Consider the following 72,089-nt stretch of genomic DNA (forward strand, 5'->3'; position numbering starts at 1 on the left):
TATTCTTCGACAGCCGTGGATTCCCATAATCTTTGTTTCTTGTCAATATTAAAGCATCATTTTGCTGTTTGGAAACCGACAATAATAGCACTTGAGACGGGGAAGCAATTCCACTATCAACCAGATTTGTCCCTGGATTTGGAAATGGATCAGTTAATACTGCCAAAGTTTTTGAATTCTTGAAGAATTTTTTAAGCTCAGCTCTGTGTGGACAATTTGCGGTCCAATGGTCCTCATCGCATATAAAGCATGGATTTTTTGGTTTCCTATTTCCAGGAGGGTTTGTAGAAGATTTTTCAGGTGATGATTCTTCCTGTTTCTTCTTCTTCCCTTTGCCTTTCTTCTTGCCCCCTGGTTGCTTGGTTTCTTTGCCCTTATCTGTCGATACGACATTTACTTCCGAGGCAAGAAGTTCCTCATTTGCATTTTGACCGGAAATCTTACGGGCCTTTTTAGATGTAGCCTTTGTCGATTTTGTGTCTGTTGCGCCAATCACGCCATCGTCGGCATGAGAGTCATTGTTTGATTTAGGAGGAGAAGGAACTAAGAATTCCGATCTAGGAGCGTCAGGTATTTTATCGTAGAGCATGCCAGATTGAGTGTAAATCAAATCCAAATATTGCGCACGAGCGATAACCTGCTCTTCGGTGACGACCCCCCCCTTTTGCCATTTTTTTTGGGGGGGGGGGGGGACTATCGCACGGCTATCGAATGCTAGCTCTATCCAATACATTCAGGCTTGAATCACTTACCACTCCTTTATGCTACTCCTTCCTCGAACAAGTCGCCTATATTTCGTGATGGAAGGCAGTAATGACTTGATAAACCATTCAACTAAGAGCTGATCGGGAACATATGTTTGCACCATTCTACGATGACGTCGCCACTCATGTATATGATCAGATATGTGAGTGGCCGTCGTTTGTTTGAAGTTGGTAAGAAGTTTCGTTCCCGTTTCGTACCTTATCAGTAACTGAAAATGGGTTAAAAAGGTTGTGGCTAGGGTGCTAAAGTTGTTGAATGAAGCTCTAGGAAATTCGATATACCATTTTGTTTCCGGACCGGTTAACGTCCTCTGAAAAAGGCGAAGCCTAATCAAATCATCATTTAGGGTGTTTTATGAACACCACAAATGAAAGGTCATCACATGATTCGACGGATCTTCACCCAGATTTCCATTAAATTTAAGAATATCTGATGGAAGTTTATGCGGAATCGCTGGCCACCAAGGGGCGTAAGCGATTGGATCATTTGTTAACTGATTTAAATCAGGTAACTCTAAAGTTGCCACGAAGGGTAACTGTTGATTCAGGTTAGGTGAAGCATACCCAGGATAAGATGGGATTGCCTGAGCAGTTGGTCTTTGCATACCAGCATAATGCATTTGATGCTGGTAACTTTAGTAAGGTTAGTGGGCATGACCATTGTAAAATGGTCGATTTTGACAGTTTTGAATATACGGTTGCCCACTATTCGCAAAATTTTTTTTCTCAGAACCTTCGTATACTTGTTGGAACTGCGATTATTGGTATTGCACTAGCCATGGTTGTGAAGCCATGTGCTGTTGCCCGATACTAACTGTTTGACCAAGATGAGGGGTGATTGTACCCGTTTGAACCCATGTCATTCCACCAGTCGGCGATTGTGGTTGAGTTGCAGGGTCAAGGGGCTGTTGCATTACAACCTGAGAAACCTGAGGTTGGCATACAACAGGCAGCGCTTGAACTTGAGACATCGTCACAATAGCTGGCGTGTTGGTATACTTGACATAGGTAAGCATTGTTGCATCAAATATACAACTCTTGGTTGTTGAGGTAGTATCGGTACCCAAATGCTTGAAGTCATTCCAGCATAACCCGAATTTTGTTGCAAACTCCCGTATGGCTATCCTCCCAGAGGGGATATTGAAAGAGCATACTACACCCCATACGGTGGTAATCCTGTACTTAAGGGAATGGTTTTCCCTTGAGGGCCGGACTGCCCAAATTGACCTCCAAATGGATCAATTTGTTGAGAGTCAACATAAGAGTTTCTGGATATTATTCCGGATGAACAAATAGGAACAGACCATACCGTCGAAATGGCCCCTGAGTGGGTTCCTTCTAGCGATTGAGAGCTAGTTGGGACAGATGGTATACCGACGAACATTGTTGAAGTGATAGTAGGGAGTTCTGCCATCGCTGTGTCAGACGACACAGTCCTAGATGTTGACAGTTGTTCAGACATTTCTAGTCTATCCAAAAGATTACCTAGCGATTCTGCATGAGCTTCTGCTGGCAGTAGACTAACTTCTGATGAAGAAGGATACAGAGTGATCCCGACTCCAAATTGCGATGGAGTACTAGAAGGAGGATCTTCCACAATCGCTTCTATAGAAATCAGACCAGGTGGAAGTGGTAGACCGTCAGGTCCGTAGAATATTTCTGGTGCTGAAGAAGGTATGGAATCTGCAGCGACAGACGTTTAGGGAGCAACACTCTCTGAACTGGTTGTAGATGGAACTGGTTCAGTGATACAAGTGTTTACCCTCAGACTAGGATCAGTACCACTATCCTTCTATGGCTGCTGAACTTCTTCTGTAAAGGCAGGGATACCAGAAATGTTTGGAGTAACTGGAATCTCTGATGTTGTTGGAACACTTGTTCTAACTTTAACAAGAGATTTGGTTAAACAATTTCGCTTTGTCCATACTAGCTTCTATTCTAGAGACAAAGACGGTTGACTCGTAAGCCTCCGCGAATGATGGGGTTTCAATTGACTTTCTTCCACGATTGCGGATTACTCGATCAACTAAAAATAAAGGGGAACTATGTTTCCAAACTAGATGAATTTTAGACGCTTTGACACAACGTGTTTTTTCAATTTTTAAGAGTCGAGAAAAAACAAAAGATGACTCTAGTAGCCTTCGATTTTAATGAGCCTGAAGTGATAAGTGCTCAGATGGACCTTTTCCGTTAAGGAGTCTGAAAAGGAATGTAAGGGACTGCTCTAGAAATCTAGGTAGAGGGATTACCAAACCAATCACAAAACTGCAAAATACTTTTTTCGGTACAGCAATCAATCTTCTCGAATGCTGTGTTCAGTGCATTACGATCGATAGGGCGGCAGACATGGCTTCCTATGGATAAAGGATTAAGCCTATTGTGGTCTCCCAAAATATACTCGACGGCACATGGGAGCACAAGTCCATACTAGCACTTGTCGTCTCAAAGTGGAGGAATCACCCAACCATCAGTGAGAACAACAGTTACTAGGTTTTACGTCGCCGGAATACGTCTCTAGCCTAGACTTCTAAATGTTGTGCATTAGGTTTCAAAGCGTTGTTAGATTCATTGAATTTATTTTATAGTTGATCTTGTTTATGAATTTTTCCTTTCAGGTTCACCGTGATATGTAGATGTGTAATTCCTAAAATGCAATCTAAGATGATAAACAATCTTTATCTTCTTTTTGCAATGAAAATCCTAGCTACTAAGGAAAGAGAGACAATATTCTTTCACAAAGAGCAAAGAGAACACTCTAAATGCACTTTCCTAAATCAAACCAATCAAACAGTCTAAATGCAAATGTACATGCATGTATTTTTTTTCGGCTTTCTTAGTATGTGAATGGAGAAAAGAAAGTTAATGCACAAATCTGAATTACTTTTCAAGCGACAATTATCAACAAGTTTCTTTTCGAAATCAAAAACGGAGGCAATCACAACAGTTTACGATTTAGAAATGAATACTTGCTTTCGAAACTAGAAAAATTACAAATTCAGACCAAATACAATAGTAACAGGATAATCGACTATCTACAACAAGCAAACTCTTTCCTATGACTGAAAATGACACTTGCGACACTTTCAAATCAAAGGACGACAGTACGATTACATGACTTTTGCAAAGGAGAACTGAAAATGACTCAACAAATACACAAAAACATTTACAGTTCTTTCGTACAAAGGAGGCAGAATAACAACAAGGAAAATCGATTTCAAACAGAGATATACTGATCACAGGCAGCAAAAGTTCATGAATAGAACTGGAAAGAATGAACCACAGGAACCAAAACTGAACAATGCCTAGTCTGATCAGCGCACCTGTAACTCAGGGAATTTGAAATACAGTGCACCTACTACACTCAGGAAGTGCGCTGAATTTCAGATTCACAGTAAAGTACCTACGCTGGGCCAGAGATGAGACTTGGCTTGGGTTCTGGGTCACAGTTTGCAGTTCAGCTCATGGGTTTTGGCTGAGCAAATGGTAATCAGTAATGCAAAAATCAAGGGTAGATCTAAAGAGGATCTAAGAGCTATCACAAGGGAAATCAGAGAGTTTGTAAATCAGTTGTTTAATTTATAAACAAATCCTGGAGATTGACTGAAGCGGCATTTATCTACTTTGCATTTGCATAGCAAATGCAGTTCGAAAGCTACCTGGCTCGACTTCAGGCTCCTTCTATAAGTTTATAAAATAGACAACAAGGAAGATAAAAAAACAAACTAATTCGTCCCCAGTGGAGTCGTCATTTTGTTACAGGGAAAAGTGTCTACACAGAACCGCTTATCCCACTAAGGTGTGATAGCTACCTTAGAAACAAACAAAGTAAAGCTACTTTCGTTTTTCCTTTATGAAGTATAGATGAGAGAAGAACAAAGAATACCAACCTCTGTCTTGCGCTAATCTCCTAGTTCGATTCCTCTCTCTCTTGATAGTCTTTCGCTACTTGTTCCCTTGCACGCCCAGCTTCACAAAGTACCTGTAAGATCACAGTAGCATAGCACTATACAAGAACATGGATCTATAATCATAAACAATCTAGGATCAGGTGTAAATGGACCACACAAATGCAGCAAACATGGTTGACACAAGAGTATGGAGGAAAACTTGAATAGCTTTTATTGATAAACAAGAAAGAGACAAGGGGAGTTACAACCAGTTGTTATGACCCAGCATCATCCTCTCAGCAAGGAAGCCCCTCTTCAACTCATACAAAGCTTAGATCACCCAAAAATCTGTTTTTGTCTCAAGAAACCAACAACAATTCCTTACAATATGAAAAATTCCAGCCTCTGGATCTCTGGGATGAGGGATCCATATATAGATATCTGTAAGGGAGATGAGTTAGCTTGTGATTTTATTAGTGTCTTCCATCTGAGATTCCTTGCTTCAACTTGGAGATTGATGATCTATTACTCATCCTTGGTCGAATTCAGAGAGGCAAGTGTCACAGGAGAAGTTTCTAGAAGTTTCCATGCCTCTCCACCTCGCAGAATGACACTGCCATTTGTCACTTCTCGCCCATCGCACCCCATAGAAGGGCTTTTTGAAATGCAATGCACCCACACAGTGTGTTTAGGTGAGATGCAACACACTTTGCCTATGGAGGAGCTGAAATGATCCTGTTTTGACGAGTTCTAAGCATTTTTTCATGGAGAACTTCTGGGAGAAGCTGTAATCAGTTGACCTTGTTCCTTTAGTGGTTGGAACAACACTTTTAGGGACTTAGGAGCCCTTGGTTTATGGACATTTCATGCTTGGGTTTGTAGTTCCCAAAAATGTCTATAATAGAGCTTAATGATGAAAACTTGGGGATGTTTATATTTTTTAAAGAGAAATAAAATATCCCTAATAGTGCTCTATAAAGAATTGCATGTAGCTTTTATTGCTTTTCATTCCTGAAAGTACTTTCATCAAAAGCAATAAAAAGTATAAAAAAACAACAATTCCTATTATCTAGGTTCATGCATGATCAAAAATCATGTAGAATGGACTACTTCCTCTTTGATGATTTTCAAAAAAGTCATGTCTCTCAAAGTTGTATAAGGAGATGCTTTGAGCTTTCACATGCATCATTTTCACTATTTTGAAGTTTGTGAGAGCTTGTTGGAGCTAAAGAGAAGCAGATTTTATGCAGACCATTGCAGGAGATCCGGGCAACCATTCGACATGCCGTCAATCCCAGGTGAGAGCGAAAACTTTGATATATGCTTTATTAAACCTTTTTTAATATTTTTATGGGTGGAAATTTGCATATCTGAGGTGCCCTAGAGCCATTTTTTTGCACTAACGCCCTCCAGATGGCCAGTAGAGAGCATTAAACGCTTTGTACAAGCCACTGGAGGGCGTTAATCCTCCTTGTGCAGCACTGGGAGGGGTGTTAGGGTTGTAGGGAACATTTGAAACCCTCATGCATGGATTCATTAAGTGATTTTGCCCCATTTTAACTATTTTTAGGGTTATTTTGCACAGGTTTCACACTAAAATGACTCACCTATGGAGATAACGGGCCCATGGTAATGAGGAATTGCTTATGTGCAACGATCCAACTTGCATACTTGCATTGCACTGCAGCAGTTTATTGAAGTATGCAGGGCTAGAGCTAATGAAAGGACAGGAGGATTTACTGAGATGGATCATATAGCGCTGGGATGAACACGAGCAAGTGTTCTGAATTGGAGATCAAGTGTTGGTGATTGATCGAGATGATATTTACTTTTTAACTGGTTTGTCATGCCATGGGGCACAAGAAAACCTCACCGGTGGCAAGTCAGATCCATGATCTACTTCAGAGCTAGTACGGATCTACTACATCCCTGGAAGTGGGTTAGTCAGCAACAGAGTACCGATAGAGAGGATTCGATCTCAGTCTATGAGGGCAATTTTATGGTTTAATGTGTGTTTGGCGTGGTCAAAAAGTCCCCACATAGAAAAAAAGGCCCAACTGTTGCTTGCCATTGACTGTTTCCAGCCCTAGATGTTCAACTGATGTGAAGCAGTGCTTCGCCAATTGAAGGCAGAATTGACAGCATGCAAGACCCGTACCCAACATAGTTTTGGGCATGGGACTATCATAGTCTCATTTTTCCTTGAGAGGGTACCTGTCATGCACCCATGTGTGAGCTTAGGTCCCTTTGATCTGAGGGAGCCAAGGCATTGTCATCAACAATCACAATCTGGCTGCAAAGCCACTGGAAGAAATCTTCGTCAAAAAAGTGCCAAAGTGGTACTCCTCCTGTGCATGTGTTCCCTACTCCAAAGTGTTGCTAATATTATGCATTTATTTGTTCATTCTAATAATTTCAAGTTGAGTAGTTAAGTTATACATTTATACATGTTTGTTACGAATTCTTACATTTGTTTTCAGAAGTGTATGTTGTGATTGGTTTGCCTTGTCCTTTGTGCAGGAATTGTCTTGGAGCCGGCTTAGAAGGATTTCTTCTTGCCGCACATAGATCCCAAAGCGAATCTAAAAGGAACCAAAGGTGATCCTCTTTCCATACCCTGTCAATTTATGTTTGATAGATGAACATGTGTGTAACTGGTAGATTTTGCAGATAATATTACAGTCCGTCGAAGGTCCCGGGAAGGCCTTTGATGGTAGTTTCCATCCCATGCATTTTACCCCACAGCAGTCGACCAGCAGAGTTGCCAGTTCTGTTGTGGGGTAAAATGCATGGGATGAAAACTACCCTCAAAGTCCTTCCCGGGACCTTCGAGAGACTGTAAGATTATCTGCAAAAGCTACTAGCTACACACATGTTCATTTATCAAACATAAATTGATAGGGTATGGAAAGAGAATCGCCTTTCGTTCCTTCTATATTTCCTTGGGGATCTCTGTGCGGCAAGAAGAACTCCTTCTAAGCCGGCTCCAAGACAATTCCTACACAAAGGACAAGGAAAACCAATCACAGCATACGCTTCTGAAAACAAATGTAAGAATCCGTAACAAACATGTATAAATGTATAACTTAACTACTCAACTCGACAAGTATCATAATGAACAAATAAATGCACAATATCAGCAACACTTTGGAGTAGGGAACACAACTGAAGTTCTATATTCAGAATGGAAGAGCAATTACAACAATCCATTGTATCAACCTTCCTTACCCCTTCTTCCTCTCTCTCCGTCCTTCTTTCAACTAGCAACTTCAAGAATATGACAGTTCACAACAGCTCTATGGGCTATCCTTCCAAATGCTCTGAGCCCTTTTGCAATGGCCCTATCGTTTCTTATATAGCAATCGAATTAGGGCTTCCAAGCTCCATCTATAGTTCATTAGGGTAAAAACCATGAACCTGACCTGTTTACAAGCTTTTTCCCATTTACCTTCATTCTTAGAATAGAATTTCTCCAAATATATTGATTTTTGGAGTTTCCTTGCTTTTCTTGCACAAATTTAGGGATTTAATATCTGTTGGAAATAATACTGAGAGGGGGGGGGGGTGAATCAGTATTATCACATCAATAAAACTTTTTCATTTCCATATTCAGATTCATATATGCTACTTCCACAACTTCTTATGATTCAGTTAGTTGATCCTTAATGAGTGCATTATAACATTATCAACCATATTAACAGTAAACAGGTGCAGTAAAATAGAACAGATCATCACACATAAGCCACACACATGAACACCATGATATTAGGTGGAAACCCAATGTGGGAGAAAACCACCTGCTGCAATATGTCTCTATCTTCTTTTAATAAGAAACTCCTTTTACAATGATTTTGTACTGGTGCAGTCCTTTACCAGTACGCAGGCTACAACCTGTAGAGAGCTACAACTCTCTCTCTCTCGTTTTCTAGTTTCTCCTGGAAGGGAGCTACAACCCCCTACTTCTTTTCTTTCAAGGACCACTTTTCATTAATTTTCAGACTGGATCCAAGAACATCAAAAACCCATCAACTACACTTGCATCATTAATCAGTGCTTTCACCAAAGCCAACCTATATACAGATCTGCAAATATTTCCTTATAACTTTTCAGTATACCCAAATCATAACATGTGTACAATAAAACATGCATCAATAATTCATTCTTTCAAATATTTAGTTAACCCAGATCATTAGATTTATAGATCAAGCGTGTGCCACATATCACAGATCAAAATCATATAGAGATACCACTATTCCAACCTTAAGATTTTGACCCATCAATAGAACTTGTCCTTCTCCTTACGCTCAGGTTCCTTCTTCATTCAGATCCAGATCTGCACCATAACCCAATCACAATATTCCAGATCTAGCACTTTATCAGATATTCAATCATTCAGAAGATGCTTTGCCAAATCATCTCCTTCCTCTTTTATAATCTTAGGCCTTTCACAATACCACAGGCCAAAACCATAGGATCAAAAAAACTGTTGGACTAATACCATGAAGCAACCATGAAAGTGCGTGAGATCAACACTTTTGGATGCAATACCACGGGCCAAAACCATAGGATCGAAAACTGTCGGACTAATACCATGAACTAACCATGAAAGTGCGTGAGATCAACACTTTTGACGAGGTACCATGGTCCAAAACCATAGGTTCAAATACCAAGGACTAACTACCATGGACCAAAGGTAAGTTCTCCAACATATACACGCTTTTCCTTGCATGAAAGTGTGTACCATGGTCCAAAACCATAGGTTCAAATACCAAGGACTAACTACCATGGACCAAAGGTAAGTTCTCCAACATATACGCGCTTTTCCTCATAGGTTCAAATACCAAGGACTAACTACCATGGACCAAAGGTAAGTTCTCCAACATATATGCGCTTTTCCTCATAGGTTCAAATACCAAGGACTAACTACCATGGACCAAAGGTAAGTTCTCCAACATATACGCGCTTTTCCTTGCATGAAAGTGCGTGAACTTTTTCTCTACATGAAATAAACTTTTCTCTGCATAAAAGTGCGTGAACTTTTCTCTACATGAAATAAACGTTTCTCTGCATAAAAGTGCGTGAACGTTTCTCTACATGAAATAAAATTTTCTCTGCAGATAAGTGCGTGAACTTTTCTCTACACTATAATTTATTATCTGAGATGAGTGGGTTGCCATCAAGTACAACATATGTATCATAATGCCAACAATCTCCCCCTGTGGACTTGATGGTAACAACAACCAATCACTCTCCCCCTTTGACATCAAGGGCAAAGGGTTATGCTCCCCCTAAGAACATGCTCCCCCTGACTATAAACCAGATCTTCAAAGAAGAACCATAATCCATGACCATGAAAGAGATAGAGACGTATTGCGGCAAAGTTCAGACCAGCATCCATGATCTCCTTCTGTACTTCCTCCATAATGCCAACAATGCATGATATGCTCCCCTTGAACCTGTGCCATTCGATATTTGACCAATCCGCAACCCAGCACATGTACGCATATACTTCAGATGAACCTTGCGTACAACCAACAATTAGAAGAGATTCAACAACAAGATGATGCATCAAAAACCCCCAGCTTTTTCCTGAGGTATTCAAAGGTCTCCCTGGGCAAAGGTTTGGTGAGTATATCAGCAACTTGTTCCTTAGAAGGAACATACTCCAACTTGACCTTTTCTTCAAGTACTTGTTCCCGGAGAAAATGATACTTGATTGGTATGTGCTTGGTCTTTGAATGCATGACTGGGTTCTTTGAAATACTGATTGCACTTGTGTTATCACATAAGATGGGGATAGGTGGTGTACAAGTGATTTGAAAGTCCTGTAAGGTCTGCATCATCCAAAGGAGTTGAGTGCAACAAGATGCAGCAACAACATATTGTGCCTCAGCTGTAGACAAGGCAATCGAACTCTATTTCTTGCTGAACCAAGATACCAATCTGGAGCCCATAAAGAACGCACCACCACTTGTGTTGTTCCTGACATCCACACTTCCTGCCCAATCTGCATCTGTATAAGCATGAAGTGTGAGGTCTGTATCTCTAGGATACCATAAGCCATAATTTTGAGTCCCTTGAAGATATTTAAAGATTCTCTTCACTGCCTGAAGATGAGTTTCCTTCGGATTTGCTTGAAATCTTCCAACTATTCCCACTGCATGCATGATGTCTGGTCGGGTACCTATCAAATAAAGTAGACTTCCAATCATAGATATGTAGGTTGGTTGATGCACTACTGCTGATTCATCATTTGCACTGAGGCTACATCCTGTGACCATGGGTGTACATACTGGTTTTGCATCTTCCATGCCATATTTCTTCAAAATCTGCTTGAGATACTTGGTTTGAGACAAAAAGATCCCTCCTTGTTTTTGTTGGATTTGCAAACAAAGAAAATATGTCAGTTCTCCTAGCAAGGACATTTCGAATTCTTTCTGCATCACCAAGGCAAAGATTTGACTCATAGCTTCTTCATTGCTGCCAAAGATAATGTCATCTACATACACAACAAGTATCAACAATTTGTCATTTTCAACTTTTATATAAAGATTGTTGTCTGCCGATCCTTTTGAAAAACCTTGTTGATGAAGATATTTGTCCAAACGATAGTACCAATCCCTTGGAGCTTGTTTGAGACCATAGAGAGCCTTTTTCAATCTGCATACAAGATTTGGATCATTTCCAAGAATGAAACCATCTGGCTGCTCAATGTATACTTCTTCTTCCAAGTCTCCATTCACAAAGGTTGATTTCACGTCCATTTGAAATACTTTGAAGTTTTGAAAGCTTGAGAGAGCAAGGAACATTCGTATGGCCTCAAGTCTTGCAATAGGAGCAAAGGTTTCTTCAAAATCTATTCCTTCTTGCTGCACATACCCTTTACAAACAAGTCTGGCCTTGTTTCTAATTTTTTTAAGACCAACTTTGTCCCTATAACCTTCTTATCCTTTGGTCTAGGAACCAGCTCCCAAGTGTTGTTCTTTTCGATCTGTTCAATTTCTTCATCCATTGCTTTGACCCAACATTCATCTTTGCATGCCTCTTTCACATTTTGTGGTTCAGTGGAAGAGAGTAATGCCAAATAGCTTGAAGCTTCTGCAATTGTTCTTCTTGTTTGTACACCTGCTTCTTTCTGTCCCAAAATCTGAGATTCTAGATTATTCTTCTGAACATATCTGGATGGAGTCTTCTCTTCTATCCTTATCTGCTCCTCTGGTTCTTCTTGAGGTTCTTCTTCTTCATCATTCTGTCTTTGAGGATGACCTTCATCTTCTTCGATATCTTCATGATTTACTTGCCTAGGAATGTATCCCTTCTCATCAACCACTACATCAATGCTGTCAACAATTCTTCCAAGTCTTTTATTGTAGCACTTGTATGCTTTGTTGTGTGGAGAATAACCAAGAAGAATGCCTTCATCTGCTCTAGGTTCAAGTTTGCCAAGTTTCTCATCAGTATTTTTAATATAGCATTTGCTCCCAAAGATTTTGAAGTGCTTTACCGAAGGAGTCTCACCATACCAGAGCTCATGAGGGGTTTGAGTGCTGTTCACTCAGACATTTGTTTTGTTGAGAATAATAATCGCAGCATGTGTTGCTTCACCCCAGAAAGTTGCGGGAGTTCCAGACTCATCAAGCATAGCACGAGCCATTTGTTGGACAGTTCTGTTCATTCTTTCCACCACTCCATTTTGTTGAGGAGTTCTAGCTGTAGAGAATTCTCTTCTTATCCCATGTTCTTCACAGAAATCAAAAAATTCATTTGAGGTAAACTCCCCACCTCTGTCGGATCTAAGGCACTTTTTGTATCCTGATTCATTTTCAACCAAGGCTTTAAAGGATTTGAATTTTTCGAATGCTTCATCTTTGTGCTTCATAAGTCCTAACCAGACAAACCTGGAGAAATCGTCAATGAATAATATCAAGTATTCTTCTCCTCGAGGTGTCCTTTTCCTGAATGGACCACATGTATCTATATGTACTAGCTCAAGAGGCATGCTAGCTGATCCTTCCTTCTCCGGAAAGGTAGTTCTGGTTTTCTTTCCAAACTGACATGATTTTCATATGGTGTTGTCTGGAACTTTGATATCTGGAAGACCACGAACTGCCTGATATTTGCATGCTTTCCTTATTTGTGGAAAGCTTAGATGCCCCAACCTCCGGTGCCATAACCAGTGCTCATCATCCTTGCTTAGATAGCATTGTTGTTTTCCTTCTTCAAATATGTATAGATTATTTGGAGTTCTTTTACCTTTGATCATTGTTTTACCTGTATCAAGATCACGAACAAGGCATCCATTTGATCTGAATATCACCTCGGTTCTTTGATCACACATCTGGCTGACACTTAGAAGATTATGTTTCAATCCATCAACATACAAAACATTTCCAGCTTTGACCTTTTCTTTTAACTGAGCAGTGCCTTTTCCTTTTATAGTTGCAGGAGTATCATTTCCAAAAGAAACTTTCTTTCCTTTTTCTAAAGCAAAATATGATTCAAGTTTTTCTTTATCACCTGTCATATGCTTCGAACATCCACTGTCAATGTACCATAGATTTTCCTGTCCCTCTGCATAAAATGCTATACCACATCTTTCTGTTTGTGGTTCCTTTATTCTCCATGTTTTGGTGCTTGAGGCTTGTTCCTTTGTCTGCTGAAACCTGCTCCTGCATTCAGAATCTTCATGACCAAAGTTATTGCAAATAGAACATTCAACTTCATTTTCAAGAACCGAAAAGTTGTTATAGGTCCTTTTTGTAATCTCGGTCATACTTCTTTGTTTTTGAGCTTCTCTAGTCATGATCATTTTATATGCAACACATTGAGCTTCTTTGTGACCAAAGTTATGGAAAGAAAAGCATTGTTCATTGAAAAAATTTCTGCGGTTATCAAATCTTCCGTCCAAACGATTGTAATTTCTATTGTCATTCATTCTTGAAGCAAATTGAGAGGATTTTACCTGTGGTTGGTTGTAGCTTTTGTTCATCCTTAAGACGGATTGCCCCTGATTTGCCTGATAGTCTTTGTTTGTAATTAGTCCCTGCTTTACTTGGTGATCTCCATTGTGCTTTTGCTCATTCCTTCTTGCTGCATCAAGATAACTCTTTGAGGTGGATGCTTGAGAAGTTTCTCCATTAAAGCCCAGACCTGTCTTGTTTAGAGAAGAACGTTGTACATTGATGATCTCATCCAGAGTTTCAGATCCTTTGAAAAACTTAATATTAATAGCCTTTGTTTTCTCAATCTCTTTTCTAAGACCAACAATTTCACCTTCTAACTTTTCAAGATATTTTTCTTTTTCATCAATTTGAAGGTGTAGAGTATCAATGATCCTATTCTTTTCTTCTATACATGTCTTAAGTCTAGAAATTTCTTCACAAAAGCTATCCACATCTATAGCATCCATGTAATCATCATCTTCAAATGCCATTAAGAGTTTATAGTCATTACCTCGTTCATCTTCGTCACTATTTGATAGACCATCACTATCTTCATGAGTGTAGTAGCTTTTCTTATTTGCAATCTGTTTCTTGTTCCATCTAGCAGGTTCCTTTCCTTTTTCCTTATGAGGACATTTTGCAGCATAATGACCTACTCTTCCACAAGCAAAGCATTTAAAAGGTAACTTACCTCTGAACCTTCCAGTTCCCCTTTGAAGATTTCTGACAAAATTTGATTCTTCTTCTTCTTCTTCTGGCATGTGACTTGCTTCATAATAGTCTCCTTTGCCTGAAGCCTTGAAAGCAGCTTCTCTTATGTCTGATGGACCTCCATTTCTCATTTCATAAGCAATTAGAATTCTGTGTAGCTGAGACATAGTAAGAATTCGTAGATTTTCCTTTTCTTCTATTGCAGACACTTTAAATTCAAACTTGGGGGACAATGATCTTAGAACTTTTTCAACCACAATAGCCTCTTTTATTTCTTCAACCAAGTTTTTCATGCAATTTACAATCTCATCTACCCGAAGGAAATAGTTAGCCACACTTTCATCATTATACATTCTGAGATTCTCATACGGAATCCTGAGGGTTTGAAGTTTATCACGCTTTACCTGTTCATCTCCTTCGTAGCTCAAGAAAATCTTGTCCCATATTTCTTTTGCGGATTTATATTGCATAACCTTCATGAATTCTGTTTGAGATAAGCATCCCAGCAGAGTATTGACTGCTTTAGAATTTGTTTCATATTTCTTCTTTTCGACCGTATCTGTAGGAGTAGCTGAAGGAAAAGTGTAGCATGTATCTATGATATCCCAAACTTCTGTACCAAGAGATTGAAGATAGACAGTAACTCTTACCTTCCAATAATTGAAGTTTGTCCCATCAAAAATTGGTGGCCTGATTGATGTTTCCCTCTCGTAGTTGCTCATGATGAATGATCTTCCTTCAAGCGATCAAGCTTCTTCAGAAGGACCTGCTCTGATACCAATTGTTGGAAATAATACTGAGAGGGGGGGGATGAATCAGTATTATCACATCAATAAAACTTTTTCATTTCCATATTCAGATTCATATATGCTACTTCCACAACTTCTTATGATTCAGTTAGTTGATCCTTAATGAGTGCATTAGAACATTATCAACCATATTAATAGTAAACATGTGCAGTAAAATAGAACAGATCATCACACATAAGCCACACACATGAACACCATGATATAAGGTGGAAACCCAATGTGGGAGAAAACCACCTGCTGCAATATGTCTCTATCTTCTTTTAATAAGAAACTCCTTTTACAATGATTGTGTACTGGTGCAGTCCTTTACCAGTACACAGGCTACAACCTACAGAGAGCTACAACTCTCTCTCTCGTTTTCTAGTTTCTCCTGGAAGGGAGCTACAACCCCCTACTTCTTTTCTTTCAAGGACCACTTTTCATTAATTTTCAGACTGGATCCAAGAACATCAAAAACCCATCAACTACACTTGCATCATTAATCAGTGCTTTCACCAAAGCCAACCTGTATACAGATCTGCAAATATTTCCTTATAACTTTGCAGTATACCCAGATCATAACATGTGTACAATAAAACATGCATCAATAATTCATTCTTTCAAATATTTAGTTAACCCAGATCATTAGATTTATAGATCAAGTGTGTGCCACATATCACAGGTCAAAATCATATAGAGATACCACTATTCCAGCCTTAAGATTTTGACCCATCAATAGAACTTGTCCTTCTCCTTACGCTCAGGTTCCTTCTTCATTCATATCCAGATCTGCACCATAACCCAATCACAATATTCCAGATCTAGCACTTTATCAGATATTCAATCATTCAGAAGATGCTTTGCCAAATCATCTCCTTCCTCTTTTATAGTCTTAGGCCTTTCACAATACCACAGGCCAAAACCATAGGATCAAAAAAACTGTTGGACTAATACCATGAACCAACCATGAAAGTGCATGAGATCAACACTTTTGGATGCAATACCATGGGCCAAAACCATAGGATCAAAAACTGTCGGACTAATACCAAGAACCAACCATGAAAGTGCGTGAGATCAACACTTTTGACGAGGTACCATGGTCCAGAACCATAGGTTCAAATACCAAGGACTAACTACCATGGACCAAAGGTAAGTTCTCCAACATCTACGCACTTTTCCTTGCATGAAAGTGCGTACCATGGTCCAAAACCATAGGTTCAAATACCAAGGACTAACTACCATGGACCAAAGGTAAGTTCTCCAACATATACGCACTTTTCCTCATAGGTTCAAATACCAAGGACTAACTACCATGGACCAAAGGTAAGTTCTCCAACATATACGCGCTTTCCCTCATAGGTTCAAATGCCAAGGACTAACTACCATGGACCAAAGGTAAGTTATCCAACATATACGCGCTTTTCCTTGCATGAAAGTGCGTGAACTTTTTCTCTACATGAAATAAAGTTTTCTCTGCATAAAAGTGCGTGAACTTTTCTCTACATGAAATAAACCTTTCTCTGCATAAAAGTGCGTGAAATTTTCTCTACATGAAATAAACTTTTCTCTGCATATAAGTGTGTGAACTTTTCTCTACACTATAATTTATTATCTGAGATGAGTGGGTTGCCATCAAGTACAACATATGTATCATAATGCCAACAATATCTAGATATTTATGAGCATATTTGTTGGCATAATCTTTTGAACACCACTTAAGTTCACTAACGCTCCCCCTGGTCTAACCACAATAGTTAGCAGGGCGACTAACGCTCCTTTATGCTTGGTAACAACCTTTATAAAGCAGGTTTTCATTGTATAGAGAGTGTTAGCGTGGATTCTGGGCCTGCAATTGTTGTCATTGCTTCAATCATCTTGTCCTTCACCTCTGAGTTGATTAGGAGGTCAATTTTTCATATAACAATGACCTTTAGAATCTACATACAAAAACCAAAACCACCAATATCCACTTCAATGAACAAAAACCACCTCTTTTAGGCCTACAGGTACATTCAAACCTTCTCAGCCTGAATTTGGAATGCACAAGCTGCAATCTAGGTTTGAATTGGTTCAGTCTTGTCATGGTTGGACACTTAGGATTAGGTTACATGGTGGTTATATTAATAATCACAAAAAAACTTAAAAAAAACTCATTTATAACTTTTGATAAAGCTCTGAACCGTTAACATGTACCGTGAGTGCGAATTGGGTGGACCAATAGCATGTGGCCAAGTAGTCTAACCCTTGGCGGCCACCTGCATGGATTATCCCCGCGGTTCCGGCGGTCAATCCATTGTGGTTACACCTACTCACATCAATACCAAATCCATTGCAGTTATCCAAACCTGGAGGTCAACATACCTTGGCGGCTTTCCTCAGCACATTCACATGGAAATGGTTTCCTATATGGTTAGTGTTGCGGTGACGGTTAAACTCTGCGATTCCTCTGTTCACATGACCAGTTCCATTGCGGTTTAATGTTGCAGTGAAATCTCCCCTCACTGACTTCGCTGACTAACACTGCCTCTATTCACATGTGCCTAACCCTTCGCAGTTCCGTTGTGGTTAGGGTGGCGGTTAGGAACTATTAAATGTATTTGCAATGTTTTTTAAATCTTTTAACATGTTTCGTAACCCAAGAGTTAAACACAAGGGTTTTAGACTTAGGAAAATAGGTTTTTTATGTATTTTTTTATTTGTTTTAATACATAGATTGGTATTGTAATGTTTTGATAGGTTTAGATATTATGTGTTAGGTTAAGGTGAATGGATATAGGTTTAGGATTAGCTTTGGATTAGGTAAAAAAAATAACCTTTTACATCAAAGTGTTGTAGAGTGACATTTGTGACATTCATCACATGATGACAACAACCCATATCAACACCAAATACTGGGAGGCGGATGACAAACACATATTGACAACCAAATCTTGGCAAAACTGACGAAAACCACATGTCAATAGCCAAGTACAACACCACATCAACTGAACACCATGAAACACTATAAAAATCACCTGGATAACTTGAACCATAATCAACTCTATCGAAACTAACGACACTGAACTGAATGCTAACAACGACATTGAACACTAACAATGACGTGTTCAACTGATCTGATGAGATCCTCCTGGATCAATTGTCCCTTGAGATAGTCATGTGGGCATTGTATTCCAAGTTTGGTACCATGCATAAGGTAGTTCATTTCAATGGTTGGCAAAAACGATGTGCTAGGAGGGCACATATCTTGTACAATTTGCATAATGTTGTTGACTACCTGCAAACATGGACAATGAGATACAAGGGAGCCTCGATGCACTCACCCAAGATGTTGAAGTCCAGAGTGGTCGAGATGAAGGCGTGAATCCATAATCAAATCTGGAACTATGAAGAACTCCCGCAACTCATCACTGGTTTGCAGGCTTCCCATGCACGGGTATTCATGAGTATGGACGTTGTTTTGTGTGCACATGTGATCCCATCTATCATGACACTCACCAAGGCAAAGACAAAGGCATAATTCTGACTAGAGCTTGACTCGTACTTTGACGAGTTGATGTGCATAGCCACCAGTGGAGACTTGGTGATCACTGGAGACACCATGCATCAATATTTCATTGGTCCAGTCACACTCAAGACAAGATGAACTGGACAAAGGATCCAGAGAAGTGTACCCAAATGCTACAGAGGTAAGAGTTCATTTCCAAAAATATGTCACCATAGAGTACATGGACACCATCATGGAATACCAAGTTTTCCATTAGTTCGCTACTGTCGAACAGCATGAGGTTGTCGAAGAGTTTGTCTTCCCACAGTTCTCTGAGTCATAGTGATTTCTTCCATGGATTGCTCAAGCCTATTTTGTCTCGCATGGGTACATGCGTAGATTGTATGTAATGTCTTGTCAAGTGGAAGTTCAAGTGTTGATAGTTGGATGTAACATTCATAGAGTAGATGAAGAGTCATGAGGGTAGACGAATAGTCACAAAGGGGAATGTCAAGGGCCACCCCACCCTTTTCTATATGTAGTCCCTCATAACTCATTGTATAGGATTTTAGTCAGCTAAGCTTCCAATAGGAGTATCTTAGAGGAATCTTGGAGAGTATCATAACGAGCCATGGCTTCTCCACTGTGAAAAACTAGTATATCTATTTGGAGGAGAAGGCGGTAGTGATTGTAACGTTCCGCTGTTGGAACTAGTGGTTGGTCATGGTTGTATTGAATGGTTGGAACTTTCACTTCTTAATATAACAGATCCAACATGTTTCATGCATATGTCATATTGTATTTCAGCTATCTTGTTTATTCTAAATGATATATGTATTTGTTTGCTTATGCATGCATGTATGAATTTCCTATGTATGTATGTATGAATCTTTTTGGTTTAACCATCACTTTGGACTTCTATCTTACTTTCTTTCTAGTTTTTGATGTAGCTTTGCTCGTGTGTTCCCTTCTTAACTCCATGCTTTCACAGGTTTCGAAGGGGCGCACTCACCTCACCCTCTGTGTGTTAGAAATTCTCATGCACGTTCCTTTACTTTCCATCTATGTTAGTCTCTTGCTACTAATAGGGACATCTTACTTGCCTCTTCATGCAACCACTGCTAAGGTGATATTGTACTACTCACTGCTGGGACACCTACACCAAACAGTCCAAGGTCTAGTTCAGACTTCTTACCGTGGAGATCCCTTGACATGTTGGCAGGTCTAGCACCATTAACACAAGTATAATTGCTCATGAAATAAAAGATGAAAAATATCTTATTATCATATGCAAAATCCAACCAAGTCCAGGACTTCCACATACCACTCAACCGTAGATTTGGTTGAACCAAATATTTCTTTCATCCAATCACCCCAATGCCATATTCCAAGCATGAATGTGGGACTCATGAAAAAATAAATCCATACGAGATTCACTCAATGAATCTCAGACATAACACGTGCATTCACAGCATAGTAAAAAATACCCTTAATTTGAATACATATTGGAAAATACCTCTAAAAATCACTTGATTTAATCCCATACCAATACAAATCCAATACACCTTCCCAATTAAAAAACGCCCTACTTTCACTAGATATTGTAGGTACCCATTTTTTCATTAACACTTTTTATACCCCTTTATATTTATATCCTTAGTATATTGACATGTTCCTCTCTTATGGCCCAAAATGCATTCTACAATAAACCTTTCTTGTTTTGATATAAATTGTAGATGCATATTATGTAACAACCCTAGTGAAAATTCCATGCAATAAAAGTTAAAAACAATAACCATGATCGGTGGGACGCTTATTCCAAGCTGAATTTTGGGCAAGACATCCTAGTGTGTGTTCATTTGGTTGTTTATGGCTAAGGAAATTAGAAAAGGCAATGGCTATGGCTTTGGAAAGGAAAAATGGCATTTTTGAAACAATTATTTATGAAAATAATGGAAATTGGGAGAAAAAGGAGGTGAAAGGTCGTAGGTTGCATGTGAGGGGGTAAATGAAGGAAAATAATGGAAAATGAAGAAAATAGAGGCCTCATTGGTAAAAAGGCTTCTAAGGAAGTTGGTGATATTTTTGTCAGCTCGGTGTTGGAACTCTTTTATTATTGTCCCTCGCTCTCTCTCACATGCTTGGATACTTAGAGTTTTCTTCGAGCACTTTTGCATTAGAGAAAGAAAGGAAAGTGGAAGAAAAGATCAAAACGGAAAGGCAAGACCAAGTAGCTATAGAAAGCTTCATTGTAGGTATTGACTTGCATGTGTATTTTCCTTACTAGATTTGGCATGCATGGGATTGCATGTGTTTCTTTTCTACTATGGCATGGGTTTTTCTTAGTGTGACAATGTTTCGACCTAGCCTTGCCATTTTGTGATAGCTGTGATGAGATGGGTTCTCTCATTCGGTTTATGTGGGATGGACAGATTTGATTCGAAGTTGAGTGGGGTGGATCTCCAAATTGACAAACACATGGTGTAGTGATCCCTAAACTAGACTGAGGATCATGAAGCCACTGGACTAGTAGCACCTAAACTAGACTCTGGGTTGCGGTAAAACCAGATTGTGCCTAAGTGGGCCTAGGAATCCTTGTCAATGAATGGTGTGATATACGGTAAACACAAGAGGTAGTTTTTCTCTCTGTTGGGCCAATGGTCCCAAGATGGGATGCATGGTAAGTCGTGGAGAGTATGTCTCAGTGTAGGGCCTAGTGATCCTTGGATTGGACTGTGGATGCATGGTAAAACCTGAGAGACTAGGAGACCCTCAAATTCATCATGGTGTAGGCAAAGAACTTGATGAGCCCCAAAAATGGATAATTATTTGGGCTCATTCAACCTCCTAATTCGACTTAATCCACCATTCTCATTAGTTTATTTCATCTTTTTGATTATATTTATGCTAATAGAGTGAATTGGGTTAGTCATTATGCCAACAAGTCTAATGTGTGCTTTGTGTAGTCTTTTTGGTTAATTTGGAGACAAAATTGAAGGGTTTAATGAGCACCTGGCAGCCAAATTCGTGGGAGAACAAGGGAGATGATTTGTAGGAAGGTGTCCCCTTCATTTATGGGCCCTTACCTCGAATTCTCCACCATCAGCTCGGAGTTTAAGGGCCACCAAATCAATTAACACAAGGGCAGCCAAGCAAGTCAAGTAGGATTGTTGTTAACTACAAGTTTTGGGCAGCCGAGTCCCTAAAGTTTAGGAGGACTGTTGGGGTCCTCAATTTGTATAAATAAGAAGGCTTAGGGCCTCATTTTGGTTAGCTGGTGGTTAGTCATTTTTTAGCTAGTAGTTGGCCAATGGTTAGTCATTTTGTAGGCAGAAGTTAGCTAGTTTGTATTTCGATTTTTAGGCAATAGATTAGCTTTGCTTTCAGCTCATTTTCAAGTTCTCCTTGTCGATAGTTTTTGGAATGTAACATTTTTTGCTCAATAAAGATGAATCCAGATTTGCACCAGCTCTAAATCTCTCTTAGGAGGCTATAGCTCTTGGGGTTGGGCCCATCTCAAGCGCCCAATACCTCCTTTGATTATCTTTATGTGTTTTTGCTGCATTCTTAGAATAAAATCTGCTATTTAGATCTAAATCTTGTTTTGTTATTTAGTTTGTTTTTTGATGAGTAAAATAGCTTTTCATGCTCAGATTTAGTTGATAGGTTGTTAATAGAAAAATATTCAAGAAAAGGGCCAACAAACATCTATGGTTTCACCTCTCCCTCAGTGGGATCAAGAGCTGTGACTAGGATGACATTGCTGCCCACAAAAACACTGACTTTGTCTTGCCATGCAATCATTAGTGTTTGGTTTTCATTTGCAGAAGTTGGTTACATGTTTAGATCTTTGAATGCTTCATTGCATAGTTAATATACATGGTTTCCTTGCAAATAAATCTATTGTCCATTCTTGTTACCGTTAGCTAGATCATATTAGGGTAGCATAACTAGATCTTCGTTTTCTTGCATGTCTTTGTTGGTTCAGTTGGAAACACAAATTGCAGAGCACCTGTACCACTTCTATGTCTACCCAGACTCCCTCAAACCCATCTTATCCATCTCCTAACTTGGTTTCTTGCCTCACGTTGCCACATTGCCCTCATAACCCTACCTTTTGTGCAGCATTATTCCAACCTTCTTGGAATAAGTCCAGCCATCTATGCCTTCTCCTCAACTCCATCCTCCAAGTCTTGAACTCCCCTACACCCCTACCTCACCTCCATACTCATTCCTCCACATTTTTCCCTCCATCCATGCTCCAAAATTCCATTACTAAACATCCTGTAGAAAAATTACAGAACATCTTGTAGAAATCCCAGAACATCCTGTAGAACCCCTGCAGACTTCTTGTAGAAGCTCACGAATGAGGTTTCTTGATAGCCAAACTCTGTGAAAATCTCTGGAAGGGTGTTAGGGACCCCTTAGGCCCTCTCTGTACCATCCCAACCTTTTCCAAGCATTTCTCCTCCTTGATCCACCCCTGCACAGTGAAAAGCCAGTTAAAAGCACATGCATGATAATTCTAATAACTTATTCAAAAATACAAAAAGATGTTTTCTTCAGATAGAGGTAGCCTAGACACATGTATTTTACCTTCATAGAAGTAATGGCATCTCTTCCAATAGTTTTCATTCTCTCCTTTGCATCAGTAGGACTAGCTGGTAGAATTAGGGTTCACTAGGGTTTGCGTTACTTTTTGGCTTTCAGTTTCTTTCCGCAAGTAGATTAGCTTCCTTTGAGTTAGCTTTCATCCATAAGTTAAAAAGCTTCTTCTAAGAGCTCATAGAAGTTGGCTTAAGCTCCTACCGGACTTGTGCCAGCTGACCAAGTGACAGCTGCAGCAAGAGCTAGTACTTGTGCATACATCACCGTCGCTTCCAAGTTTGTTACGAACTACCGGGTTGATAAAATTAAAGAAGGGAGTTCCAAGAGTTGTAGCATTATTGCTACAATACTGGGGCCCACCAGAACTATGGTAGCATCCACATTTATTAGTATTTTTTATGTGTTCTATGAGTCCCACATTCATTATTGGAATACAAAATGGGGGTGATTGGTTAAAGAGAGACTCGGCTCAGCCAATCTATGGTTGGGTGGAATGTGGTAGTCCCATCTTTGGTTGGTTATTGCATTCATTATTGAGAAATTCATTCCCTTGATTTTCATGTGAAAATGTATTGATGTACATATGATTTTGATGGATCATATATATATATATATATATATATATATATCTATATATCTATATGGTTTCCTATTGCTATTATGCTAGTTATATTTACATTTTATGACAACAACTATGTATGTCTCTCAACATGTTTTTACTTGTATATGAATGGATAATGTGTCTATGACCTAATAGATGAATATGTAGAAAATGACATGAGGAAACAATATTTGATAGTGATTCTTAGATAAGTAGGAGATCCCTACACTTAATTTTTTTTTTTACACCTATAGGTCACATGTTGATGATATGTTTGACGAAATGTTTGTTATGGCTAGTAGGGGTCTGGTTAAGGTCCTAATCCACTTATTTCTTTTGCATCATTGTTTCCATATATTTTTATTGATTTCAAGCTATCATTCCATCTTGGCTAGTGGCCTGGCCTTTAGGCCTAGAAAAGTGGCTTAAATCTCGGGGTCACTTCCATAGAATGAATAATTGTGGTCCACAGTCACTGTTAAGCAAGCCTATAAGAGAAAATTTAGGTTTTTAGTCGCTCCCTTGTCCATAACATGAGAGTGATTATGGCCTAAGAGGTACATAACAATAGTGGGACCCAGGTACAGGCTGTGTGAGTGCTTGAATTGTTTCATCAGGGTTTTTTCCATGATATTGGATGACTGCATGCGATGTTCCATCAATTCCACTTCCTTAAGGTTACATAGGTGGTCGAATCTAGTCATAGTATCTTGTCATATCATGTTTACCCCAGTTGGAATGGTGAATTTGGTGGGTGTGGGAGGAGGGTGTTACAAAGTGGTATCAGAGCATGGTTCAAATCCTAGACTAGATGAGTTGAATGTGTTAGTCATCCATGCATGTTAGTTTCATGTGTGTCTCTTACACTTATATACTTGTTGCATCTGTTTGATGAAGGATTATGGTTGTAGTATGGTTGCTATGGAGATTTTGATATTGATATCGTGAACTATATTGGTCATGAGTATGTGACTGGTTGCATATGAATTATATGTCGCTTACATGTCGCCTACTTACACCTTTGTATGTTATGTTACACTCTTGAATATTTTGAATACATGTATCATTCTTGTAAGTTGATTACAAGAATTGATTGGTTATGCTTTACTCCATGCATTTACGCATATGTGTGGATGATTTGGCATCGCTTATGAATATTTTTGGTTTCATGTAGCAATGTGTACAATGGAGTAATGGTTGTTTTCATGCATGAGGTAAAAGCATGCATTGTTGATATCGCCTTGCATTGATGACTGGGCCCTAGCTAGAGTGATGATTATGTGTTGATACACTTACTTTCATATGTCAGTATGATGTTTTGATTATGTTATACATGTATCACACTGATTTGTTGATCTTTCAGACAAGGTATCCTCCCCTAGCTATACTAAGGTACATTGGTTTATTGTGATTTGGTTTATTTGACATATTATGCATTGTAGGAAGAAAGATAAAATGGCTAGCAAGGTGGTTGACTATGTAGAATCTCCCTATGCATCAGATGAGAAATGTGGTGTGGGGAATAATTCTGATTTGGCAGATGCATTGATAATCTTAAAGGAAGATATAAGGATTTTTAAGGAAGATAATGACTGGATCATATCGGAACAAGAGAAGAAGGAAAAGGTTAATGTTATACTCCTTCATAGGTTTTCCAAAACTACAATGACAAGGGCCGCTTCGAATCAGCCATGGACATGAGGATGGAATTAATAGGTCATATGGCACTAGATCGCTTGGTAGACATAGGTCAAATATATCTGATACATTGAGAGATGGCAGGTTGTTGATACTTCAGATAGGAGGGGTGATGAGTGCATGTACTTTTCCAGTTTTGGTTCTGATAGACATCATGATAGTCATCGCTATCATCCTTATAGGAGGAATGATAGGGGATAATTTCTAGATGAATTCAAGAAAGCAATGCCACTTACTTTTGATGGAGATGTGAAGAATCTAGAAGAGGCAGAGGCTTGGATACTTGGAATCAACAAATTATTTGAGTTGCATGAGTACACATATAACATGAAGGCTAGAATAACTATCTTTAGCTTGAAAGGTAAAGTAGACATCTGGTGGGAAGATTTTAAGTGGGTTAGAGACATAAAGACAAATGACTTGAGTTGGCAAGAATTCAATAGGATTTTTCAAGAAGAAGTACTTGGCATGGAGGTACCATGACAGTAAGGCAAAATAATTCAATGAGTTAAAGATGGGATCAATAATAGATGAAAAAACACAACCATGTTTATGGAGTTATTGAGGTATGTACCGTATCTTATTGAGGAGAAGGCTAAAGTTTAGATATTTTTTAGTGGTTTTCCATTAGCATTTAGAGATTGGATTGATTATGATGAGCCTTAGTCACTTGAGGAATTTATTGGGAAATTGAATCATTGCTATGAATAGTCAAAGCATAAGAATGAATCTCAGCATGGATGGAAGGGAAAATAAAAAGGTAGAGGTAAATGGTAGCCTAAGAGAATAAGGCCTCAACATGCAAATGGGAAATAAAATGTGGCACCACAAAAGAGATTTAATGCAACTAGACAAGGACATGGGTCACAATAGTAGCAACAACAACATAGAGGTGAGGGCACTGGTCGGTTGCAGTGTTGGACCTGTGGTGAGGAGGACCTTAGGAGAGATTGTACACAACATCAGGGTGGTAGGCCTATGATATATAGTGCACAAGAGGCACATATTATTGGGGATGTTGGAAATAGTATTCCACATATCTATGCATCAGTGGACAATAGGCAAATAGAACACCAAGCATCTATCATTGAGATGGACAAGAAGATTTCTGATCAATTTATTTCTATTTTGATGACCTTGAATCTAATTATAGCTATGTTAGTCCTACCTTGGTGGATAAGTGTGGTTTGAATAAGTAATTTCATATAGAGTCTTGGTTAGTGTAGTTGGCTACAGGTATAAAGAAGCGAGTTCATCATTGGGTAAGTGTTTGTCATTATATCCCTTATTTTTATTTTTGTGCCCCTATTGTCCCCATATTATTATTATTGTGCCACATAGAAGTTGTTGTGCCTGTTTCCTGTAGGTAGTCCTTGGCTACAAAAAATATGCTAGGAAACCAACTCAATCAGTCTTTAGGTTCAAGCTGGCCCTTGAACTAGAGGAGGATCCCTCAGTTGTTATGCGGCTTTGTTTAACGTTGTTCACTTGTCTGTGAACAACAAACTTTGAAGCACAATGACCAAATTTATGGTTTTATTTGGGGGTGGTTGGCGATCAATGACAATCCCTATTCATATTAATGCCTCTCTCATAGGATCCCTTCTGAACATGTCAGTTTCCAGCCTGACATAACGGCTTGATTTGTATAAGAATTTGATAGAAGAATGTAAGGAGATTCCTAATAATTGAACAACCAGACTGGTTACATAACAACTAGGAAGGTTTGGATGTGTGTAGAAGATTTCTACAGCCCGACAAAACATATTCAGGAGAAAATAGAAGGACAAACAATAACCAATTTCAAGGAGGAGCTAGATCAGAGAGACAATCTGCTATACTAATCTCTTTAAGAAATTATAAATCTACAAGGTATTTCAGAGAGATTGAAACACAATATCTTCTTACCTAGGTCTTCTATAATATTGTGAACACGTGTAGAAAAAAGATATGGAAATACTAGAAATACATACAAGAAACACAAAAATTTGTCAAGCCAGAGCCATAAGGCTTTCATTAGAATTCTACAAAAGAAGCTATTGCATAGTTTAAGAGCATTGGCATCAAAAACCCACCCCTTTTTATTACAAATAAAACAAAATATAGACTAAATATCCCCTAAACTATTACAATAATCCTGGAATGAAATTTTGAACTGTATATTAAAAATAAATAATATTTCATTATTAGTTGTAGGGAATCTGGAACTATGGCAAGTATCTGCCTTGAAATCTAGAGTTGGTTGAATAACTGTTGAAAATCTACAGAATGATCCTCAATCTATTGATCTTTTAATGTTTTGAATGATGATATCTCCATGCCTTTAAAATCTAGAGCCATTGTTTCTTCCATTTTCCTTTCAATTGATATTTTTGTGCCTTGAAATCTGGGGTTTGTGAAGTTGTTGCTAAAGATTTGTTTGGAATGCTTTTATGTCAATTTTTGACAATGCTTCACTAATTTCAAAATCATAAATTTTTTCAAATATTCCATGAATAAATTTGGTATTTTCATGAATTTACTAAATGTTGGGCATGGAATCCCCCCAAGGCAAGTTTTGGGGCTTAAATCTTGAGCTTTGACCGAGTCTTTCTGTAAAAGCTCCGTGAATTACGGGCGCAGAGCGTGAAATTATAATAGAGTCATAGGGTTTTCCGCCCTCAAATTTGTATTGTAATGTCGGCTGTAGATATCTACCCATGGTCCGCAGACCATGGGATTGTATAAAGAGAGTAAGGCTCTAAGTAGTTAAAAAAGGGATGGAAAGAGGAATAGTAGAGTCATATCTGTAGAGTGAAGTCTAGTTTTGGGTCGTAGAGTAGGAGAAGGCTCTGCAGCTGAGTGCGGAGAGGCCTAGTAGTCCGCAACTAAGTGCGCGGACCCTTGCAGTTGAGTGCGCAGGGTAGGACGAGTCTGTAACCATTGGAAGAATTAATAAAGAGAAATATTACCATATTTTTGTGCATCTTTTCCTTTTTTAATGTATGATTGGGTATAAATTGAAAATGTACTGTTTATATGCTGCGCGAACATACTTGAATGGGTTGTATAACTAATTATAACATAAGACATCCAAGTATGTGAAGGTAATTAACGGGTATAAGAAGATAAGTAAGATCGCGGGTGCTAGCCTAGTGCGTGGCTCTAACAGCGCAGAAGCTCCACAGTCCCTGGTTAGGGATGCACGAAGGAAACATATCAGGGCATGAGGGATAGGGAAGTGCGCGGAGTGACCTACGCGCAGGGATAAACCGTGGGACCAGTCGGACCTCTCAGAGATCTCAAGGGTGCGGAAACCTGGTTCTAGCACCCTCCCATACTACTTCGGGTGGGACCTCAGTCCGCACTCTGTTGACTATCTCCGAAATGGCCAATAGTACCAGGATTTGCTTGGCTAATTAACTCCGAACTGGGTCAGGCCCCAACAATCCAACACTAAATAAATTCAAAAAGTATCTCCTCAAATAATAAATTTATCAATAAATTCATCCAATTATTTGAAATTATGTATTGTTTTTATTTCTCATGTGTTTACAAAACTATGTGTGGTTTTTTAAATCCATGTCCTATTTCTCCTTTTCTGTAAAAGCTCATTTACTTTTACACTGTAATTTTCCTTTTTTTGAAATTCATTCCTTCCTTGTAAAAACTCATTTACTTTCACACTGTAAATTTCCTTTCTTTGAAATTCATTCCTTCCCTGTACAAAATCATTTACTTTCACCTCGCAATTTCCTTTCTATGAAATTCATTTACATTCCTTCCTTGTAAAATCTCATTTACTTTCACACTGTAACTTTCCTTTATGTGAAATTCAGTAAATCCATGTCCCGTTTCTCCTTTTCCTGTAAAAAATCATTTACTTCCACACTATAAATTTCCTTTCTGTGAACTTCATTCCTTCCCTGTAAAAACTCATTTACTTTCACCTGCAAATTTCCTTTCTATGAAATTCATTTACAGATTAAAGAACCATATGTGGTTTTGTAAATCCATGTCTTGTTTTCTGTAGTTGGTAGAGTATTTTACTTTGATCTTTTACTTTCACCTTAGCCTGATTTCACACTTTGCTCTTTTACTTTCACCTTAGCCCAATTTCACACCTATAACTTGATTTCACCATGACTGTAACTTATTCTTAGTTGAATTTCATATGTATTGACGTAAATATGTAGTTGTAACACATTACTTGTAATTCCATTTTATCCACTTTGGCTTCCACCGTGAAATAAATTCATTTCATAATCTTATTCTATCCATATAAAATTCTAATTAATACTGGGTATAGTTTTCGGGCGTTTTACTTGTAGTTGTAACACATTAATGTTAGGCCCCTATACTACTAGTGTAACCCCTTATTCTTATTAGTACAACCCACTTATTATATTGGTGTACCCATGTAGTGCCCATATTGTTACTATTGTGCCACATAGAAGCCCACTATTGTTATTATTGTGCCCTTACATTATTATTGTTATGTCGGCTCTAATTATATTATGACCCCTTAGACTCCTATATATAGAAAGGAGGTATTTTCATTTGTATCATCCAAGAATTGTTCATTTATGTAATGTAAAGGAGGTTTCCCCCTCGAAGATGCTGAATTCTAAGGCATTGATCTTTCTTTTCTATCTTTTCTTGAGCTGGTTTCATAACATTTGGTATCAGAGCTTTGGATTCTAGGGTTTCGCTGCTCCAAACAGGTCATCGTGGCATTTTCGCTATAACTTTTTTTCTGTGACGTTTCAGAAGTCGCAACAAAAACCCATTTGAGAAGAAATCGCGCTGAACCTTGGGTCCGAATTTCAGTGCTTTTCGCGCAATATTTGCGGAGATATAATCTAAGGAAGTTGGTCTTTTTGTAGACTCCTGAATTACATTCAAAACAGGTGACCTGGGTAAAATCATCATAACTTTCGCTCTGGGCATCGGATTGAAGTTTCGTAAGAAGGTACAGAAAAAGGACGGACTGTAGTTTTGTTTGTGTGTTTTTCAGATCCAAAGGTTGAAACAGTGACTCATGGCACGTCGTACAAGTTCGCTCTACTGAACTAGTCTATAATCAAGTCACTGTGAGAGATTTCGCATAACTCTTCCTTGTAGAATCCAATTTGGGTCAGACTTGTGGCATTGGAAAGATGACACAAAGGGCTACTACATATCACAAGCTCAGATTTTAAAGATTTTAAAGTACAGAGTTACAATCATTTCAAGTTAGAGCTCCTAAAATCATGAAAAAGCAAGATGAAGAAGTTTGATGGCAAGGATCCGGTAAATTGGATACTTCAGATGGAGCAATATTTTGATCTACATGGTGTACCACTGTTACAAAAGGTATGTATTGCATCATCATATTTAGAACCAGATCAATTTTTATGGTATAAAGGGCTTTGTTCTCGTAAACAACTTGTTACGTGGTCAATTTTCACGGAGGAAATGATAGCACATTATGAGGATACAAAGAGCGACACCTTCTTTAGAGCAACACCACAACAATTGGAAAGAGTAAGAGGGCTTTGTGACATATTGGAAAGAAAAATTATGGAAACTATGAATCATACCCCTCACAACTATAAAGATGGAAGTGTTGTTTCTCCTAGCCTTCCACAACCTACAAGGGTTACACCACAACAATTGGAAGAAAAAAGAGAAAAAGGGCTTTGTTACAATTGTGATAGCAAATGCACTAAAGGTCATAAGTGTGCTGAGAAGAAATTTTTTACATAGAATATGAGGAGGAGGAAGAAAAGGATCAAAAAACATCAAAAGAAGAGGATATGCGTCAAGACCCCACCCCAGAGAAAGAAGAAATGAATCAGCCCATATCTTGTAAAGCATTGGCAAGAATTGCCACTCCTCAAACTCTCAAGATAGAAGGACATATCAAGAAGAAAAAGGTGCAAGAAGTGAAAGATCACATCGAGAAAGAAGAAATGAATCCAACCATATCTCGTAATTCATTGGTCGAAATTACCACTCCTCAAACTATAAAGATAGAAGGACATATCAAGAAGAAAAATGTTCAAGAAATGAAAGATCACATCGAGCATCAAGAAATGAATTCGACCATATCTTGTAAAGGATTGGAAGAAATTACCACTCCTCACACTCTAGAGATAGAAGGACATATCAAGAAGAAAAAGATTCAAGCAGAGAAAGATCACATCGAGCATCAACAACAAGTTCTCCAACTTTTAAAGAATAACGCCACTTCGGTGCAAAATCAAACGAAACAACAGGTAGATCAACATCGTAGTAAAAAAAAAATTGATGTAGGTGATTGGGTATTTTTACTGCTACATCTCAAGCAAGATATTTGTGAGAAGGAAATGTTGGCAATACTACATGCACTTAAAAAATGGCGACCTTACCGAGTGGGAAGACTCTTCAAGGATGAGGATGTGGAAGCATTGTTTTGTGCTATTTCTATTATCCAACCAGATTGGATAAATGAAGCAAGGTATGAATGGAAGAAGGACAAAGAAGTATGGCCACTTATTCAAAAGTTGCAAAAAATCCCAATTCAAACAATATTGCCAGAAATTGAAGAGGAAGGAAAAATCATATTGGAACCTGGAGCAGTCACAGAAACAAGAACTCGACAGCTACGAAATCGGTCAATTTCAGAGTATCTCATCAAGTGGAAGAACTTACCTGTTGAAGATTCCACATGGGAGGACAAGAATTTTATACAGAAGCATCAAGAACTACTGAAGCGTTGAGGACAACGCTTTTTGAAGGAGAGGGGCATGTTAGGCCCCTATACTACTAGTGTAACCCCTTATTGTTATTAGTACAACCCACTTATTATATTGGTGTACCCATGTAGTGCCCATATTGTTACTATTGTGCCACATAGAAGCCCACTATTGTTATTATTGTGCCCTTACATTATTATTGTTATGTCGGCTCTAATTATATTATGACCCCTTAGACTCCTATATATATAAAGGAGGTCTTTTCATTTGTATCATCCAAGAATTGTTCATTTATGTAATGTAAAGGAGGTTGCCCCCTCGAAGAGGCTGAATTCTAAGGCGTTGATCTTTCTTTTCTATCTTTTCTTGAGCTGGTTTCATAACAATTAACCAGTAATATTTTACCCACTTTCCCTTCCATCATGAAATAAATTTATTTCATAATAGTATTCCCGCCATATAAAATTCTAATTAATATTGGGTATAGTTTTCGGGCCCCCTCCTTAGTATTAAATGGTTTGGGATAATAACTAGGAGCAAGGGCTGGTTTCTAAAACTGTCAACTCCAGACCCCCTATGTTAATGGGAAATGGCCAAGGGGGGTCTGAAATCACTTTTTAAACGTTGGATTATATTACCCATATCTCGAGGCATGAAATATAAGGTGAGTTTAATTAGTTAAATGTGGGGTGGGCCATAGGATTTGACCTTTAGCTTTGAGTGCGCTTATGATTTTATATTATGATTAGGATTAAATTTTATTTTTTATAATATAATTTTAATTTTAAATAAATATTTTAATAAAAATATTTAATTATATTTTTATAAAAAAAATAATTTTTAAAATTAAATTTATTATATATAAAAATAAATAAATCATTCAAAAGCATAAAATTTATATATTCCCTCAGTATTTAACTCATAAGGAAATGGCAAAAATTTTCAGTGTGCTGAAATATGTTACAACATCAGCTCCAATGGGGACTGCTTCCCCCTATGGGATGCAGAGAACTAGTAGACCAGTTGCCTTATGTGTTGGGAATGGAGTCATACCATAAAATCATTAATCACTGATCTGCCATCATGTAATGTATAGCCAATCCCCATCATCCAACTACTGCATATTAAACCTGCAACTGTGAATGACAACTTATATTTCCTGCACTAATCCAGAGACTTATTCATTCTGAAATCTGAAAATTGAAAACTGTTGAAGTGAAACCACTATCACTGTAAGTGGAAATAAGCACAAGAGTGCCTAGTTCGTGGCCTATGGAGTCAATCATTTAATCCCTTGGAAGTCATTGCACTCAACCAAACCAAAATTAATACTACAATATTGAAATATATTTGAAACAATTATAGATCTACTACACCCTGAATCTGAAAGTAGCTAATTAATCACACACCTATATCTAACTGAACTGGAAAATTTTACACTATTAGGTGTAATCTGGTTTCCAATGTAACCAAGTGCAGAGTGGATTTATTGACAAACCGCATTGCCAACAACTAAAAATCTGAAGAATATATACAATATGAACATAAAATCCCGTGGAAATCTTATTCTCATAGGTGTACTTTAAATACTGCATCCGCTATAGACATTTTAGATTTCTGACCATGGCTGAGAGGAAAAGACATATATTGTTGATTGCAAGTATCAACAAACCTTGCATAGCAATAAAGGAAACTACAATTTCGAAATAGTGGGATTGGTTACCCAGTGGAATTACCATATGAAAAAGTGGACTCACCAAGTGAAAGAAATGAAACCAATAATAAATGCATACTCCTTGTTCACCAGCAAGGAATATATCTAATCTTTATCATTCCTTGGAGAAAGATATCTTTGATACTTCGTCCCCCAGCAACGATGCCAAATGTTGTACCAACTTCCCATAGGCAGTCGTTGGCTACAAAAACTATGCCAGAAAACCAACTCAACCAGTATTTAGGCTCAAGCTGGCCCTTGAACCAAAGGGGACTCCCTCAGTTGTTACAAGGCTTTGTTTAATGATGTTCACTTGTTACTGAACAACAATCTTTGAAGCACAATGGCTAGATTTATGGTTTTAATTGGGGGTGGTTGGCAATCAATAATAATCCTTATTCATATTAAATGCCTCTCTCACAACGTCCCTTCTAAACGTGTTAGCTTCCAACTTGACAGAACAACTTTATTTGTATAATAATTTGACAAAAGAATGTAAGGAGTTTCCTAATAATTGAGAAACCAGACCGATTACTTAACAACTAGGAAGATTGGGATGCATGTAGAATATTTCTACAACCTGACAAAACATATTGAGGAGAAAATACAAGGACAAACAATAAACAATTTCAAAGAGGAGCTAGATCAAACGGAAAGTCTGCTATACTAATCTCTTTAAAAATTATAAATCTGCAGGGGATTTTAGAGAGACTGAAACACAATCTATTCTTACCCAGTTCTTCTATAATATTGTGAACATGTGTAGAAAACAAATATGGAAATACTAGAAAAACATACAAGAAACACAAATTTTTGTCAAACTAGAGCCATAATGCTTTCATTATAATTCTACAAAAGAACCTATTACATAGTTTAAGAGCCTTGGCATAAAAAACCCACCCCTATTTATTACAAATAAACAATATGTACACTAAATATCCCCTAAACTGTTACAATAATCCTGGAATGAAATTCTGAAATGTATACTAAAAATAAATAATATATCCTTATTAGTTGCAAGGAATCTACAACTGTTGCCAGTATCTTCCTTGAAATCTGGAGTTGGTCGAATGATTGCTGAAAATCTACAAAATGATCCTCAATTTGTTGATCTTTTGATGTTTTTAATGTTGATATCTTGATGCCTTTAAAATCTAGAGTTGTTGTTTCTGCCATTTGCCTTTCAATTGATATTTCTATGCCTTGAAATATGGGTTTTGTGAAACCGTTGCTGAAGATCTATTTGGAATGCATTTATGTCACTTTTTGACAATGATTAGCTAATTTCAAAAGCATAAATGTTTTCAAATATTCTTTGAATAAATTTGGTATTTTCATGAATTTACTAAATAAATTCAGAAAGTTTATGGATAAATTCATCCACTTATTTGAAATTATGTCGTGTTTTTATTTCTCATATGTTTACAAAAATATGTGTGGTCATTTACTTTCACACTATAAATTTACTTTTCATGAAATTCATTCCTTCCCTGTAAAAACTCATTTACTTTCACATTGTTAATTTCCTTTCTATGAAATTCATTTAAACATTGAAAAATCAAATGTGGTTTTGAAATCCATGTCTTGTTTTTTGTAGTTGGTAGAGTATTTTACTTTTCTTACCCACTTTACCTTCCATCGTGAAATAAATTTATTTCATAATAGTATCCCCCCATATAAAATTGTAATTCCATTTTACCCACTTTGCCTTCCATTGTGAAATAAATTTATCTCATAATAGTATTCCCGCCATATAAAATTCTAATTAATATTGGGTATAGTTTTCGGGCCCTCTCCTTAGTGGTAAATGGTTTGGGATTTTAAGTCCAGAATAACTAGGAGCGAGGGTTGGCAAACGGGAAATGGCCAAGGGGGCTCCGAAATCACTTTCTAAACCTTGGACTAAATTACCCATATCTCGAGGCATGAAAGATAAGGTGAATTTAATTAGTTGAATGCGCGGTGGGCCATACGCTTTCGGGCCCTCTCCTTAGTGGTAAATGGTTTGGGATTTTAAGTCTCGAATAACTAGGAGCGAGGTTTGGCAACGGGAAATGGCAAGGGGGGTCCAAAATCAGTTTCTAAACGTTGGACTAAATTACCCATATCTCGAGGTATGAAATATAAGGTGAGTTTAATTAGTTGAATGCGCGATGGGCCATAGGCTTTGACCTTTAGCTTTGAGTGCACTTATGATTAGGATTAAATTTTATTTTTTATAATATAATTTCAATTTTAAATAAATATTTTCATAAAAATATATAATTATATTTTTATAAAAATAAAAATAATGTTTAAAATTAAAATTATTATATATATAAAATAAATAGACCATTCAAAAGAATAAAATTTATATATGCCCTCAGTATTTAACTCATAAGGAAATGGTAGTTCCACATTGAAAATTTTTAATTTTCAGTGTGCCGAAATATGTTACAACACAAGCCCAGTATTGTTATTGTTGTGCCCTTATGTTATTATTGTTATGTTGGCTTTGATTATATTGTGACCCCTTGAATCCTATATATAGAAATGAGGTTTTTTCATTTGTATCATCCAAGAATTGTTCATTTTTGTAATGTAAAGGAGGTTTCCCCTTTGAGGAGACTGATTTTGAAGTCATTAATCTATCTTTTCTTCTATTCTGTGAGCCGGTTACATAACCTTTGGTATGAGAGGCTTTGTGTTGTAGGGTTTAACTACTCCAAACCGGTCATCATGGAATTTTCACTATAACATTTTTCATACGGCATTTCAAAAGTTGAATTAAAATGCATTTGATATCAAATCTTGATGAACGTCGAGTCCTAATTTCAAATCTTTTATCACTATATTTTCAGAGATAGGATCCAAGGAAGTTAGGGTTTTTGCAGGCTCCCGAATTATATTTCAAATAGGTAATCTAGGGAAAATAGTCATAATGTTTTCTCTAATAATTAGATTAAAGTTTCCTAAATAGTTATAGAACAAGGATGGCTTGTAGTTTTCTATGTATTAGCTTCATGTCCTAAGGTCAAAAAATTGACACATGGCACTTCGTACAAATTTACTCTACTAAACTAGTCTACAATCATATTATCGTGGGAGATTTGACATAACAGTTCCTTGGAGAATCAAATATTGATCAGACTTACGAGGTTGGAAAGAGGACACTGAGGGATACCATAGGATGCAATTTCACACCTTAGAGATCTGAAATTACAAATATACAGTGAATGCAATATGGAGCTCCTACAAAGTGAAAAACAATGTGTTGTTCTTTTTAAATTTTCCATTAGCTTGGTTTGCAAAATTAGTTTGAATGAATTCAAAGGGAATAATGAAGCATAATTGTCATTAATTGATGCCCTAGAGAAATAAAATGGAAACACGTAGTAATCAATCTAAAAGTTCTAGCATGGCTCATTAAGAAAAGGAAGAAATGCAACGTGATATATCAAAATTACGAGATCAAGTGCAACAAAATTCACTCTCACAAATCCAACAAATGATTTTGTTACCGGGACCAGAATCTACATGAGAGATGTGTGATGTCGTACCACTGGAATCGAACTAAGAAAGAGGTAGAAGACTGGTTGGACAGGAAGATCCACGAATTCAAGGTGCAGGAGAACAAAAATCCATGATCGACAAAGGAACAATGGCTAGACAGGTACTTATATACAGAAATCCATGAGATCTTTTTCTATTCCTTTTCATTTGAGTTATACCAGTGGATCGTAAAGCTAGCGGATAGCCAAGGAAGGTGGAAAATTGACAGTCCTATTGTCTGGACCTTGGAGTTGGTACAATTATTGGAAGCCTTTGAGGATAAGATCACCCATGCTCTCGATCATTGGCTCGATCGCATCATAGGGGGATTTGTGACTGAATTCATAGTCAATGCCTCAGTTAGCTATAGCAAGGTGGAGCAACGCTTTTTCAAAGGTCCGTGAGGTAAGTACTTGAAGTCTTTGAATACCTGGATTAAGATAAAACTGTGCAAAAAACGGGTTATGCAACTACCTTGATGTTTAGAGCTATGCGAAGTGGAAATACTTACAGGAACAAAGGAAGAAAAGGTCGTGAATATAGTCCATTGATTTCACCTCCATTGGGTGTTGAAGAGGGAGTAGCGCAGGCTTCTCTACGAAGTGCAATTCAGTTAATAAGACAAGGATTTCTGTGACTATCACCTCCACTCACATGACCTCCAACTTCACCACCATCACCTGTGACTTCACCCATACCACCACCACCTCCACCACAGTTCAACATGGAAAATTAAATGAAGCTACCTTTGTTTAAAATCTTGGGAAATGAGGACCTGAACCAGTTTTGGTTCATCATGAAAGATGTATGGGAATCTCAGGGCATCACAAATGACCACATGAATAAGGAAACATTGGTTAGTGCTTTGTAGGATCACATGCTAACCTGGTACATCAAGTACTCTGATGATAACCCAAATGCTAGGCTGGCAAACATCTAGATTGCGCTTAATAAAGAGTTAAGTAGGCCTAAATCTGTTGGGTCCCTATAATACTAGTGATTACCCCATTAATATTGTATTTTCATCCCTTATTAATATTGTTGTGCCCCTATTATCCCCATATTGTTATTACTGTGCCCCATAGAATCCCTCTATTGTTATTTTTGTGGCTTTATAATATTATTGTTAGGCCGGCTGGGTTATATTGTGACTCCTTCGACTCCTATATATAGAAAGGAGGTTTTTTCATTTGAATCATCCAAGAATTGTTCATTTATGTAATGTAAAGGAGGCTTCCCCCTTGAAGAGGCTGAATTCTAAGGCGTTGATCTATCTTTTCTTGAGCTGGTTTCATAACATTTGGTATCAGAGGCTTTGGATTTTATGGTTTCACTGCTCCAAATAGGTCATCGTGGCATTTTCGCTATAACTTTTTTCTGTGATGTTTCATAAGGTAAAAAAAAACCCATTTGAGAAGAAATTGCGCTAAATCTCGGGTCCAAATTTCAGAGATGTTTGTGCTATATTGGCGGTGATATGATCTGAGGAAGTTGGTATTTTTGTAGACTCCTGAATTACATTCCAAACAGGTGACCTGGGGAAAATCGTAATAACTTTATCTCTGAGCATCAGATTGAAATTTCATAAGAAGGTAAAGAAAGAGAATGAATTGTAGTTTCTTGTATATATTTTGCAGAGCCAAAGGTCAAAACAGTGACTCATGGCACATCGTACAAGTTTGCTCTACTGAACTAGTCTATAATCAGGTCACTGTGGGAGATTTTGCATAACACTTCCTTGGAGAATCCAATTTGGATCAAACTGTGGCATTGGAAAGAGGACATAGAGGGATATTTCAGGTTGAAATTCCAAAACTAGATGATTCGAAAGTACAGAGATACATTAGAGGCAATATTGAGCTCCTACAAAGTGAAAAAGGTGTGTTGATTCTTTTAAATTTTTGCTTAAGATTGGTTTGAAAATTTATTTTGAAGGAATTCCAAGGGCATAGTAGAGCAGTATTATCAGTAACTGATGCCCCGAGGAAAGAAAATGCAAACACCTAGTAAGCAACCTGGAAGCTCTAGCATGACTCATGAAGAAGAGGAAGAAATGCTACATGATATATCAAAATTACAGGAACAAGCGCAACAAATGTCACGCTCACAAAAGCTAACAGAAGCTAAGATAAATGGCGTGGAATCTAAGATAAAGGGCATGGAAGCTAAGATGGATGATTTGAAGATGTATTTGAAGAAATATTCGAAGAGAGACATGGCAGATTTGAAGACAGACTTGAAGACAAAACATGGCAGATTTGAAGACAGATTTGACAAATTTTCTACAAGAAATACTTACTAATGGTGAAAAGGTTGTAAAGGAAACTCATGATGCGAACAAAAGAAATGTTAATCATAATTTCATAGACTCTAATGTGGGATCGAAGACCCACCATATTCCAAAAATCGATATGAGGAAGTTTGATGGCAAGGATCCCATAACATGGATATTACAGATGGAGCAATTTTTCGATCTCAATAATGTGCAAAACACACAAAAGGTATGTATCGCAACTTTATATTTTGAACCAAATCAATTTGTATGGTATCAATGACTTTGCTCTCGTAAACAAATTATCACTTGGGCAATTTTTACGGAAGAATTGATAGCACATTATGAGGATACAAAAAGCAACACTTTTTTTAGCCAATTGATAAGTCTCAAACAAAAGGGTTCAATAATGAAGCACATTGAGGAGTTCCAAAAATTGAACATAAGGGTAAAAAATATTCCAGAGGAGCATAGGATTGATGTGTTCATAGGGAATTTAAAGGATAATATCCAACATGATGTTCGCCTTTGGGAACCTGATTCAGGTTAGCAAGAAAAATGGAAAGAAAAATTATGGCAACCAGGAAGCATACCACTCACAACTATAAAGATGGAAGTGTTGTTTCCCTTAGTCTTCCACAACCTATAAGGTTAACACCACAACAATTGGAAGAAAAAAGAGAAAAAGGGCTTTGTTACAATTGTGATAGTAAATACACTAAAGGTCATAAGTGTGCTAAGAAGAAATTATTCTACATAGATTGTGAAGAGGAAGAAGAAAAGGAGAAAGAAAGGTCAAAAGAAGAGGATATACTCCAGGAGCAAAGCCTAGATAAAGAAGAAATGAATCCGACCATATCTTGTAATGCATTGGCTAGAATTACAACTCCTCAAACCATCAAGATAGAAGGACAAATCAAGAAGAAAAAGGTAATAGTGTTGATTGATTCAGGAAGTACCCACAATTTTATTGATTGTAAGGTAGCAAAAGAATTGAATTGCTTCTTATATCCAGCACCAGAGTGTCAAGTGATGGTTGCAAATGGAGGAACAATAAATTTCTTTGGAAAGTGCCATAATATCAAGCTATCCATGGGAGAATATGTATTGACTAGCCCAATGCTTTCCATTCCAATGGGAGGTGTTGATGTTGTACTAGGAGTCCAATGTCTACAATCCTTGGGTATAATAGTTTTTAATTTTCAAGAAAGTTTCATGAAATTTTCTATGGAAGGAAAGGAAGTTGAATTAAGGGGTATTGTAGGGAAATCGGGAAAGATAATCAGCTCTAACGGTATGACAAAGCTTCTAAAAAAGGAACAAAGGGGTGTAATTGCACAATTATGTTCACTAGATGTTTCCACATTGGAATCATCTATTTCTCCATATCTCCAAAAAGTCTTGAACAATCATTCCAAGGTATTTGAGACTCCCAAAGGTCTCCCACCTATTCTTGACCATGATCATGCTATTCCTCTGATTCCAGGAAGTGTTCCTCCAAACATCAGGCCGTACAGATATCCCTATACCTAAAAGAGTGAAATTGAACGTATGGTTGCAAAAATTCTAGAGGTTGGTATAATTCAACCGATTTAAAGTTCTTTCTCTGCTCTATTAGTATTAGTGCACAAGAAGGATGGATCATGGCACATGTGTCTGGATTATAGGGAGCTCAACAAGCTAACTATTAAAGATAAGTTTCCCATTCCTGTCTTTAATGAATTACTGGGTGAATTGCATGGATCAATTTACTTCACCAAGTTGGATCTTCGTTCAGGATATCATCAAGTAGGAATGAAGACTGAAGACATTCCAAAAATAGCATTTAGAATGCATGAGGGTCATTATGAATTTTTGGTCATGCCTTTTGGCCTTACCAATGCACCTTCAACATTTCAAGGTTTGATGAATTCCATTTTCAAACCATTCCTTGGAAAATTTGTGTTAGTATTTTTTTATGATATACTAATCTACAGCAAGTCTTGGAAGGATCATGTTGAACATGTTGACAGGGTGCTACAACTATTGGAGGAGAAACAATTATATGCAAAAAGATCCAAATGTTTCTTTGGAGTACAAGAGGTGGAATATCTGGGTCATATTGTATCTCATGAAGGAGTTAAGGTAGACCCTAGCAAAATTAAAGCCATTAAGGAATGGAAAATCCTCACATCCATAAAGCATCTACGAGGATTTCTCGGGTTGACAGGGTATTATCGCAAGTTTTTTAAGAATTATGGGAGAATAGCAGCACCTCTAACAACATTATTGAAGAAAGATGCATTTTCATGGACTCCAGAAGCAACAAAGGCCTTCAAACATCTTAAAGAGGAAATGTGCCAAGCACCGGTCTTAGCTACACCAAACTTCACAAAAACATTTATTGTTGAATGTGGTGCTTCAAGAAATGGAATTGGTGTTGTTTTAATGCAATATGAAAGACCCATTGCTTTTGAAAATCGTCCAATCAAGGGAAAGTTTTTACACAAAGATATTTATGAGAAGGAAATGTTGGAAATAATCCATGCACTTAAGAAATGGCGACCCTACCTAATGGGAAGACACTTCAAGGTAAAAACAGATCATGATAGCCTTAAATACTCTTTAGAACAAATATTATCCTCTAAAGAGCAACAAAAGTGGGTCACAAAGATGTTGTGTTATGACTTTGAAATCATCTACAAAAAAGGGAAGCAAAATGTGGTGGCAGATGCACTCTCAAGAAACGATGAGGATGTGGAAGCATTGTTGTGCGCCATTTCTATTATCCAACCAGATTGGATAAATGAAGCAAGGGAGGAATGGAAGAATAATGAAGAAGTGTGGGCACTTATTCGAAAGAGTTACAACAATATTCCAGTACATCTGATACATTTAGCTGGAAAAATGATTCTTTATGGTACAAATATTGCTTATACTTCTGTAAGAATTCCCAACTAAAACAAAAGATTCTTATGGAATTGCACACTTCTCCCTTAGGAGGGCACTCAGGATTTTTAAAAACTTACCACAGGGTTAAGAAGGAATTTTTTTGGGATGGCCTTAAATTGGATATTCAAAAATTTGTGGTGGAATGTTTGGTTTGCCAAAAAAATAAAGTTGAAACAATTAAGACACCGGGTCTATTACAACCTTTATCCATTCCAAGCCAACGTTGGGAGGAGGTTTCAATGGATTTTATCACAGGTTTACCCAAGTCTGAGGGAAAGAGTGTCATCATGGTGGTAGTTGACAAACTTACTAAGTATGCACACTTTTTTGCATTATCACATCCATTTAAAGCCAATACAGTATCTACTGCATTTATGGAAACAATTCAAAAGCTACATGGAAACCCAAATATTATTGTAAGTGACAGAGATCCCATTTTCACTGGAAATTTTTGGACAAAATTATTTTCTTGTCTTGGTACTCAGTTAGCTCATAGCTCATCTTATCATCCTCAATTTGATGGGAAAACTGAGATAGTAAACAAATGTTTGGAAGGATATCTTCGTTGCTTTGTATCTGATAAACAGACACAATGGGTCAAATGGTTGCCTCTGGCTGAATGGTGGTATAACACTTCCTTCCATACAGCAACAAAAATGACCCCATTTATGGCACTTTATGGATATCAGCCACCATCCATCACATCATATTTAAGAGAAAATTCTAAGGTTCAAGTAGTGGAACATCACATCGAACATCAACAACAAGTCCTGCAACTCTTAAAGGATAACCTCATGTTGGCACATAATAGAATTAAACAACAGGCAGATCAACATTGCAGCGAAAGAAGTTTTGATGTAGGTGATTGGGTATTCCTACGGCTACAACCATATAATCAAATGTCCCTCAAGCAAGCTAAGAAGGATAATAAATTATCACCAAAGTATTATGGTCCATACAAGGTGTTGCAAAATATTGGTACTATGGCATACAAATTAGAGCTTCCTGCAGCTTCTCGATTATACCCAGTTTTCCATGTTTCATGTTTAAAGAAGGTTATAGGTGACAAGCTCCCAGTTCAAACAATATTGCCAGAACTTGATGAGGAAGGAAAAATTATATTGGAACCGGAAGCAGTCATAGAAACAAGAACTTGACAGCTACGAAATCGATCAATTTCGTAGTATCTTATCAAGTGGAAGAACTTATCCGCTGAAGACTCCTCATGGGAGGATGATAATTTTATACAGAAGCATCCAAAACTACTCAATCGTTGAGGACAACACTTTTTTGAAGGAGAGGGGCATGTTGGGTCCCTATAATACTAGTGATTACCCCATTAATATTGTAGTTGCATCCCTTATTAATATTGTTGTGCCCCTATTATCCCCATATTGTTATTACTATGCCCCATAGAATCCCTCTATTGTTATTTTTGTGGCTTTATATTATTATTGTTAGGTCGGCTAGGTTATATTGTGACTCCTTAGACTCCTATATATAGAAAGGAGTTTTTGTCATTTGAATCATCCAAGAATTGTTCATTTATGTAATGTAAAGGGGGTTTCCCCCTTGAAGAGGCTTAATTCTAAGGCTTTGAAATATCTTTTTTATCTTTTCTTGAGCTGGTTTCATAACAAAACCCGAGGCACAGTCGATTGTGGGGTTCAAGGAAATCTTGATGAAACTAGGTGAGACACCTTAGGAATTGGATCAGAGGTTGAAGTGTAAAATCTGTCAAGCTAACATTAACTTAACAGATGGATAGCACCACGAATGGTTTGTGGCTTCGCTCCAACATCACCTAAGGGTTGCACTATCACAACAGAAGATTATGACACATGAAACACCGATGCAAGATTCAAATCTGTAGGTTTAGCATATCCATGCATAGTTGCAAAATCTTTGCCTTGAAATGCAAAATTTGAAGGAGGGCATAACAGTTTGACCAGAGGTGCGCAAAGAGGTATGGTTCCTCAAATGTAAAGGTCAGGGGAATGACAAAGACCAGTGCCTAGTCTTTGTGAACTATACTGCAAGAGGAGGACCAATGCCTTTGAGGCCAAAGGCCCAAGTAGGACTGAACATGGGCCCTGCGTTGTGGTGCACTATATGTCAAGTAGCTGAGAAACATATGATAGATAATTGTCATTTGCAATAGAATTTTGTACAAGAACCGCAACATATGTTCTGCAACTTCTGGAGGTTGGTAGGGCATGATGAGCGTAACTACAGAAGTTATGAGTTGAGGATGGATAGAACACCTACCTATATGGTTTGGGCAGAAACACAGCCCTCTGACCAGAGCGTTGGGATGGTGCGAATAGGATTTCACAAGTGCAAATGAGGCCGAGGCGAAGGAGGACCTGGCAGAGGTTGGGGACAACTAATCTGCTACAACTATGGAGGACCAAGAGACTATGCCCATAAATTTAATAACCCAATGTGACCATCATGTAAATATTACACTCATTTTTATCATGAGAAAAAATATTGTCCTACGCTAATAGCAAGGATACTTGACAAAGGGGTGCTAACACCTTATCCGACTCAAAACTTGTACATGATGAGGTATGATCCTCACGAAGAAGATTTTAATGTGAATATAGTGCTCTGAACTGGAATTGAAACGAGTCATGATAAGGGGAAATAACCTAAAGACAATGCATGGGTTTCCAAAGCTATGAAGAAGGAGGTTGAGTTTGATTTGGAGCACGCATGTGAAACATTCATGGAAGCAAAGAAGAGCTTTGTTGAGGCCTCTACCTTAGGGAGTAGGGATAAGCCTAATCAGGAAATGGACCCTTCTATGCTTATGACCTTTCTAGAGACCTACATGAAGCTGTTGCATGATAGCAAGGCTGTGAAAGGGTTACAGGAACTTATAAATAGATGCATCGGAAACACTCTGGGTGAACCGCACATGGTACAAAATATTGGTAAGCATAAAGCAAGGACAGGACGAGAAATGAGATTGACCACGTAGATAGGAGAATACGAAATGGATTAGGTTATTCTGGATCTAGGGTCAGATGTGAACGTTTTACCAAAGCAGACTTGGGAGCGGATGGGAAGACCCACGCTGCAGTGGTCTCCGATTCAGTTAAGGATGGAAAATCAACAGAAGATCATCCCCATGGGATGGCTCCAAGGGGTAACTATAGATATTGAGGGTGCGAGCGCATTGGCTGACTTCGAAGTGATAGAAATTGTGGATGACAGCAACCCTTACCCTGTGCTCCTTAGCATTGATTGGGCTATTGACATGGATGAGGTAATAAACCTAAAGAATTGAAAGATGATATTCGAGAAGAAACCATTTTGTGTAATAGTACCCCTAGATCCTGTCGAAGGATTGTGCTATACTGAACCAGTCCGCAATTGCAAAAGCGATGACGATTTGGACTACATATATAAGATAACAACGTTAGACCAAGATTGGTTCAATGCAACTACAGATGGATGAAATATATGGGATCGCGAAAGTTCCTACACCTTAGAATCTGATGAAGAATTAAAGAACTGGTAGAATTGGCTACATGAAGTAACCACACTGAGCTATAATATGGTGACCAAGTCGCTACACTGTGTATTATTAGAGGTGAGAGAGCTACCTACTTACGAGGGCCTAAATGATGTCGATGCATTTTTGGATGCATTTGAGAGGGAGGTACCAAAAAAGTAGTGCTTCCAGGCTTTGGACTGGGCACCATGTGCTATGCCCGCAAGATGGTAGGCTATGGACAAGGGTAGCTTTGATGATTGACACAAGTGTAGGAGGATGATGAGAACATGATTTAGGAAGATGAAGGTACAAATGAAAGACAAGTATGATGGAAGGATGATCCACGTGCACACTTGACCAAATGGGCTAAGGCTTATGGAGCGAAGACCCAACTTGAATGGGTGCACTTGTTCTCTCATACCTTGGATGTCATCCTGATGAATTGGTACTGGGAAATCGAGCTTCGCCATGGTAAAGGTGAATGGGATATTTTGAGCAAAGGATTGATAATGAAGTTCAGCTTCGAAGACGGGTTTGACTATATTGATGAAGTGCTACAAGAAGTTAAAGCAGTAATCTTTAGGATATCACAGGATCCTTTGGATTTGATTCAACCCGATTAGACTACCCAACTAAGCCACGTGTTGGAATGTTATAACATGACTACTAAAGAAGAAGATGCGGATCCATTAAATATTAATATCCCTAAAATAGAGGGTTAGTGTGAGGTTGAAGGACCGTAGATTGAGAATCCTGATATAACCGCACCACTGAAAACGAAATAGGTAAATATCGGTACGAAGGTAGAGCCCAATTTCACAAATATTGGAGATTACTGGGATGACACAACATTAGATAAGGTTATTGAATTGCTCCATGAAGCCCAATGGTGGTAGAGGAAAATAAGTATAAGGATGAAATAAGGATTTGCATAGATCTCAGGAAGTTGAATGACACTTGCATACATGATCCCTTCCTGATTCTATTTACCGATGAGGTATTGGATAATGTAGGTGGCCAGGAAGCATACTCCTTCACTGATGGGTTCTCTGGGTACCATTGGATAAAAATGATGCCTAAGGATAGAAGCAAGATGTCCTTCGCGACTGAATGGGGATGTTTTCAGTACATTTTCATGTCTTTCAGATTGAAAAATGTGCCTGTGATTTTTTCGCACGTAGTCATTGCTGCATTCAAAGAATTCATTCATAAGTTTCTAGAGGTGTACTTTGATGACTGGATTGTGTTTGGGTTGGTGAAATGCCATGTCGCAATTTTGCGCCTAATGTTAGATACTTGTCAGAGGTACCATATTGCACTCACGCAAATCGCTGAGCTTGAGGAAGACAAATTTCTAGCTTGATTTCACCAATAGATCCAAAAGCAACACAAAAAAGCATGGCATGATCGGCACATTAAGCTGCACACCTTTAACGTAAATGATATGGTTTTGTTATATGACAACAAGTTTGAGAAATTTCCAAGGAAATTCAGAATGCACTGGTTAGGGCCCTATGTCATTAAGGAGATTAACAACGATGGAGTAGTCCAGTTGGTTAAATTGAAAGAAGATCCATTCCTAGGAAAGGTGAATGGAAACCATTTGAATCCATACACCGGTGATCTGTCCATGTGACTATATGAGGGTAGCATAGTCTTAGCACTCGAGGCAGCTGAAAGAAGTCACAAGACTATAAACTACATTTCTCGGGTTGGGGAATTGCGCAATTGGAGGATTGTGTGGGATGAGGAAATGTCACAAGGTTCGCGATAGTGCGAAGGGAGTTGTGCTATCTAGGGAGAAATCATGCAGGTCAGCCAAAACGTTACTATTAAAGTCATTTTTCATGATTTGATGGTAGAAATGTGGCCAAATGGAGCAGGCGACCGACATTTAGGATGAACTTTATGGGTAAGATCCTTCGAAATCTACTAGCAATCCAGCATTAATGAATTGAATGTGCGGGAATCGGTTGGATTTGAATTCAAAATGCCCTATAAAATACAAGTAGAGGTCCAAAGAAAAATTCTTTTCATTTTGAGAATTGAGTTGTTGAGCTCTCATGCACAAATGAACCATGAATTCTTTGAAGCTATGATAGCAAGTTTGTCGTTTGAACAATTACCAAAGGAGAAACAAGAATTGTCAAATAGATTCATGTTGACACTAGCAGAATCTATGGACACCGAAGTAGTGACAACTGAGGGGGCTATGCCATAAGTTGTTAGGGAGGGAGAGGGAGCTACTCTAGAGGTTGTAGAGGTTTTAGTTGAAGTTCCCAAATCTCCAAGGACACCTATATTGAAGTCGACCACAACCAAGGAGAGTGCGAAGGATAAAAATGGCAAGCAGGTTGCGATACTAGTGTGTGCTTCACCAAGAAGAAACCCACCGAAGGACAAGCCCACTACATAGGAAAATGGCAAAGCCATTAACCTAGAGCTAGAGGAGGAAGAAATTGAGGACATCACGATGGATGATGAGCACTTCGGGGTATAAGTGGAAGAAGTTGAAGTCCAAGGTGCCAACCCTATCACTAAATTTCTCGAGTACATCCCTCCATGCAAGGGCAAGACCAAGGTGCTAAATGAAATTGATGAGAGGAAGGTCACCTTTCAAACCCCTCCACTGTTGGACGAAATTGTCTTCGAAGGACTATGCTTGGGGTGGGTTCCTCTATTAAAGCTAGAATATTGGGACTTAGTTGAACATTGAGAAGTTCCCGCACTTAGCGACTGAACAACTAATGTGTTGTACTATTGACACAACCTTCAGGATGACTACATTGGAACCATGGAGCTAGCTCAAAGGAGTAGACAGGGCATGTCTTCTCAACCTGCTATTGGTGTCACAACAACCGCACCCCCATTACAGTATTAGTCATCAAGCAGCTGATATGCTTGGTGCGTGATGGGTGTATGTGGCTAGAGGAACCAATACCCATCACCAACAGATTGATCCATATGATTACGCAACGTCCCTACACAGGGGAAAATCTGGGCATGATGGCAGTCGACCCAACTTTACCTTCAGAAGGTCCACCTTCAAATGATACCATTCCCAAAGAGAGTGAGAACGATACTGTTCAAATTATTTTTGCTACTTCAGAGTCTGATGAACTTGGGGGAAATCCACCCGTTCTTTCACAACAGGAAGAGAATCCCCCAGTTCCCGCTACTCAAGAGGTTAATTCAACCATTTATTCGGTTCCACCTCCAAGCAGTCTAGTCACTTCCTTTGATTTGAATCAACTAGCAAGATCTCGCCTTCCTTCTAATGTACCATTTTGAGTCATAGTGCAAGTCTACAAAATGATCGTGTCTGGCACTATCATAGATGAAGGGGCATCAATGAGTATCCTTTCCTCAACTACTTGGAAAGCACTTGGTTCGCCATTGCTTATGCCTGTCACACACAATTTTTTAGGCTTTAACAAAGGAACCAGTCAACCTTTAGGGATCCTTCTTAAATTACCCATAACTTTGAGAAGGAAAACCATTCACTTGAACGTGATGGTAGTCCAAGGACCATTAGATTACAATATACTGCTTGGACGTGACTATATTTATAACATGGAAGCTATTGCTTCAAGCATAGCTCCAAGTCAATCATCATCCCTAAATGGTCCTTTTTTGTCGAGAATGTCTCTTCAACCTTCATTCCATCCACCTAATTACCACAAGTAGTCTAGTGAATGTAATGAAGCTTAGGGGGCATGCACCCTTGTCTATTTTGAGATGAACCCAGCTGAAAAGATAGGTGTCCCTGTAGGTTATGTGTTGGGTCCCTATAATACTAGTAATTACCCCATTACTATTGTAGTTATACCCCTTATTTATATTGTTGTGCCCCTATTAACCCCATATTGTTATTTTGTGCCCCATAGAATCCCTCTATTGTTATTTTTGTGGCTTTATATTATTATTGTTAGGTCGGCTGGATTATATTGTGACTCCTTAGACTCCTATATATAGAAAGGAGGTTTTGTCATTTGTATCATCCAAGAATTGTTCATTTATGTAATGTAAAGGAGGTTGCCCCCTCGAAGAGGCTGAATTCTAAGGCGTGGATCTCTCTTTTCTATCTTTTTGTGAGCTGGTTTCATAACATTTGGTATCAGAGCTTTGGATTCTAGGGTTTCGCTGCTCCAAACAGGTCATCGTGGAATTTGCACTATAACTTTTGTCTGTGACGTTTCAGAAGTTGCAAAAAAAACCCATTTGAGAAGAAATCGTGCTGAACCTTGGGTCCGAATTTAGAGCTTTTTGCAAGATATTGTTGGAGATATGATCTGAGGAAGTTGGTCTTTTTGCAGACTCCTGAATTACACGCAAAACAGGTGACCTGGGGAAAATCGTCATAACTTTCTTTCTGAGCATCGGATTGAAATTTTGTAAGAAGGTACAGAAAGAGGACGGACTGTAGTTTGTTTTTATATATTTTTCAGAGTCAAAGGTTGAAACAGTGACACGTGGCACTTCATACAAGTTCGCTCTACTGAACTAGTCTATAATCAGGTCACTGCGGGAGATTGTTCATAACTCTTCTTGGAGAATCCAATTTGGATAAGACTAGTGGCATTGGAAAGAGGACATAGAAGGCTACTACAGGTCACAATTTCAGAATTGGATGATTCGAAATTACAGAGATACATCAGATTCAATATCAGGCTTCTACAAAGTAAAAAAAGGTGTGTAGTTTTTTTTTTTAATTTTTGCATAAGCTTGGTTTGAAGGAATTCAAAGGGCATAGTAAAGCATTATTATCGGTAACTGATGCCCGAGGAAAGAAAATGCAAACACCTAGTAAGGAACCTGAAAGCTCTAGCATGACTCATGAAGAAGAGGAAGAAATGCTACATGATATATCAAAATTACAAGAACAAGTGCAACAAATGTCACGCTCACAAAAGCTAACAGAAGCTAAGATAAGTGGCGTGGAATCTAAGATAAATGGCGTGGAATCTAAGATAAAGGGCATGGAAGCTAAGATGGAGGATTTGATGGAAGAATTGAAGAAGTTGCTACAAGAAAGGGTCACTAATGGTGAAAAGGTAGTAAAGGGAACTCATGATGAGAACAAAAGAAATGTTAATCATGATTCCATAGACTCTAATGTTGGATCGAAGACTCACCATGTTCCAAAAATTGATATGAGGAAGTTTGATGGCAAGGATCCCGCCACATGGATATTACAGATGGAGCAATTCTTCGATCTCAATAATGTGCAAAACACACAAAAGGTACGTATGGCAACTTTATATTTGGAACCAAATCAGTTTGTATGGTATCAATGGCTTTGTTCTCGTAAACAATTTATCACTTGGGCAATTTTTACGGAAGAATTGATAGCACATTATGAGGATACAAAAAGCAACACTTTTTTTAGCCAATTGATAAGTCTCAAACAAAAGGGTTCAATAATGGAGCACATTGAGGAGTTCCAAAAATTGAACATAAGGGTAAAAGATATTCCAGAGGAGCATAGGATTGATGTGTTCATAGGTTCTTTAAAGGATAATATCCAACATGATGTGTGCCTTTGGGAACCTGATTCATTAGAGAAGGCATTCAGGTTAGCAAGAAAAATGGAAAGCAAAATTATGGCAACTAGGAAGCATACCATTCACAACTATAAAGACGGAAGTGTTGTTGCCCATAGTCTTCCACAACCTACAAGGTTGACACCACAACAATTGGAAGAAAAAAGAGCAAAAGGGCTTTGTTACAATTGTGATAGCAAATACACAAAGGGTCATAAGTGTGCTGAGAAGAAATTATTCTACATAGATTGTGAAGAGGAAGAAGAAAAGGAGCAAGAAAGGTCAAAAGAAGAGGATATATTCCAGGAACAAAGCCTAGATGAAGAACAAATAAATCCGACCATATCTTGTAATGCATTGGCGGGAATTACCACTCCTCAAACCATCAAGATAGAAGGACAAATCAAGAAGAAAAAGGTAATAGTGTTGATTGATTCAGGAAGCACCCACAATTTTATTCATTGTAGGGTAGCAAAAGAATTGAATTGCTTCCTATATCCAGCACCAGAGTGTCAAGTGATGATTGCAAATGGAGGAACAATAAATTGTTCTGGAAAGTGCCATAATATCAAGCTATCCATGGGAGAATATGTATTGACTAGCCCAATGCTTTCCATTCCAATGGGAGGTGCTGATGTTGTACTAGGAGTCCAATGGCTACAATCCTTGGGTACAATAGCTTTTAATTTTCAAGAACTTTTCATGAAATTTTCTGTGGAAGGAAAGGAAGTTGAATTAAGGGGTATTGCAGGGAAACCAGGAAAGATAATCAGCTCTAATGGCATGACAAAGCTTCTAAAAAAGGAGCAAAGAGGTGTAATTGCACAATTATGTTCGCTAGATGTTTCCACATTGGAATCATCTATTTCTCCAGATCTCCAAAAAGTCCTGGACAATCATTCCAAGGTATTTGAGACTCCCAAAGGTCTCCCACCTATGCGTGATCATGATCATGCTATTCATCTGATTCCAGGAAGTGTTCCTCCAAACATCAGGCCGTACAGATATCCATATGTCCAAAAAAGTGAAATTGAACGTATGGTTGCAGAAATGCTAGAGGCTGGTATAATTCAACCGAGTCAAAGTTCTTTCTCAGCTCCAGTAGTATTGGTGCACAAGAAGGATGGATCATGGCGCATGTGTCCAGATTATAGGGAGCTCAACAAGCTCACTATTAAAGATAAGTTCCCCATTCCTGTCATTGATGAATTACTGGATGAATTGCATGGATCAATTTACTTCACCAAGTTGGATCTTCGTTCGGGATATCATCAAATCAGAATGAAGATTGAAGACATTCCGAAAACGGCATTTAGAACTCATGAGGGTCATTATGAATTTTTGGTCATGCCTTTTGGCCTTACCAATGCACCTTCAACATTTCAAGGTTTGATGAATTCAATTTTCAAACCATTCCTTAGAAAATTTGTGTTAGTATTTTTTGATGATATACTAATCTACAACAAGTCTTGGAAGGATCATGTTGAACATGTTGACAAGGTGCTACAACTATTGGAGGAGAAACAATTATATGCAAAAAGATCCAAATGTTTCTTTGGAGTCCAGGAGGTGGAATATTTGGGTCATATTGTATCTCATGAAGGAGTTAAGGTAGACCCTAGCAAAATTAAAGCCATTAAGGAATGGAAAATCCCCACATCCATAAAGCATCTGCGAGGATTTCTTGGGTTGACAGGGTATTATCGCAATTTGTTAAGAATTATGGGAGAATAGCAGCACCTCTAACAACATTATTGAAGAAAGATTCATTTTCATGGACTCCGGAAGCAACAAAGGCCTTTAAACATCTTAAAGAGGCAATGTGCCAAGCACCGGTCTTAGCTACACCGGACTTCACAAAAACCTTTATTGTGGAATGTGATGCTTCAGGAAATGGAATTGGTGCTGTTCTAATGCAAGATGAAAGACCCATTGCTTTTGAAAGTCGTCCAATCAAGGGAAAGTTTTTAAGCAAAGCTATTTATGAGAAGGAAATGTTGGCAATACTCCATGCACTTAAGAAATGGCGACCCTACCTAATGGGAAGACACTTCAAGGTAAAAACGGATCATGATAGCCTTAAATACTTTTTAGAACAAAGATTATCCTCTGAAGAGCAACAAAAGTGGGTCACAAAGATGTTGGGTTATGACTTTGAAATCATCTACAAAAAAGGGAAGCAAAATGTGGTGGCAGATGCACTCTCAAGAAAGGATGAGGATGTGGAAGCATTGTTGTGTGCCATTTCTATTATCCAACCAGATTGGATAAACGAAGCAAAGGAGGAATGGAAGAATGACGAAGAAGTGTGGGCACTTATTCGAAAGCTACAACAAGATTCCAGTACTTCTGATACATTTAGCTGGAAAAATGATTCGTTATGGTACAAAGATCGCTTATACCTCTGTAAGAATTCCCAGCTAAAACAAAAGATTCTTATGGAATTGCACACTTCTCCCTTAGGAGGGCACTCAGGATTTTTAAAAACTTACCACAGGGTTAAGAAGGAATTTTTTTGGGATGGCCTTAAATCAGATATTCAAAAGTTTGTGGCGGAATGTTTGGTTTGCCAACAAAATAAAGTTGAAACAATTAAGACACCGGGTCTATTACAACCTTTATCCATTCCAAGCCAACGTTGGGAGGAGGTTTCAATGGATTTTATCACAGGTTTACCCAAGTCTGAGGGAAAGAGTGTCATCATGGTGGTAGTTGACAGACTTACCAAGTATGCACACTTTTGTGCATTATCACATCCATTTAAAGCCAGTACAGTTTCTACTGCATTTATGGAAACAGTTCAAAAGCTACATGGAAACCCAAAGATTATTGTAAGTGACAGAGATCCCATTTTCACTGGAAATTTTTGGACAGAATTATTTTCTTGTCTTGGTACTCAGTTAGCTCATAGCTCATCTTATCATCCTCAATCTGATGGGCAAACTGAGATAGTAAACAAATGTTTGGAAGGATATCTTCTTTGCTTTGTATCTGATAAACAGACACAATGGGTCAAATGGTTGCCTCTGGCTGAATGGTGGTATAACACTTCCTTCCATACAACAACAAAAATGACCCCATTTATGGCACTTTATGGGTATCAACCACCATCAATCACATCATATTTAAGAGAAAATTCTAAGGTTCAGGCAGTGGAACATCACATCGAACATCAACAACAAGTCCTCCAACTCTTAAAGGATAACCTCGTGTTGGCACAAAATAGAATGAAACAACAGGCAGATCAACATCGCAGTGAAAGAAGTTTTGATGTAGGTGATTGGGTATTCCTACGGCTACAACCATATAAGCAAATGTCCCTAAAGCAAGCTAAGAAGGATAATAAATTATCACCAAAGTATTATGGTCCGTACAAGGTGTTGGAAAAGATTGGTACTATGGCATACAAATTGGAGCTTCCTGCAGCTTCTCGATTGCACCCAGTTTTCCATGTTTCATGTTTAAAGAAGGTTATAGGCGACAAGCTCCCAGTTCAAACAATATTGCCAGAACTTGACGAGGAAGGAAAAATTATATTGGAACCGGAAGCAGTCACAGAAACAAGAACTCGACAGCTACGAAATCGATCAATTTCAGAGTATCTTATCAAGTGGAAGAACTTATCCGCTGAAGATTCCACATGGGAGGATGAGAATTTTATGCATAAGTACCCAGAACTGCTCAAGCGTTGAGGACAACACTTTTTTGAAGGAGAGGGGCATGTTGGGTCCCTATAATACTAGTAATTACCCCATTACTATTGTAGTTATACCCCTTATTTATATTGTTGTGCCCCTATTACCCCCATATTGTTATTTCTGTGCCCCATAGAATCCCTCTATTGTTATTTTTGTGGCTTTATATTATTATTGTTAGGTCGGCTGGATTATATTGTGACTCATTAGACTCCTATATATAGAAAGGAGGTTTTTTCATTTGTATCATCCAAGAATTGTTCATTTATGTAATGTAAAGGAGGTTGCCCCCTCGAAGAGGCTGAATTCTAAGGCGTGGATCTCTCTTTTCTATCTTTTTGTGAGCTGGTTTCATAACATTATGTGATTGGAAGTGTCATCCCACACCACTCACTTTTGTCCACTATGTGGATGAAGCCAAGGAAATGTTTTGTTATTGTGTTTTCCAAGGAAGTGTTTTTTCTAATTGCTAACAAAAACCATCTTGCTTAACCATAGTGATTTCCATATCGTAACTAAGATACTCTCCTTTTCATCATTCTGGGGGCATGCAAAACCTTTTTTTAATCTCATTTTCAAGCTTTTTAGTTTTTTATCTTTTTAGTTTTTTAACTTCTTAGGTTAGGTGATTGGTCTAACACACCATTCACCTTTGTCTACATTGTGGATGAGGCAAAGGAAGTGTTTTGTTTAATCTCTAATGAAACCATCCTACCTAACCTTAGTAGTTCCTTAGCTTTTAGTTTTTATAGATTTTTACTTTTGTCATTTCTAGTTCGCATAAAAGGAAAAAACTAAAAAAACTAAGCATGTTTTCGCATGGTTTAAGCTCGTTAAAAAATAAGCCTACCAGTGAGCATATGTTATCACAAGTTTCAAGCTCATTAAAAAATAAACCCGCCTTCAATGAACAACCTTTGTGATTGCCATGCTATCAGCCTTTTGAGCCTTGGTTGTGTTCCGCCATCACCTCCATCCTTTTGGCCTATCAAATGCTTCCACTTGATTGATTACCCTTTTGAGGAATAGCTGCGATGAGTGGTACCGTTAGCCAATGTCTTCACATCACCAAGTTTTGAGAAGTTCCAAGCTTACCCGGAACTAGTTGCTACCCTGAATGCCACTCGTTCCTAAAAAACGAATCTCCTTTAAACTCTTTTCAGACTCATTAAATATGAAAAGATTGTCGATCTATTGGCTTTTCTAGCTCGTTAAAGTAATCAAAATGCCATCCCTCCTTTATATTTTAATCTTTTTCAAACCTAAGGGATTATCTCATGAAAAAAGTTCAAGAGCTTGTCCTTCTCGGCTCGCTAAAGTGATCGAAAAGTCATCTCTTTTGTATTATTTTATCCTTTTTCGGACATAATGGATTATGCTACAGAAAATAATTGTTGGAGTTTCATTTTCATCCCTTTTCAAGCTCTATAAACATGAAAAGGACCGAGTTGTCTTTGTCGTTAAACTCGTTAAAACAATAACAACGAATTTGTCCACCCAGGCAAGAACGAGTTTCACTGTTGTTAGACTCGCTAAAATGTAGTGACAGGTTTTCCCGAAGGAAAAACTATTGAACAAGCATATGTTATCCTCCTCAAGCTTGACAAAAATAAAGAGGTATTGGTTAGCAATGACTGGGGAAAAAAGGGAAGAAAACTCAAAGAATTTTATGGTAGCAGGTCGCTCTTGAACATGACACTTTCATTCCACCTCCACACTATCCATCATTTGGGGTTAAAACTACCAAACCATCTTAGTGTTGCTGATATGTTCAAGAGAAGTCATTCAGTTGAGAAACCACCATCTAGTTAATGCCTCATCCACTACAATACATTCACCCTCTATTTTTCATGACCGCCATTCCTGAACCTTGTTTCGTCAGATCGTTGTCACGTCCAGAAAATCATTTTCTTCGTTTCGTGTCGTAGATGTGGGATACATTAAGGCCCTCCTACTATGGGTCACTTCTTATCGACATCAACTCATTATCCAAGAAGTTGACTTAGAAACAACCCTTTCAGTACTTTGAAGCTTGCATGCCTCAGTGGAAAGTTTCTCACTTCTAGTGACAGGTTGACATCAATGGCCTTCAACCGAAAGATTTTGCGTGGTGTTCGACATCGGATCATATACTCACACCACGTGACTTGTACTGTAGTAACTTGAGGTTCATTATCATTATTGGTGATTCCTCTCGCGTCTATTAACAGCTTACATTATTGGCTGGTAATCAGGCGATGTATTTCCATGTTCGACTTTAGAACATCTCTTCACATGGATCGACTTGTACTTCGAGCGAATATTGAACGAGATTGAAGACCCCGGATCTAGTTTCATCCATCTAGGCTGTGATATATTCAGGAATATAAAGACATCAATGCACACAGAAGCTGCACAGATAGTCATCCAAACCAGGAGTGATAACTCTACATTTGAGGAATCACCAGTCTGCATATGCAGGTGACTATCTTTTCTATGTACATGAAATGAATTTATAAAGTTGAGCATGGGAATGCCTGCCTCAACTAGATCATGAAAATTATATTATGATGATGTATTGTATTGTATCTTATATAGGTCACCTTCCAATTTCGAAAACCTCGGATCCTCATGATAAAGCATTTCACCCGACATCAAATATTTACGACTTCATGCTTTAGGGGGCAACTGTTATAGACATATTTGGGCACTGCAACCCCAATCTTATATGTCAATAAACTAAGGGCTCTTTAACCCCTAAAAGTGTTGTTTCATACCCTAAAGGATCATGGTCAACTGATTACATCATTCTCCAAAAGTTCCACCTGAAAAACCATTCAAAACTGGCCAAAATTGGACCATACTGACTGCTCCACTGTCAGGGTGCAATGCATACTGACTACTACACTAGCTAGGTGTGATGCATACTGATGAGGCCTTCTATAGGGTGCAATGAGTGAGGATGGACAAATTTCGAAGACATTTTGCTAATTGGATGCTCATGGAATCTTCTAGAAACTTCTCTTATGACACTTGCCTCTCTGAATTCGCCCAGGGATGAGTAAGAGATCCAATAAATCTCCAAGTGGAACCAAGAAAAACAAGTGGAATGACACTAATTAAAAACCCAGATATGACTCACACCCTTGCACACATCTATAAATGGATCCCTCATCTGAGAGATTTGGGGGTCGGAATTTTGTAATTTGCAAGGAAGTGTTGATAGTTTGTCTTTGAGAAGGAGCATTTTATTGTTTGGTGATCTTGCTTTTCATGAGGTGAAGAGGGCTTTGATGCTGGTAGGATGATGTTGGATCAGACAGCTGAGTTGTAATTATCCCTTCATATTTAATAAAGTTCTTTGAGTTTTCCTCCATACAATTGTGTATTTGTGAATGTTGTTATTTGTGAATGCCATCACATGTTCATTGTACTTCTGATTTTGCAATGTTTATGGTATAATAGATCAAGATGCTTTGGTGGTGTTATTATTACTTTGTCTCTACAGGTATTCTCTAAAGCGAAATAATTAGGAGAGGAGTTGAAAGCTCTGTCAAGGGAGAGAGAGATCAAGCAAGGAGTCAAGCAAAAGATCCAAGTTGGCTCCTTTTCCTCTCTCCTATCTATCATACATAGAGGAAATCTCGAATTGCTTTGATTGTTTGTTTCTAGGATAGCTACCAATCCTAGAGGGCTAGCAGATTAAAAAGACACTAGCTTTCCCAAAAACAACAGAAAAGGTGGCGATTTGGCCGTTGCAGAGGCCATGAAGGAGAAATTCAAACTTGTAAAGAAGCTGCAAGGCTATGCCATCTCAAGTATCAATGACCCTACAATCAAGGTGGACACACAGATTTTGGTAGGAAAGGTTATTAGGAAGTGTTGCATAGATGAAGTGCTGGCACCAGTCATCGCTCTTACAACCCAATGCACTGAAGGAGTCCAGTTCAATTAGGTGCACTATCTCTGTGGTGAGTTCCTTGCGAACTACCGGGAGGCATGGGAGCTCAACAAGACTTTCCACTATGTGTGGCTATTGTTGTTTATTGTGATGGGAGCCTGCGAGCTACCTGAAGATAATCAGTTCCCCTCAGTCGCATAGGACCTGTCAGAATAACAAAGTATGCTTTTCTGTGTGGTGGCCAAGGATGCTCAACAAATGAAATATAATAAGATCTTCTAAATCTTGATGGAAATGAACATCCACATTGCTATCAATCACAAACCATGGTTGTCGCCTACTATGCTTTCGAACCTACAAGGATACGTGGAGTTTAAGGCAAACTTTCACCATGTGTCGATCAGGCCACGGAAGGACCCTACATAGACATGGTATGACTTTCCTTACCTGGCAATGGATGACGCAATTGATGCAGTCCTTGATCGCTCACCAGAAAAGTGGCACACTACCTCAAACTTGGAAGTGGGGTCGAGCAAGTCCACCACTCAATGTAAAAAGGAGGAGGCCAATCTCAAGATGGCGTAGCTAGTTGAGTAAAGGAAGAAGGAGGCCTCTAGCAAGGCCCAAGCAGAGCGCAATGCCACCCAAAAGACGGAAAAGCACATAGGTGAAATAGAGCATGGCTCTGACAAAGGCGTGAGGTCGCCTTAGCCCGAAATAGAGGAAGAAATAGACAAGCAAATAGAGAAGCATGGTGTAGACCCACAAGTGACATCGGCCTGCATCAACCGTCCAAGGGAATATGAGAAAGGAGGGTCAACGAAGAAGTCCAAGGCCACTAAGATGTCGCTAGACCCAATCACCCTCACAGAGGGAGATTTGCATGACATTGGAGACACGGGGTGGGATGTCACTACGGAAGCACTAGAACAGCTCCAGCAACAACAAAAACTACTCTTGGGGAACATTGAGACAAGTCTGTAGGAGTTGTAGACCCGTCCATCATAGGCTAGCATGGTGTTCACCAGCCTCGTTATCAACACTTCAGAAGCTGTCGAGATGATGTGTGTGAAGTTCTCCAGTGTGATAGTGCTATCACATGGAGCACTAACCATAGAGAATGAAGCTAAAAGGTGTTGGAAATAATACTGAGAGGGGGGGTGAATCAGTATTATCTAGCAATTTACCAAATCTTCCTTATTTGATCTTTTGAATTATTCTTGCATATCAGTACCATAAAACAATGAGCATGAATAAAGAAAATAGACAGTCACACCAAAGAACACAAGATGTAAGGTGGAAACCCAATGCGGGAGAAAAACCACCTGCTGCAATATGTCTCTATCTTCTTTCAAGAAATTCTTTTTACAATGATTTTGTACTGGTGCAGTCCTTTACCAGCACGCAGGCTGCAACCTGCAGAGAGCTACAACTCTCTCTCGTTTTCCAGTCTCTCCTGGAAGGGAGCTACAACCCCCTACTTCTTTTCATGAAGAATCAAATGATCAATAAGTATACAACAGATACAGTCTACTACAGATATCAGATCAGTAATTACAGAAACAACCCAGAACACCTTATGAACAGAAATATACAGTCAACAGATCATCTTAAGACAGGGACGCATATTTTCTTTATGTGGCCTGCGACTGGACGCAGTATACCTTCTGCTGTTCTGCGTGCAGACGCACTGTTCCTCTTTGCTTTTCTGCGACCGACGCACCCAGCAACACTATCGCGCCGCGTCTTTCGCTTCAGAGCCGCACCCAATACCACAGTCGCGCCGCGTCCTTTGCCTCAGAGACGCACCTGAGCCTTTACTGTACTGCGTCCTGACGCACTTTCCCTTCACGGAATCTGCGTCCCTTCAGATATAGAAGATAAGAGGACTTCATAACCAACCCAAACACTCAGATCTACAGATCTGATCATGCGCCATATAGATCATAGTCCATTAGAAGATTCGTCTTTATAGATCTGGACTAGATCTCACCAAGAGATATTCAACCAAGATGATTCAAAATCCAAATGAACTCCTTTGCTTTATATAGGCAAGCTTCTCCCCAAAACATGGAACAATACCACGAGCCGACACCATAGAAACACAAAACCGTCGGCTAGATACCACACAAGAAACCCCCACGTGCTTTTCTCTGCCTTGAAATGAGTGCACTGGGCGGACGCACCTCCTGAACGGCTGGCCTGCGTCCCTGGACGCGGGTTCTGCATGGTCTACCTGCGGGGACGCACTTGCTGAACATATTTCCTGCGTCCTTCTTGATTTATCACCTGAATGAGTTTGCCATCAAGGACAACACCTGAATCATAATGCCAACAATCTCCCCCTTTGGACTTGATGGCAACCACATAATCTTCAGCTTCATCATTCTCCCCCTTTGACATCAAGGGCAAAGGGTATGCTCCCCCTATGCTCATGCTTCTCCAGATCTGTAACCAGAAATCCATCATGAAGGAGATAGAGACATATTGCAGCTATTTCCAAGATCTCCTTCTCCATAATGCCAACAATGCATTATGTGCTCCCCCTGAGCCTATACCACCAATAGGAAGATGATCAATAGTAAGATGATGCATCAACAACCCCCAGCTTTTGCCTGAGGTATTCAAAAGTGTCCCTGGGCAACGGTTTGGTGAAAATATCAGCAACTTGTTCCTTAGAAGGAACATACTCCAACTTGACCTTCTGTTCAAGTACTTGTTCCCGGAGAAAATGGTACTTGATTGGTATGTGCTTGGTTTTTGAATGCATAACCGGATTCTTTGAGATGCTGATTGCACTTGTGTTGTCACATAAGATAGGAATAGGAGGTGTACAAGTGATTTGATAATCCTGCAAAGTCTGCATCATCCAAAGAAGTTGGGTGCAACAAGATGCAGCAGCAACATATTCCGCTTCAGCTGTAGACAAGGCAATTGAACTCTGTTTCTTGCTGAACCAAGATACCAGTCTGGGACCCATAAAGAACGCACCACCACTTGTGCTTTTCCTGTCATCCACGCTTCCGGCCCAATCTGCATCTGTATAAGCATGAAGAGTGAGATCTGTATCTCTAGGATACCATAAGCCATAATTTTGAGTCCCTTGAAGATATTTGAAAATTCTCTTCACTGCTTGAAGATGAGTCTCCTTTGGATTTGCCTGAAATCTTCCAACTATTCCAACTGCATGCATGATGTCTGGTCGGGTACCTGTCAAATATAGTAAACTTCCAATCATAGATCTGTAGGTTGGTTGATGTACTGCTGCAGATTCATCATTTGCACTGAGACTACATCCTGTGACCATGGGTGTACATACTGGTTTTGCATCTTCCATGCCATATTTCTTCAAAATCTGCTTGAGATACTTGGTTTGAGATAAAAGGATTCCTCCTTTCTTTTGTTGGATTTGCAAACCAAGGAAGTATGTCAGTTCTCCTAGCAAGGACATCTCAAATTCTTTCTGCATGACCGAGGCAAAGCTTTGACTCATAGCTTCTTCATTGCTGCCAAAAATAATGTCATCTACATACACAACAAGTATTAGTAATTTGTCATTTTCAACTTTTATATAAAGATTGCTATCTGCTGAACCTTTTGAAAAACCTTGTTGATGAAGATATTTGTCCAACCGGTAGTACCAAGCCCTTGGAGCTTGTTTGAGACCATAGAGAGCCTTTTTCAATCGGCATACAAGATTTGGATCATTTCCAAGAATGAACCCATCTGGCTGTTCAATGTACACTTCTTCATCCAAGTCTCCATTCAGAAAGGCTGATTTCACATCCATTTGAAATACTTTGAAGTTCTGACAACTTGAGAGAGCAAGAAACATTCGGATGGCCTCAAGTCTTGCAACAGGAGCAAAAGTTTCTTCAAAGTCTATTCCTTCTTGCTGCGCATACCCTTTACAAACAAGTCTGGCTTTGTTTCTAATTACTTCTCCATTTTCATTCAATTTATTTTTGAAAACCCATTTTGTTCCGATAACATTCTTATCCTTTGGTCTAGGAACCAGCTCCCAAGTGTTGTTCTTTTCGATTTGCTCAAGTTCTTCATCCATTGCTTTCACCCAACATTCATCTTTGCATGCCTCTTTCACATTTTGTGGTTCAGTAGAGGAGAGTAATGCCAAATAACTTGAAGCTTCTGCAACTGTTCTTCTAGTTTGTATACCTGCTTCTTTCTGTCCCATGATCTGAGATTCTGGATGGTTCTTTTGAACATATCTGGATGGAGTCTTTTCTTCTATTCTTGTTCTTTCTTCTGCTTCTTCGTGAGGTTCTTCTTGAGATTGTTCTTGCGGTTCTTCTTCTTCATCATTCTGTCTTTGAGGGTAGCTTTCATCTTCTTCGATGTCTTCACGATGTATTTGCCTAGGAATGTATCCCTTCTCATCAACCACTACATCAATGCTGTCAACAATTCTGCCAAGTCTTTTATTGTAGCATTTGTATGCTTTGCTATGTGGAGAGTAGCCAAGAAGAATTCCTTCATCTGCTCTAGGATCAAGTTTGCCAAGCTGCTCCTCAGTATTCTTGATATAGCATTTGCTCCCAAAGATTTTGAAGTGCTTTACCGAAGGAGTTTTACCACTCCAGAGCTCATGAGGAGTTTGAGTGCTGTTCACTCGGACATTTGTCTTGTTGAGAATAATAACTGCCGCATGTGCAGCTTCACCCCAGAAGGTTGCAGGAGTTCCTGATTCATCAAGCATAGCACGAGCCATTTGCTGGATTGTTCTGTTCATTCTTTCCACTACTCCATTTTGCTGAGGAGTTCTAGCTGTAGAAAATTCTCTCCTTATCCCATGTTCATCACAGAAATCGAAAAATTCATTTGAAGTAAATTCCCCACCTCTGTCGGATCTGAGGCACTTAATTTTGTGACCTGATTCATTTTCAACCAAGGCTTTGAAGGATTTGAATTTTTCGAAAGCTTCATCTTTGTGCTTCATAAGTCCTAACCAAACAAACCTGGAGAAATCGTCAATAAATAATATCAAGTATTCCTCTCCTCTAGGTGTTCTTTTTCTGAATGGTCCACATACATCTGTATGTACTAGCTCAAGAGGCATGCTGGCTGATCCTTCTTTCTCTGGAAAGTTAGTTCTGGTTTGTTTTCCAAACTGACATGATCTGCATATGGTGTTGTCAGGAATTTTGATATCTGGAAGATCGCGAACTGCCTGATATTTGCAAGCTTTCCTTATTTGTGAGAAGCTTAGATGTCCCAACCTTCGATGCCATAACCAGTGCTCTTCATCCTTGCTTAGATAGCATTGTTGTTGTCCTTCATCAAATATGTATAGATTATTTGGAGTTCTTTTTCCTTTGAGAACTGTTTTACCTGTATCAAGATCACGAACAAGACATCCATTTGATCTGAATATAACCTCGGTTCTTTGATCACACATCTGGCTTACACTTAGTAGATTATGCTTTAGTCCATCAACAAACAAAACATTTCCAGCCTTAACATCTTCTTTTAAAGGAGCAATACCTTTTCCTTTTATAGTTGCAGGAGTATCATTTCCAAAAGAGACTTTCTTTCCCTTTTCTAAATTAGAATAAGATTCAAGTTTTTCTTTATCACCTGTCATATGCTTCGAACATCCACTGTCAATGTACCATAGATTTTCTTGTCCTTCTGCATAAAATGCTATCCCACATCTTTCTGTTTGAGGTTCCTTTATTTTCCATGTTTTGGTGCCTGAGGCTTGTTCCTTTTTCTGTTCTTGTACCTTTCTTTCCGGAAACCTGCTTCTGCATTCAAAGTCTTCATGTCCAAAATTATTGCAAATAGAACATTCAACTTCATTTTCAAGAGCTGAAAAGTTGTTATAGGTCCTTTTTGTAATCCCTGTCATACTTCTTTGTTTTTGAGCTTCCCTAGTCATGATTGTTTTATACGCAACACATTGAGCTGCTTTGTGACCAAAGTTATGGCAAGAAAAGCATTGTCCATTGAAGAAGCTTCTGCGATTATTGAATCTACCAGCCAACTGATTGTAATTTCTATTTTCATCTATTCTTGAACCAAATTGGGAAGATTTTACCTGTGGCTGGTTGTGGCTTTTGTTCACCCTTAAGCTGGATTGCCCCTGATAGTTTCTGTTTGACATTTGTCCCTGCTTTACCTGATGATCTTCCTTGTGCTCTTGCTCATTTCTTCTTGCTGCATCAAGATAACTTTTTGAAGTGGATGCTTGAGAAGTTTCTCCATTATAGCCCAGACCTGTCTTATTTAGTGGAGACCGCTGCACACTGATAATCTCATCCAAAGTTTCAGATCCTTTGACAAACTTGAGATTAATAGTTTTTGTTTTCTCAATTTCTTTTCTAAGACCAACAATTTCACCTTCTAATTTTTCAAGATGTTTTTCCTTTTCATCAATTTGAAATTGTAGAGTATCAATAATCATGTTCTTTTCTTCTATACATCTCTTGAGTCTAGTAATTTCATCATAAAGGTTATCCACATCTACAGCATCCTCATAATCATCATCTTCAAATGCCATTAACAATCTATATTTATTACCTTGTTCATCTTCATCACTGTTTGATAAGCCATCACTATCTTCATGGGTGTAGTAGCTTTTCTTATTTGCACTCTGTTTCTTGTTCCATCTAACTGGTTCCTTTCCTTTATCCTTATAAGAGCATTTTGCAGCATAATGACCTACTCTTCCACAAGCAAAGCATTTGAAAGGTAGCTTACCTCTGAACCTTCCAGAACCCCTTTGAAGATTTCTGACAAAATTTGATTCTTCTTCCTCTTCTTCTGGAACATGACTTGCTTCATAGTGATCTTCTTTGCCTGATGCTTTAAAAGCAGCTTCCCTTCTGTCTGATGGACCTCCCTTTCTCATTTCATAAGCAGTTAGAATTCCATGCAGCTGAGACATAGTGAGAACACGGAGATTTTCCTTTTCTTCTACTGCAGATACTTTAGATTCAAACTTGGGGGATAATGATCTTAGAATCTTTTGAACTACTATAGTCTCTTTTATTTCTTCACCCAAATTTTTCATACAATTAACAATCTCATCTACCCGAAGAAAATAATTAGCCACACTTTCATCATTATACATCTTGAGAGTCTCATATTGAATCCTGAGAGTTTGAAGTTTAGCTTCTTTTACCTGTTCATCTCCTTCATAGCTAGTGATCATTTTGTCCCATATCTCTTTTGCTGATTTGAAGTGCATGACCTTCATGAACTCTGTTTGGGATATACTTCCTAATAGAGTACTGACTGCTTTTGCATTTGTTTCATACTGCTTTTTCTCAGCTGGATCTGTAGGAGTAGCTGAAGGAAAGGCATAGCCTGTTTCTACAATGTTCCAAACTTCTGTACCAAGAGATTGAAGATATGCAGTAACTCTTACCTTCCAATAATTGAAGTTTGTCCCATCGAAGACGGGTGGCCTGATTGATGCTTCTCTCTCGTAGTTGCTCATGATGAACGATCTACCTTCAAGCGATCAAGCTTTTCTGAAGGACCTGCTCTGATACCAATTGTTGGAAATAATACTGAGAGGGGGGGTGAATCAGTATTATCTAGCAATTTACCAAATCTTCCTTATTTGATCTTTTGAATTATTCTTGCATATCAGTACCATAAAACAATGAGCATGAATAAAGAAAATAGACAGTCACACCAAAGAACACAAGATGTAAGGTGGAAACCCAATGCGGGAGAAAAACCACCTGCTGCAATATGTCTCTATCTTCTTTCAAGAAATTCTTTTTACAATGATTTTGTACTGGTGCAGTCCTTTACCAGCACGCAGGCTGCAACCTGCAGAGAGCTACAACTCTCTCTCGTTTTCCAGTCTCTCCTGGAAGGGAGCTACAACCCCCTACTTCTTTTCATGAAGAATCAAATGATCAACAAGTATACAACAGATACAGTCTACTACAGATATCAGATCAGTAATTACAGAAACAACCCAGAACACCTTATGAACAGAAATATACAGTCAACAGATCATCTTAAGACAGGGACGCATATTTTCTTTCTGTGGCCTGCGACTGGACGCAGTATACCTTCTGCTGTTCTGCGTGCAGACGCACTGTTCCTCTTTGCTTTTCTGCGACCGACGCACCCAGCAACACTATCGCGCCGCGTCTTTCGCTTCAGAGACGCACCCAATACCACAGTCGCGCCGCGTCCTTTGCCTCAGAGACGCACCTGAGCCTTTACTGTACTGCGTCCCGGCGCACTTTCCCTTCACTGAATCTGCGTCCCTTCAGATATAGAAGATAAGAGGACTTCAGAACCAACCCAAACACTCAGATCTACAGATCTGATCATGCGCCATATAGATCATAGTCCATTAGAAGATTCGTCTTTATAGATCTGGACTAGATCTCACCAAGAGATATTCAACCAAGATGATTCAAAATCCAAATGAACTCCTTTGCTTTATATAGGCAAGCTTCTCCCCAAAACATGGAACAATACCACGAGCCGACACCATAGAAACACAAAACCGTCGGCTAGATACCACACAAGAAACCCCCACGTGCTTTTCTCTGCCTTGAAATGTGTGCACTGGGCGGACGCACCTCCTGAACGGCTGGCCTGCGTCCCTGGACGCGGGTTCTGCATGGTCTACCTGCGGGGACGCACTTGCTGAACATATTTCCTGCGTCCTTCTTGATTTATCACCTGAATGAGTTTGCCATCAAGGACAACACCTGAATCATAATGCCAACAAAAGGCCCACTGTCAACTCCCTCAAGGGAGTGGCGTTGAACCTAGAAGTGCTCCCTAGCGAGATGATCCACCTATTGTAGGAGGGAGTGATCATAGAGCTGAGGACCCACGAACACTGCACTTTACAGGTGATTAGTAAGCAGAGGATTAATAATGAAGAGATGGTCCTACAACGAGACTCTACCACCACCACCATGACCGAGGTAACCAACTGAAACAAGTGCATATTTCAGATCGTGGAAAAGGCATGCCAAATGGTCCTAGAGTTGGCCATTCTTGAGGAAGAACCGGTCAAGGTGCGCGTCCGCAAGCTTGCTACAGGGGTGCGCAATGGTCACATAGAGTTGGCTAGGGTTCAAATGGAGCTAAGCCTATAGATTGCAGATCTATAGTTGATGGCCCAACCTTCAACTCCAATAGAAGTAAAGGAGCAACGTGAAACCATTGTCACAGAGGTGATAACAGCAGTAGATAGTCTAGTAGCAGACTGCACACAACTTTTTGAACAGTCATTCGAGGTACTTTCGAGCCTACAGGAGGACCCTAATGTATATCGACTAGAGATAGAAGCATGTGAACTGTAACAGTGTTATGAAGAAGTAAAACGTACAGTGCAAAATGTCACTCTCACACAGAGATTGGCGAAGCTACAGCAGGGCAAGCAGTTGAAAGAAAAGGTAGATGTCGTGTAGCACAATGACTCAGTGCTAAAGGAACGATTGAAGGCCTGGCTGGATGAGGCTTATTCAGTCATGGCCTCTATTAAAGGCAATATTTTTCATCTCCAACACACTTAAAAGAAGCTTCAGGCTAAAAGCTCAAGACCAGCGACTAAGCAATTGGTTGAAGAAGTGAAGCAAGTGACCGCACAGTGCACTGTCGAGGTTGTGGTCATACAGGTCAACCTGGGAGGTCTTCATGCCAAGATCTCTGTGCCTGTAGAGTGACTTGAGGGTGAGTCACCATGTTTGTGTTGGGGGCTTGTTGGGAACTGGTTTCCCCAAGGACAGTTTTGGGGCTAAAAGCCCATGTTTTGGGACAAATGTTTTAATAAAGTTGTAAAGTCTCCACATTTTGTGGTTGTGGAGTGTGAAGGTGTCAAGAGTCATTAAGGATTTTCTACCTTATTTTGTAAAGTGTAAAGTCAGCTGTAAAGATCCACCCATGGTCTGTGGACCATGGGATTGTATAAAAAGGGGCTAAGAAAGTAAGCTCTAAGTAGTGAGTAAGTAAGAAGAAGACAAGTCTTGGAGTCTTGGTAGAGAAGTCTAAGTGTTTTGGGTCTTAGCATAGGTAGAGGCTCTATAGCTAAGTGTGCATAGGCCTAGGATGGAACTTCACAATTGAGTGCCTGGACCCATGCATCTATGTGCGTAGGACAGATAGAGTTTGTATTAAAACTAAAGATATCAATAAAGAGAAGTATTCTGCAAATTCTATGTATTTATTTCCTGTTACTGCATCTAGTTATATTGTGTTTTGGGTTTAATTTACAATGTTTATGTGATGCGCGAATATATGTGATTATATTGGTTAATTGAATGCAAGTAAGAATATCAGTTTACATAGTGCTAACTATGATTGTTTAGTAAGATAAGTAAAGCACTTAAGATAACTGGGGAACCTGTATAACATGTTTTCATGGTAGCGCGAAAGTGCATGGACCATGGGTTAAGGCTGTGTGAAGGTCAATCATACACCTTTGCGAAGGTATTGAAGGGAAAAATAAAGGGATAGACTAACGGAGCCCTAAAGCTTAGCGACCTGCACAAAACTAGGAATAGAGGGTATAAACCAACATCATGACCATCTCAGGGTGTGGAAACTTGGTTCCAGCATCCCCCCATACTGTTTCGGATGAGACTTACGTCTACCCTCCATGGGCTGATGCCAAAAGGGCTGGTAGTGTAGGGATTTGTTTGGATATCTAACACTGAACCTAGGTCAGGCCCCAGAAAGCCAACAATGGTGCAATATTTTGATCTCCATAATGTGTAAAACATACAAAAGGTACACATTGCAACTTTATATTTGGAACCAAATCAGTTTGTAAGGTATCGAAAGCTTTGCTCTCATAAAACAATTGTCCCTTGGGAAATTTTTACGGAGGAAATGATAGCACATTATGAGGATACAAAAAGCAACACCTTTTTAAGCCAATTGATAAATCTAAAAAAAAAGGGTTCAATGATGGAGCAAATTGAGGACTTCCAAAAATTGAATATAAGGGTAAAAGATATTCCAGAGGAGCATATGATTGATGTGTTCATAGGGAATTTAAATGATAACATCCAACATGAGGTTCACCTTTGGGAACCTGATTCATTGGAGAAGGCATTCAGGTTGGCAAGAAAAATGGAAAGCAAAATTATGGAAACAAGGAAGCCTACCACTCAAAACTATAAAGATGGAAGTGTTGTTGCTCCTAACCTTCCACAACCTACAAGGTTGACACCACAACAATTGGAAGAAAAAAGAGAAAAAGAGATTTTTTACAGCTGTGATAGAAAATAGACAAAGGTCATAAGTGTGTTGAGAAGAAATTATTTTACATAGATTGTGAAGAGGATGAACAAAAGGAACAAGAAACATAAAAAGAAGAGGATATACACTAGGAACAAACCATAGAGAAAAAAGAAATGTATTCAACCATATCTCGTAATGCATTGGCCGGAATTACCACTCCTCAAACCATCAAGATAGAAGTACATATCAAGAAGAAAAATGTAATAGTGTTGATTGATTCAGGTAGTATCCATAATTTTATTCATTGTAAGATAGCCAAGGAATTGAATTGCTTCCTATATCTAGCACCAGAGCATCAAGTGATGGTTGGAAGTGGAGGAACCCTAAATTCCTCTAGTTTTTGTCATAATATCAAGCTTTCCATGGGATAATATGTATTTAATTGCCCAATGCTTTCCATTCCAATGGGTGGTGCTGATGTTGGATTAGGAGTCCAAAGGCTACAATCCTTAGTACAATAGCTTTTAATTTTCAAGAACTTATTTTTATTGTTCTACCCCTATTGTCCCCATATTTTTATTATTGTGCCCGATAGAAGCCCACTATTGTTATTTTTATGCCCTTATATTATTATTGTTATGTTTACTTTGACTATATTGTGGCCCCTTAGAATCCTATATATACAAAGGAGGTTTTGTCATTTGTATCATCGAAAAATTGTTCATTTTTGTAACGTAAAGGAGGTTGCCCCCTTGAGGAGGTTGATTTTGAAGTCAGTAATCCATGTTTTCTTCTATTTTGTGAGCTGGTGTTGATGATTTTGGACCCACCAACATGTCAGGGGATCTCCCTAGTTAGAAGTCCAAACTAGACCTCAAACTGTTTGGTGTAGGATTCCAGTAGTGGGTCGTACAGTATCACCTTGACCGCGGTTGCTCACAGAGGAAACCTAGATATCCATGTTGGTAGAAAGGGTATGACATATGCAATAAGTCAAGGAAGGTGCATGAGTGGTTCTAACACATGGAGGGTGAGTTGAGTGCGCCCCTTGGAAACTTATGAAAGCACAGAGTTAAGGGAACACACAAGCAAAGATGCATCACAAACTAGAAGGAAAGTGAGCTAGAAATCCAAAGTGATGGTTAAACCAACAATACATTTCAATAAGATTCATACATACTTATATGGGAAATCTATACATGCATGTGTAAGAAAATAGATATATATATCACTTAGAGTAAACAAGATAGTTGTAATACAATACGACATATGCATGAAACGTGATGACTCTGTTATATTAAGAAGTGAAAGTTGCAATCATACAATAAAACCATGACCAACCACTAGTTCCAAAAGTGGAACTTTATAGTCACTGCCACGTGCTCCTCCAAAGATTTATACTAGCTCTGCATAGAGGAGAAGCCAAGGCTTGTTACAATACTCTCCAAGATTTCTCTAAGATACTTCTATCGTAATCTTGGCTGACGAAAAAGTCGTTACAATGAGTTATGATGTACTATATATAGAAAAGGGTGGGGTGACCCTTGACATCCCCCTTTGTGACTATTCATCAACCCTCATGACTCTTCAACTACTCTATGACTATTACATTCAACTATCAAAACTTGAATTTCCACTTGACAAGAT

The sequence above is a fragment of the Pinus tabuliformis genome, chromosome 1_1 (assembly GCF_031772625.1).
Source record: "Pinus tabuliformis cultivar Carrire ecotype Pingquan chromosome 1_1, CPIR1, whole genome shotgun sequence".
Classification (NCBI taxonomy): domain Eukaryota; kingdom Viridiplantae; phylum Streptophyta; class Pinopsida; order Pinales; family Pinaceae; genus Pinus; species Pinus tabuliformis.